General features: G+C 34.0%; 1 protein-coding gene across 1 annotated transcript; it reads left to right on the forward strand.

Annotated features, from left to right (window-relative positions):
* The first annotated feature begins 12,514 nt into the window (after positions 1-12,514).
* On the forward strand, positions 12,515-60,113 carry LOC129801443 (protein escargot). The gene is made up of 2 exons (XM_055846500.1): positions 12,515-13,821; positions 45,313-60,113. The coding sequence occupies exons 1-2, from the start codon at positions 13,536-13,538 to the stop codon at positions 46,509-46,511; spliced, it is 1,485 nt and encodes a 494-aa protein (XP_055702475.1). The 5' UTR covers positions 12,515-13,535; the 3' UTR covers positions 46,512-60,113.
* The last annotated feature ends 11,976 nt before the right edge of the window (positions 60,114-72,089 follow it).

Consider the following 72,089-nt stretch of genomic DNA (forward strand, 5'->3'; position numbering starts at 1 on the left):
GAGCTCGTGTTTCAGCTGACTGACTTCACTGACTTTGTGTATCCGTGCGATGAGGGACTGCTTAGGCCTTAAAAGTCTTCAGTCCATTCCTCTGTTTGATTTTGCGCACAAGACTGGGAGAACATTTAAGTTTTTTAGCCATATCCCTCACAGATGTCGAAGGATTCTTCTTGTAGTGCATGATCACCTTTTTCTCCGAATCTCGATCTCCAATACGACGATTTTTTCCACATCCAGGTTCTGGGCAGTGGTTTTACTGTCGAGGAATCGAAGAATCACCCTCCGGACGGTCTGGCGTGAGGTATTTGTGAGTTTTCCAAGGTCCGAGTAATTGATTCCAGGATTTTTTAGATATGTGTACACGATCAGTTTCCTTCTCTTTTCCATTATTATTTCGTATCTCAGTGGAAAATGCACAGAATTTGATGAGAGTTTCACGAAAAGAAAGGTGAAAACACGTGTTGCAATATTTACATACAACGAAAATGCGCAACTAGTGACATCTATCATAAAAATATCAAGTCATTTGGAACAATCTTGTCGTGGACAAGCATATTACTCATGACTATACATTTTTTTGGAACTATCCACTGGTAAAAATAAAAGGGTCAAATTGACCCTTTTCAAAAGGATGGATCGTATTTGACCCTTTGAAAGGTTCACTTTTGTATCACTTGAAATTTAGTATGCACATTTATCACGAATAATCATGTTTTATTGTAAACTTATTACTGATATCATATTTCTCTCATCTGAGCGAACACCAAAGATCACTTTTTCATTGTTTTTTTATTCGTTTATTCCGGAATTAAATAGATGTCAAAACCGTGACCCTTTCGAAGGGTTCCTGGTGACCCTTTCAAAGAGTCAAATATGATCCATCCTTTGGAAAAGGGTCAATTTGACCCTTTTATTTTTACCAGTGTCTCTGGATTGATACCAGACAAGATACCGGGTTAGTTTGCCACAAGTAACCCAGTAAAAGCTGGAATGTTTCGGTTTTCTCTTATATGATTCATATTGCTGTGTTACTGTCAACACCTCACGTCGGTCTTATATTCACAAAACAGGTGTTTTGAATATCCCTTATTACGAAAAGACCAATCAACAAAGTCAGGCATGATCGGCCATTCATCGTAGGCAATACTTTGTAGTTTGGATTGAGATATCGAGACAAAGATTATACGAGTTGGTCTATATAGCACCCACAGAGGATAGTAGATATTTTATATGTAATGGAATAGGATAAAATATTGTCAATAGGAACTATAGCATTTGTCAAGGACCCATATGAGAAAGCTTTTATGCTTTGAAAAAAATTGTTAATTCAATATCAAATTACTCAAAATTTGCTAAACCAATTGTAATTGAATTTGGTATGGAGTAAAAGTGTACGATAAAGCTTATTATCTACGCGTACTATTTTCCTTCCACATCCTTTATTCCACTAAGGATCATACAAAATCAGGACCTTTCCTTTATAATTCCTCTTTGAGAAGGAGTGCATAGCTGAAACTTGACAATATTGTTTGGACTTGGTAGATATAGAATCGGCGAAGACCATCCTTAAAAGCTGATGGCAAACTCAACTTCATAGGGTAAAGTTAGTACACTTGAGAGAAATCCGGAAAAGTTAAAATAACATTCCGGAAATGTTACTGTGGCACGGGTTTCGTGAGTTATCTATACTCCCTCTTAAATACCTTTACATTTTTAAAACCCTTAAGGTGTTCTTTGGAAGAAGTGGATATTTCAGTATGAGAGGGAACCAGGAGTCTCGTTTGGGTCCTCAGATGTCCCTGCCCATCCCAAGAAGTGAATTGTTCAGGAGGTGTTTTATTTATCAGGTGCCCTTCCTCTACAATGATCTCCCACGGGTCCTGAGAACCCATAGTGCGAGCAGATTCTCCTTTCACCTACTCTTGAAGAGACACATTTGGCACACATACGCATCTGAGCGCTCCTGAATGTTCCCAGGATTCGTTCCGTCGTCCGACACCCATGCTTCCTGTCTCCAGGATGTCTCACAAGCCCAATTTGCACTGTTGTTGGGGAGTTTGATACGCGTTCCCCCTTGGTCTATTTCCTACTAGCTCACTCTAGTGGGATTTTTTCTGGGCCCTCTGCCTCTTTTTTGCCCACCTATGTGCAGGGTGGGCTTGTATGACACGGACCACCGCTATCATCCTAGAAGTTCATCCTAAGTATACCCCGTGGGATACCCTCTTGATTGGGCCTCTGGCTGTGGATTGCGGAGCGGATTGTGGGCGTTCGGAGCTCTGTGATGCTTCTGCTATTGTGCTCTGTCTGCTCAGGCTTTCCTGGCTCTTCCCACACCTAAAAACAAAACCTCTACCTGGGTCCTCGGACTCAACCCTCTGCCCCCCCCCCCTTTTAATGTATCCAAGTGTCAGCAACACGTGCCTTTTTTTTGGCCAAGCTGGCACTAATTCCTCAATATGCTTGCTCCTGTTGCCCCTTTCCCTACGCAACGACAGCGCTTTTAACTAGCTGATTGCAATTGTAAAACTGCATAAATCCTGGCATATACGATCTATGATTCAGGGTTTCTGCCGTTTACCTGATGAGATCGGTCGTGGTAAGTCGGCGGAAGACGCAACCAAGCATTAATTGAGGAGAAATATATAAATTGAATTGAATTGAATTGTTAATTTTACCCTGCAGTATTGATCCAAAACCGGTGTAAATACTATCCTTTTCAGGTGTATTGGGGGTTAAAGTTACCCTTTTTCATGTTAATTTTACCCTTAAAAAGGTGTAAAATTAATATTAAAAAATGTTGATATTATTTTTACACATAAAAAGTATTAAAGTTCTGAGGAAAAAGTGTTAATCACACCCTCTTTTTTTTCTCAGTGTAACCACTGTGCGACACGTTGTGGGTGTCTTTGACGAGAGTGCCAAAACTTGTTAGAGGGTCATTTAAGGACCTCAAATCTGCAATCCGTTTGTCCGGGTCACCTCTAGATTTTTTTGAAAAAGCATATTTAGTTTTTTGATGTTTTATAAAATTCAAAAATTCATATCTCCGGTTCTAATTATCCGGTGGTAGTCACATAAAGCTAAACTGACGCGTAATTTCATCCTCTATAACTCTTGTGAACATATCAAGCATCTACGATGAAAATGAAGTATATTTTTTAAAGATTTTTTAAAAAAGGGCACCTAAAATGGTGCATTTTTCTGTGTTTTTTCCATCTTCTAGTAATTTTCCCACTTTAATAGAGCATTTTATTTGTCAAATAACTATGCCTAAAAGTTAGAGAATTTAATGTTCTTTCATATCTTTTTGGTTTAAATTTTCTATCCTAATTCGTTTATTCACAATAATTTATTGAATATAAAATGCATTATTATAAAAATAAAATCTCTTATTATATATAATTATATTGGTATCTTTGTCTAACCTACTGAAGAGCATTCTCTTTTGCACTCTCACTTACACATTTCATATAAAAAGAGGCGAAATGAAAAAAAGAGACGTATATAGAAATAAAGAGAGAAGAATAGTTTTTTAACACTCATAACAGCTATTCTTCTCTCTCTATTTCTAAATACGTCTCTTTTCTTTCATTTCACCTCTTTTTATATGAAATGTGTAAGTGAGAGTGCAAAAGAGAATGCTCTTCAGTAGGTTAGACAAAGATACCAATATAATTATATATAATAAGAGATTTTATTTTTATAATAATGCATTTTATATTCAATAAATTATTGTGAATAAACGAATTAGGATAGAAAATTTAAACCAAAAAGATATGAAAGAACATTAAATTCTCTAACTTTTAGACATAGTTATTTGACATATAAAATGCTCTATTAAAGTGGGAAAATTACTAGAAGATGGAAAAAACACAGAAAAATGCACCATTTTAGGTGCCCTTTTTTAAAAAATCTTTAAAAAATATACTTCATTTTCATCGTAGATGCTTGATATGTTCACAAGAGTTATAGAGGATGAAATTACGCGTCAGTTTAGCTTTATGTGACTACCACCGGATAATTAGAACCGGAGATATGAATTTTTGAATTTTATAAAACATCAAAAAACTAAATATGCTTTTTCAAAAAAATCTAGAGGTGACCCGGACAAACGGATTGCAGATTTGAGGTCCTTAAATGACCCTCTAACAAGTTTTGGCACTCTCGTCAAAGACACCCACAAAAAGGTAAATTTTGTCGCACCGTGAACACATAAACGGTAATCTAAACAGGTTTCGTACTCTGGATATATATTAATATGGAGAGATTAACTAACCTAGCACTAAAACCATTATTGAAATGCACTCTTCAGCCTAATGCCGTACACACATTTGCGACATAAGCCTAGAGACGGCTTAACGTAATTGTAATCAAAAATAATGATTTAACTAAATACCCAACAGTTTCTTATTGAGTAAGCCATTTCTCGGATTAAGTCGTAAGTATGTTTAGGGTATTAGATTTAACGTTTAATAATAATAATAATAATGCTCGCACAACATTCCATGAAGGAACAAGGCCTTCCCGCAAGGGGTTTTCTAAACATGAATTATCATTTTTTCTTGTACGGGATGAGGTTGTCAATCCCATGCCCGTGGAATCAAGTGCAGTGAAGCGCACTCGATGCAATCCGAACACCTTTAACGCCAGAAAAATTCCTGGTGGCCCAAAGGGATTCGAACCCGGGACACTAGCATCATAAAGCGAGTGCTCTACCACTTGACCCATTGAGTGCCCTAAAGATTTAAGGTTTAGCTAAGATGTGATTTACCTTCGCTAATTCCTGAACAGACAAGATTTTTTTTTTGGGAACTCGACTAAACCTCCAGACTGAAATCCGAAGTATTGTTCATTTCTATGTGATTCTGTTTTTCAACTCTGTTTTTTTATTAGAATTATTTTTTGGTGGATTAAAAGTGTTGGTTGGTTTAGTTTTTCTCCTCATTGGACTGGCGTCTAATAAGAGAAACGGTAAGAAAAAAATTGTATAAAATTTGCATTGTAATGGGTAAAACAAGAGGATTACCATCGTTTTCATTATCACGCACCAGCAACACTATAGATTTAATGGTTTATACCCTGCGTTTAGTTTTGCTATCGTAGCAAAACTCAGTGTTTGTGACCTCCCCAATAACCACTCTGCCCACTTCATACGTCTGTTTTCCACCCTATCCGCAGAGAAGCCCTCCGTGGCAGATCTTCATAGTCATAAATATACAATCCCATGTGTGTGTGGAAGAGATGAAGAGACACAAGATGATATCCTGAGCTTCCTTATTGCTTTTCTCGCTCTCAGGATGCTGAGTCTGAACCAAAAAGCATTTATGTTACGTTTCCATCCACATTAATGACAATTGTTTGAGGGTGTTTTATCCTACCAAGGATTTGTGTTATCGTTTCAGATTCAGAAATGTTATTCAAAGTGGTATTTAGCGGCAGGAGAGAATGTGTTATTTATTTCTCTCGGTGCGTTTGCCTATATCTTCCCTCAACCAAATGAAGAAATGAAGGCACAAAAAATCTATACAATTGTACAGCAATCCAACATGCTAAGCATTCAACTGGGAAGTGTGGGTGGTATAAAAGAATCTTCATTCCTAAGGGAAAAAACTCCCGACAAGAAGTATAAAGGATGAAAAATGCTATCATCCATTTCTTCTATATAATACCTCTTCAACCCATGCCTCCATATATTTGAATCGTTGAGTGCAGTTTAAATGGTACTTAGATAAATTCACCCTCTTTCTGCGTGACTGAAAATGCTATGTTATTGGGGATATATCTCAAACTTCACCCGACGTGAAAAAAACACACACATTCTAAGGAGAAATACCACAACCTAATAATCCCTTCTTTAGCTATAAATTCACTCCTGACGCCTTTTTCTGCCAAAGCTTTTGCTCTCAAAAATAGTTCTTCACACTTTCTCACCTATGCAGAGAATTTTACACATATATATGAAACGTAAAAGCAAGAACGAGCACAAGATGATGAAAAACCATCTTCAAGTCAAATGGATTCAGTAGAAAATTTACAAAAACCGTAAAGAAACTGTCTGAAGGTATTTTGTCTTCCTCAGCTTCATTCATCAATTTTTTTGAAAAAAAAACTTAAAAAACGGGGTGGTAAAGTGGACCCGTTGGGAATGCTCAAATTGATATGATCGATGTCATGGCCTTAAAAGAAATTTGCATGGCTTTTGGATGAATAAATGCGTTATGGCCTCTTATACATTGGAAGCAATTTTCGTCTAAAATTGCCTTTGTTAAATTAATATTTCTGCCTACAGTGATAAGAGAAATTTCCTTTAAAAAAGATTTTTTTCTACAAAAATTGATCCTTATGGTGTCTACACACTATAATCAATTTTCGTCAAAAATTGCCTTTTTTAAAAAATTCTGACGTTTCTGCCTACAAAAATAGGAGAAATCTTCTTAAAAAAGGCATTTTTAAAGAAATTTCTACTAAGTGTTTAGAGGTCATTATGTGGTTAAGGCCTTAGAAATTTTTATACAAGTTACTGGCCTACAACTGAATTAATGGTAAGCGACGCATCGTACATGAAGATTGGATCCTTACACCAAAAGAGGATTCTTTTTTGAAAATCATTCGTCGCTTTTACTTAATTATCTTGTGCAACAAAATCTTTTGCAAATTATTAGTAAAAAGCAACGAATGATTCTTAAGAAATCATTTTATTTTAGGTTGACGATATAACCTTCGTGGTCGATACATAAATCACTTATCTTTTATCAATCCCCGCAAAGAAACCTTCTCGATTCGATAATATTTAGAAACAGATAATGCCCAAGGCACAATAACTTTTGTTTAGTAAATATGTTTTTGACTTTTCAATGAGAGTGAGTGAGATCTAAATCTAGTCATCTCGCTCATTCCCATGGGAAATTTTGAGAACATGTTTACAAACAAAAGTTATTGTGCGCTGCTCATAAAGGATCAATAAGTTTATCTCTTTAAATCTGTTCACAAAAATACGAAAACAAATAGGTCTTATTGGCAAGTATGGATGAGAAACTTATCTTTGAAAAGCATATTTAATCGACAATACAAAAATTTTGTACATCTCTTTTTTGATATTGGAAAATATATCCATGTGTTTCTGCCCAATATCAAATAGTAAGAGAGACTGAGGCAAAAAGTAACAAATTGAAAATTTGAAAATTCAATATCTTCCAAGATAAAAGACATAGCGGCTTAAATTTCTTTCCAGATGGCCTCCATAGACCTTCTTCAAAGTCGTAAGTTTCTTAGAATTCGAGCAAGGAATTCAGAAAAAAAATTGAAATTTTTAGTCCTATTTTTGAAATGCTTTCCTTACAACGGATATCAATTTTGACCTACTCATTTTCCAAAATTGATGCACTAGTAAATATTTCCTAAATGATTTGAATTCTTTGAATATGAAATCATTATCTATTTTAGAATTTCACAAAGATTCTTTTCTCCAGAAATCCTTTTATTAAAAATGACCACTTGGGGTAAAAAGTAACAAAAGGTGTGGAGCAAAAGTAACAAAGACCAAAGCAATTTCTGATGTCTCACAGCAAGAAGAAACGTCATTTCCGCGTCTCACCGCTTTTTGTTTGCATTGGTCAAACGATTTGCAGTCTTTTGTGTTTTTTTTTCTAAAATAGCTTGAAAATCGTTTTTATCGTTCAGTTAGAAAAAGTAGTGTTTTAAAAAGGTATAGACACTGAGAAAAAAAGAGGGTGCGATTAACATTTTTTCCTCATAACATTAACACTTTTTAGGTGTAAAAATATATCAACATTTTTTAATGTTAATTTTACACCTTTTTAAGGGTAAAATGGGTAAAATTAACATGAAAAAAGATAACTTTAACCCCTAATACACCTAAAAAGGGTATTACTTACACCGATTTCGGATCAATACTGCAGGGTAAAATTAACATTTCCGGAATGTTATTTTAATTTTTTCGGATTTCTCTCAGTGGAGGAATAAATTTTCTATGAAAATATGTCACCTAGCTATTTTTTTTAAATTTACGAAAGCCCGTAATAAAGCAAATCAAAATATCATAATATCCCATTCCTGATACTATTTGCCCCAGGATTTTTGAGAATGGTCACAAAATTACCTTTTAGAAAACGGCTCGATAAACGTATTTCCATACAAAATAGAGGAGAATTACTTTCACAAAGTTGTAGAGCGGTAAATTTCCTATAAAACTATGTGCTAATTAGAAATTTCTGGGGCATTCGAGTACTTTGTAAAAAAATAAAATATCCGTTTTGTGACTTTTTGCCCCAGTCTCTCCTAATACAAAAATTTTGTACAACTCTTTTTTGATATTGGAAAATATAATATATCCATGTGTCTCTGCCCAATATCAAATAGTATAATTAAGAATTGCCTAAAGTCGATATCTATTACCGTTTCATCCCATTAAAGTCATAAGCTCAACGCTAAAAATAAGATGTGTACATTGCCAAATGGTGCAATTTTGTATGTCAATTACGCAATATCGTCCGATTATTAAATATATATAAAAATAAGTATATTGAATTGTTTCATAATTTACTAGAATTCACGTGTTAAATTTTTACGAAGAATTCACCAAAGAAATTGGTGAATCATTCAATATGGTGTTTCCCTTTTGTCTCGCAAATGACTTCCTCAGAGGAAGTCTTTCTTTATGGTGTCATTGGGCTGGCATTAAACGTTATTTGATTTCATTAAATAGACACTCACAGTGGGACATTCTGGAATCAAGAATCAAATTACTGTGGCCTCCTCACAATTCTTTGCGTGTAATCATGTGCTTATGAGGATTGTCTTATGGTGAAGACGCACTGCCTTCTTCCTTAAAACGCACTCCGGATCTTGGATAGCAATTGGAGGTGCTCTTGGCATCGCAAACGGTTATCTCTTGGACGATATATCATTGAGGAGGGTGTATATCATTGACATATCATTGGTTAAGCACCCTTGGGGGTCTCATGGGAAGGAAAGGGCAACAACGTATTCGATTAATTGCGTTTGAAGGACAAAACTGTTTTAGGACACTATATTTCGTAAATTATTTATAAAAAAATACTTGCTAAAGAATTGCATAAACTTATGTACTTACAAAAAAATCCTGATGATGTGTAATATAAGTCAATTTTGACTAAGCGTAATATTAATGTAAATTTATAAAATATAACATTACGTCGACGTTACTTTACTTTTCATGAAACTGCCCCTGTCTCCCACAATAAATTATTATTAAATGGGACATAGGATCTCGTACTATTTTGATATGATTTTTAATAACTTGATCAATTTTGATTGCGTGTAAAAATGATGTGTTCTTCGATGGGTTTTCATTACCTTTTCTGGTGAACTTTTTTCAATATTTTTAACAATATTTATTTACATTTTGAAAATTATTTATGTGACATGAGGCGATTATTTTTCTTTAATAACTTTCTTTATACCTAGACACCTCTAGCGGAAATCTGATTTTTCTTTTACTTTGGGTCTGCGTAGGGAAGACCGGGGTACATTTAGCCAGCAAATGAAGTTTTTTCTTCGCGCACATTTTGAAAAATGATAAGGTTATTCATGCAATTTTTGTAATTGTATCAAATTCATGCAAATATTCTGAAAAAAAAAACCATTTCACCATCACTTACAAATGGCACATTAGGGGAGAGCGCGCTACCTTCGGACAACTCAAGCTTCAGACAATTCAATTTTTTCTTTATTTTTCTTATGGATCTCACCCAAACCTCTCCTGAAAATTTAAGGCATTGGACTAGCTATTAAATTATAATATTTATAATAGATCAAATTCATTTATAACACATAGAAAAATATGAACTGTTCAATGTTTAAATCGTCTGAAGGTAGCGCACTTTCCCCTATTAGGAATATCGATAGTATTTTTTTTCATCTAACAATTTTCCAGATATTAGTGACAAATCATGGGTAGTTTTAACTTACCACGGAATACTAGCTGTATCTGTTCCAAGGGCTGTTTAGTGCTTATCATCTTACATAAAAAAGTAGATAGTTATTATCCAAGTGAAAAATATCTTTTAATTAACTATATTAACTCAAAAGTAGCATCAAAATTACAAATTTTATTTAAATAATGTTTCTAATTGTAGGATGATACTGTTTAGACTTATAAAATTTCATGGAATATGATTATGTCCTCTTACTTTCATTAAATAATTCTTTGCTCAATGTAAATTTTAAGGGAAACTATAAAAACCTATTGGCAAATTCTACCTCTGTCTAAATGTACCCCGGTATCCCCAATATAGATGAAATGTAAACCAGAATGTCTACAATTCAATTGATTAGTCAATTTAATATTTTATTTTGGAAAAGTTTGAGGTTGATCGGAGGACATGGTATATTTTAGAATTATATTAGGTGAGATTGCTGGGAATCTCACCTAATACCCTCCAAGTCTTAAACTTATCGATTCAACATCTCTGAATAATGGTTTCTGTTATGATCCTATGATCTTAAGTAACTCTCTAAGAAATTTTTTTTAAGAAAACTTAATTGCTACATCCAATCATTTAATGTCTATTAGAACGATTGGAACACCGAGGTGTATCATTCATTTGTATTTTTGGGAAAGGCAAAACTTGTTAAATATTATAGGCTATATAGGTCTCAATCGTTCATACTGCTAAAAAACACCGAATTCGCCTCTGTTTGTTTTTCTAATGTTTGAGGGATTAGGTGTTCCATTGATTTTGTTTAGTATTAGTTTCATTTTATTGTTGATTTCCAACCAGGGAAAATCATCTCGTCTGTAAGGGGTTACGACGAGGCAATTTTCGCTGACCGAAAATCAGCAATAAAAATGAAACCGATAAACAAAACTTGTAAAACGCCTTACATCTAACCTTCGAAAAGCCAGCAGAGGCTGATTTGGTGTATTTTTTGTCTCTATGAACGATAATGACAAAAATAGCACAAAAATTTAAGCAATTTTATCATCGACGAATGACGGATAATTTTGACTCTATTGAAAAATATTATGTTTGAGTATTGTAGTTTCTTGTTACAGAACGATTTTGTTTAAAAAAAAGTTGGAAGTATGAAAAATAATTAAAATGATTTTTCAATATGAGAATTTAAAAATTCGTGATATTTGAGCTTAAAAATTTAGCAAATAGCTGGAGACTTGCAAAAAATATCCTAGATTCCTTCAACCTTCTACTTTGCAATTACGTACAGACATAAGAAAAAAAACTTTAGATAGTCTGAAAAAAATATTTTCTTTATGGGACACCGGTGTTCCAATCGTCCTTAAAGGGTTAATATACAAATTTGGAATAGATTTCTTATGACTTAAGAATATGAACCAGTTTAATCAGTAGTACACTGCATGCACCTTAAAACTGTATGAAGAGGAGAATTTTCTAAGTTTTCTATCGTTTCTGCCTTCGTTTGATCTTGAATTAATTTAGTTATAATGTTGGGAGAATTAACCAGTTCACCTACTACTCTAAGCCATTATCTTTTAATGGAGACGCCTTAAAGCGGTCTTCAGACTAGAGGTTTAGCCCAGTTACCCAAGGTCTCATAATCCTAAATGGCAATCAATTTTAATGTTCTTTCAGAATCTAACAGGTCATTTGTCCTTAATAATCCAATCCTAAGTTAAATTTTCCAGAATATCTTGAAATATAAGAAATTATAACAATTAAGCCATAATGGCTGAGCCTTATATCCTAGACAGAGTTACGTCTTAAGCATTGGCTTAAGCCGAGAGAATGCTTAGTGGAAAATAATGGAATAGTAGTTTAACCATTATTGCGAATATAAATGCGCTAAGCCGTCTCTCGGATAATCCTCAGGTCTGTCGAGGCCCTTAGGTATGAAGCCTGTATAATGTTGCTGTGAAATACTGAATAAACCTTTGTATATGCATGAGCTACAAATCGAGTATACTGTAGTGATACTCACTTCAGTCTTATTTTTTCTCGTGCTGTTCGATTGAGAAGAAGTATTTGCGTCATGTCACTGTGTTGCTGCAAGCCAAAACAGGGCGAATTGGAGAACTTCAGGATGCATGGAAAAACCACTGGCTCCCTCTCATATGTCACTTCCCTTCCATGTGATAGAGGGGAAGTGCATAATGAGTGGGGAGAAACCGCAGGAGAGGTAGAGAAGGAAAAAAGCAACAATTGCAGCAATAGAATCTCTAGGGGTTGTTTTCCAAATAGGGTCTGTGATGTTGTAAGGCAGAACGAGAGATCCTACAATGACAAGAGAGCAAGTGAAAGAGAAAAATATGCAGAGAACACAGGGGAAAATGCATAGATTTCTCTATAAGTCACCCTATCTCTCAAACCATCCCCTTGGGGGTCTACCAACATATCCTCAATGGACTTTTGCCAAAGGAGTTTAAGAGAGAAAGGCTCAACAATTGTGAGAGTGTTGCTCACGATGAGAGAATACCATCCCCTCCATGAAATGTATGACCAGTTGAATAGCTTTATAAGGGGAGTGCGCACACGGGTTGGATTCAAAAGTGTTTCAGGGTTGGTGTCGTTCGGTTCGTAGTTCTTCTCTATTTCAATTTTCTATATATTCACACATACCAAAATATACTCCACAAAGCTCAGAGATTTTTTCCTTCTCACTGCAACTTTAATCCATCTATCAGTCTAGATTATCAGTTTCTTTCGCGATAATTCAAAATCTTAATTTAAAAACATAAATCTTTTGATCTGTTTTTCTCTCACAACGATAAAAAAAAGTAGTGAAAATCGCAAAATTTTCGTTCAAGTGGTGAGAAAATAACTTTGAAAAGAGGTTCAATGAACATTTTAAAGACAATTTCTTGTCTTGGAATAGACAGTTCTTAAATGTATCTCTTATCACTAGAGAAAAACTAATCAAGAGAGACAATTAAATCAAGTTTATAAGTATAAAAAAAATATAGTGTAGTGCAAAAAGTGATTGAGACACTTTTAAAGTTACTGAGAACAAAAATCAAGATACAGAAGCAATAAAAGTATCGACCAGAAAGCAATAAATTCGAGTGAAATATCTCTGTGCAAAGAGTGTTTGTTGAGCGCGAAGGGCAAAAAAAAAAAAACGAAAAAAAAGGAAGTGAAATTGATCCAAGGAATCGGTGAATTCCAAGTGGAGAACATTTCTCGATGGACGCAAAGGTTGATGAAATTCGATCCAAATACAGCAAAAAGAGTACTGCGAAGAATCCATGGCAAAATACACTCATTCACCATGAGACCATCCTTCGACTCCTGCCTACATTAATCTGGACAACTACGGCTGATATGGCTGAAAAAGTGCCAGGTCCTGGTATTCATCAGTAAACAAATTACACTTCTAACTAAAAAAAAACCTTATTTCTGAGGCAGTCCCTCAAAACCGACCCGTTTTGCAATAAAATCGCGTCTTTGTGACATTTTCAAAAGTGAATGAAAACAAGAGATAATCCCCTCTTGATTGTGGACGTAAAAGATTAGGAAACAATTTAATCCAAAATACGAGAAGAGATTTCTCCTAGAATGCCACGGTGTTTGATGGCCAAAAAATGGAAAGCCTATCCGTGGCCTGATCGCGAAGAACCGGCACCGGTTGTGGAGGAGGAAGAGGAGATCGAGATTGATGTTGTTGGTGACTCACCGGCAGCAGTGGCATCTACTGCGGCATCTGTGACGACCACTGGGAAGACCACTGTAGCTGTGGTGGCCTCCTGCTGGGGACCCTCGTCACCAACGGCTGGCGCCACGGCCCCCAGTCCACCCCCACACTCACCGGAAGCAACTCGTGGCTCGACAATTCTGTACAATGGTAAGTTAGCTATAGTTCTATAATGATTTTTTTTCTGTGAAAATATGACATAGGGGAATCTTGGGTAGATTCCCAAAGGGCAGTTCTGAACACACTCTTTCAATGTCTCTTTTCAAAAAATTGAAAACAATCAGAAATATACAAATGTTTTAAGAAGGAAGAAGGTAGGTGCAGATCTGCCAAATGAAGTGTATAAATCTACCCCGGATTTGTTGCGATAAGTAAATATAAACTGTGACAAACTTTTTTTAATTGATTACACAAACATTTTGTGTATTATTACACAGCCACACGTAATGTTTGTATATTTTTGGGTACAAATTTTGTATTACGAAACAAGAATCATTATGTTTTATCTCTTTTCCTTTCTCATTTCTATTTCTTCTCATTATTTGTATTAAATTTGTCTGAGTGAATTTCAGGTTCTAAAAATAATCACAAAACAGTTAAAAAATCAACTGTTGAACATTACATGAAGAGTTTAATTATACAAATAGTACCTACATTTTTTGTAACATTACTATGATAATTTTTGTACAACAGTAAAATAACGATCAACAATGATCGTTGATCTTTTTTACTGTGTAATGACCAGCGCACAATAACTTTTGTTTGTAAACATGTTTTCAAAAATTTCTATAAGAGTGAGCGAGATGACTAGATCTAGATCTCACTCACTCTCATTGAAATGTGAAAAACATGTTTACTAAACAAAAGTTATTGTGCGTTGGGCATAAGATAAAACATTAAAGCTGGAAAATTTCGTCGTAAAAAATATTTACCAAAAATAACAATATGAAAATCGTTTCTGAGATTTAACGGAAGAAACTTTCGAAGGCATGACAAATTTATACTAACCACGATGTCACATATAAGAAAAAATTTTAATAATCTGAACAATCTGAAGTACAAGAATGTCAAAAAAGATAGCAAGTGTTTGATCTTGCCTCGCACTCGCACTTTCCAATTGCGAACACAGCCGTACAAAGTTGGCAGGCATGGAAACTATTCGAAACTGCCCGAACCATAGTTGGCACGCATGGAAAATTGCTCGAATTGCTTTTCAGATGGTTCAGGAAACAACTAAATATAGGGGAAGGTGGGACTATTTTGATCTGCAAGGTAACAATATAGTACTAAATTTTCTCAAATATTTTCTAAAGGAAGCTGGGTCTTTCAATTATTTTATGTAGCTGTACAATTGTTTTGTAGAATTAATTACATTGCATTAAGGACTAATATTCTTCAGAAACATGCAAAAAAAAACCGTATATCAATATAGCCCCAGCTCCTCCTATCTTTCTATACATCATTTTTTTCCATTTGAAATTTAGCATTCGTCTTTTCTTAAATAATATTATCGTTACTTCCACTTTTAAAAGCAAGTGCCACTTCCCAAAAAACAAATCACACTTTTCAAGTTTCCATGAAAAAAAATTAGCAATAAAACTTTGGAAAGCATGCCTGATGATCTAATACCGATTATTCCTAGTATATGCATAACTTTTTCGTGTTATTGTTTAAGTTAGAATTGCTTCGTTATTTACAAGATGTTTAATACAATGTAATAAGTAAATAGAGTATGGAAATAATCTTAAATTCAGAAATTATTATACAACATGATATATTTTAAGCATTTTAAGTATACTCTTCCACAATCACACCTCTTTAGCAGAGGCATAAACTGGTTTTGAGTTTCACTATGACAAAATTTTGAAATATAATGATAAAATTCAATAATATTGTAAAACCTGATTTTAATAACGTAAAAACTAAACATATAGGATACAATATAAATTCACATAAATGAATAAAATTTAAAAATATGGGAATTTTTAAAAATTGACAAAAAGCATTGCAAAATAAAATCGATAGTTAATCATATGGGATATTATAAGGCACTTAATAAGCCCAAACAGAAGTAGATTCTGATTCTCCAATAGTGTCTTGGATAAAAGGTAAATGGAACTCTATTTGCACAAAAAATCGTTGAAGTTTGAAGAATTCAAATTCAATTTCGAATTTTCATACTAAATTTTCGAACAAGTTGGGGAAAATGTATCAAATATCACACTAAAAAGCTTGCAAAAGAGTTACTCAGTGATTATGGAGTGATTAAATACTGGGGCGAGAACAGTAAACGTCGTTGTTCAGTTTTTTTTCCTCACAACAATGTGAAGACCGTCACATTTTGACACTTGAGCACTTCGAAATTCGAACAGGATGTAATTTTTGCCACCTTGCGAAAGTATTAAGAAAAGAAAGTATTTTTTTGGATCTTCAAATAGATTTTCGAATTTTTCAAGATCTACTTCTGTACGGAAATAATGTCTCTAGACATAAATTTTTGAAGATATAAATTCTAGAAAACATTTTTGTCTTCTGAAGTTTGCAAGCATTGTAATGAATCAATATTATCTCACAAATTAAACTAATTAATAGTTAAATGGATCAATAATACACCGATTAGCATACACAAAAATACCAAATAGTACTTTGATATTTTTAACTAAATATCGAGCATGCCTCTTAACATTCCGATCCGGGGTGCTCTCCCCTTATAAATATTTTAAGGAATAAGAAAGGAAGTCTTTACTTCAATAAAATTATGGTTTCCTCAATATTGCTTCTAATCTAAGGCAACCTATAACATCCCAATGTCTAATACTTTTCGCGACCAATTTTTGCCCCAGTCTCTCCTAATTATTATTTTGAACTTAAAATATTCTAAATTTAAAATATATGTAGCTTGAATTTAATTTTTATCGCGGCGCAATTTATGAATGTATTTTTTGTAAAAAATTTTGGTATTAAACGCCACATTACTAGGTCGTAGGTTTTTTTTGTCCATTTAAGGAATATAAAAACGGAAAGGAAACTATAATGATTTATAGTTTATTTATATTTATAAATAATGATTTAGAAGAAACTATTCAACGCGACACATTTGTATAAAACACCAAATCTCTATTATTTGAATAATTCTTAAACGTATTAACTATTTTAGGAATAATTCTAAAACAAAAAGATGTTCAAAAAACGACTTTAAATTTCTAGAAATAGTTTTCTATTCGTTTTTTTTTGTCTATACAGTTTCTTTAACAAAATGCAGAGACTAGCAGATAGCATTGACATGAAATCAAAACCTTCTCAAAGACGCCCTTAAATGGCAACCCCTACTCAACAATTTTTCTTATTCAATATTTCATGTGACTATAGTAGCTTCTTGAGCCAACTTTTGTGGCTCATTGCAAGAAGTGGGCGAAGCAAAAGGGTGGCCTGACAATCAAGCAAACAAGACTCTAAAGCCAGAGGATATTCACTTAGACAAATTGCAAACAAGTGATCAATTATTGACCATTTCATGACTGCTCCCATCACTGACATACAAGACGGACGTCTCTCTGGGCAATAATAGCATCAAGCCACCCAACTCCAAGCCATTAGCAAATAGTGGATGAATTTTTGATTTTTCTATTACTTCACTCCACATCTCAAATGATCTTTCATGGTGTTTTCCGCCTTCACGAATCATTTTCCAGCGTTAACTCCTTTTGGGTTCAAAGTTTGTTTGAGTCCAAAGAATAGATACGTGTATTAATGATGTACGATGGCCACAAATAGCTATTCTATTGTCTATAATTTAGACACTGTACAATTTGTCGTGCTGAGGATTTTTTTTTTAAATACCATACCATATAGTCATTTATTGACTGAGTCAATAACTCACCATCTAACAACAAATGTTCAATTTCATTTTAGAAATAAAGAACGAAAATATGGCACTCTCAATTTCTGCTCGAACAGTATATTTCCAAAAAGTTCATTAAGTATTCATACTGGTTGGTAGAAAGAAAATTCCATAAAACATTGGTATTACGCTACCATGCAATTGTCTATGAGGTTCTAATTAAAATTTAGGAGATTGTTATCCACAGTTGATTAAAATAAATAAATTTAAAAAAATGACTTAGACAGAGTTTCTTTGGAATTTGAAACTAGTCTTTGATGAAAATTCTTGATTTCTACGAGATTTTCTTTTGTTTTTGAACCGTGAAAAAATAATAAAAGAAAATAATTAAAAATTAGGCAAATTGGCTGTAAAAAGTATAATCTAAACAACTGTTTATAAATTATTAGTACCTACACTTCACGTTGATAAAACATACAATTTAACCGTTTCTATTAGTGGTAAATATTTTCTGAGAAGCGGTGTGGCGCGTTCGAGAGACAACAGGCGGGCGGAGATGGGGTTTCTCCGATTGTGACGTCCTATGTGACTATGTGGGGTAATCCAAACCACCCCCCACTTGTGTGTTTGTCCATTGTCCCCTGCCTCATGCGAAGTAGAGGATTTGATGATGGCAAGTCCGCTTGCCATTGCTGTGGCCCGATTTTGGGCAAGACAAAATTATTTTTTTCTAAACCTCGAAACGATTAATATAATAATAATGCTAAATGTAAAAATAAATAATTCAGATTTAGCACAATCCGCGCGAAACCTTTATAATGTGTATCAGTATGGATTTACACATACTATAGAGGGTGTACAATAAGAAACTTTACCTTTTCATCTCTTAAAATTGTAAGATATAATTAGGGGAGCATTAAAAACGAATATAGTCGAATCTCCTAAACAATTTCTAAAGAAAATCACAAGTAGAAGAAAGCGCGCTACTTTCGGACAACTCATGCTTCAAACAATTCAATATTTTATCTATGTTCTTAACGGATTTGACCAATGGCTCTTCTTTGGAAATCTAAGGCATTGGGCATAGCTATTAAAATAAATATTACAATGGGTAAATTTCATTAAAACATATTGAAAAAAAAATGGTTGTTCGAAGATATAATGCTTTCCACTAATTTTCGAGATAACAAAAAATAATAATAATGATTTAGGGTAAGTGTGCCAAATTTCGACATAGTTGCATATAAGCACCGAAGTCCTAAGTTTGAAATGCAATATTTTTAATTTATATTCATTTTTTTTGTAACTTCCTTTTCGGGAGGGTTGTGTGGAACCTTGAATACTAGTTTATCATCTTTGTTTTCTTTAAATCACTTCCTAAAATATTGAAAAATTAATAAAAATATAGTCATTGCATTGGGTAGTATTCCGGCCACTTTGTGTGAAATACCGGCCACCTTTTTTCTGACTAACCTTTTGTGACACAACGGAAAGAAAATTTCAAAACGTCAAACGGAACGAGTTTAATATTTAGTTTAATACATTTACATGACCCACAAGCCCGGAGATCTTCCGTGTAATTTGTCATGAAGACCTGAAGAGTAGCATCTCAAATTTACGCGCAGATTCCCGTAGCAATTTGCCCTTCCTGAACTTTTCCAAGGCCTTTTCCACATTATCATTTTCATAGAAGCGATGGTTTTTTTTTCTATGGACATTAGAACTCAGGACTTCAAAAAAAGACATAAAATAAATAAGAAATTTAGGAAAGCAAAAGATGTTGCCGGAATAAGCAACACTACCTAACCGGAGAGACGCTCACAAAGTCTATACTTTTTCACGCGAAATACAGGATCCAGCTGGGAAATTTTACCCGAAATTTAAAGATTGATTCACTATTAACATAAACAGAAACAATCTTTAATGAAAACTAATCAATTTTCATGAAAAACAGCGAAGGAAAACCTTTCGCACTTCACCACAAATCACAAGACTGCTAGAAACACAAGTGATCTGTCACATTTTTTGTAAGACTCTTTCCACACTTTACAATGCAATTTGAATTCAAATTATACCTAAAATTTAACGGTCTTTGTGGTAATTTATCCTAATAAGAATAAATATTTAAAAGCAAAATGAATTCATTGACTTTTCGAAGATTACATACATAATTTTAATTAATTAATTTGCACCGCCGAAATTACACTCAAAGTGGCCGAAATTAGAAGATGGCCGAAATTTGGCACACTTCCCCTAAATGTGGGGAAAGTAATAAGGTAAGACACACAAACCTTTTCGCTTACCATTCTTGATACATCAAGGTTATTCTATGTCTGAACCAACTCATATTACCTCAAGCGCCTCAAGCCATTTGAGAATCGTATTGAAATGTGAAATGGATTAGAATTGTTATCAATAAATTAAAAATATCGTTTTTTTTTAATAAGTAATATTTCGTCTATTGATGAATATTTATACAATCTCACAATATGCTGTACTTGATGGGCAATGAATTTTTGGCATTGGGTGTAGGATTGATTGAAAGATTGATCGATGCAACGTTTGCCTCAATAATCGCTTAACCAGCAGGATGGCTTCTCATGGAAAATTGTCCCACACACAAAATCCTTTTCACGATGGAAAATTGTGGGGGTTCAAATGGGTGGTTTTAGTGTGTTTAGGTGTTTGGAACTCAATCACATTAATTTATTCAGTAAAACAGCTCTCTAGCGATAGTGTGGTTGGGTGTGAAATTCTGTACGGAGCTCCTCGAAGGCTTGGCTGGTGTTTTCTGTATATCTTTCTCCTCTATCCTCCCTTATCCTTTCTCCTCTCTCTGGTCTCTCTAATTCCAAATAGGGGAATTTGTTTAGCTATTTATGCGATAAATTGGCAACATGAAATGCTATTGGATTGCACTTTAAATCCACAATTTTCACAATCTGTCTCATACAATTTTCATCTAACACATTCTATAAATAGAACATACTTAGATATAGCTTTTATATTTTTTTTTTGTTTTTTTTTATTTTTTGAAAGATTAGAGAGGATTTTCAATAATTTCAAAGACAATGAACCAAACTATGCGGTTAATCTAAACTTTATTATTAACAATTGCCCGTCTAATACTATAAATACTTAATTAAGTACTTAATAAGTACTTAATTGTTAGAGGTACCTTAATTTTTAGTAGTACTAGAACAACTACTTTACTTTTGTTGTGTTAGGTGGTGCAATTGACATACATCAATCTAACTTTGAAGTAATACTTGATTTAATGCCCAGTCGATATATATATATATATATATATATATATACATATCTGTGTGTCTGTGCAGTCCTTCAACTACCTCCACAATTAAATATACGTATGAAGAAAATGATTCGAACCCAATGCATGCAAGAAATCCTTTTGCTCCACCTAAAGAGCGCGTTACACATGGAAACGGAAACAACAAATAGGGGCTGCTTCAAATTTATATCTTTACTCCTTCGACACAAAACAACACATTCACCCATCCCTATTGTAGAGTGTCTGGAAAATTGCTAACTTATTCGAGAGGGGTTCTTCAGGACGAACCGGGCTGAAGTCCAAAATTACCCGATGGCGGAAGCGCCGAAAGCAATTGAGTTTAAATTTCCAACCATATACAATGAAGAAAGGAAGATGGGCTTTCTTTATTCTAGAAGTGAATTAAATGCACTTCCTCTTTGTGCTTTTGGATAATTCTCCTGCCTGTAATTTATTCGTAAAAATTTATGTCGCTACTATTTCGTATAAGGAGAAATAATTAAATAACATAAAAATGTAAAATAACAATTTAAAATTTGAATATGGCAAAATTGGTACAGTGCGCCCTATAACAGACAGAAGCAACAGAACTTGTTGAAGAATGTGTGAAGCATTCCTTAGGGAAGCATCAACCCTCAACTTTTGTGTGTGAATTTACCCTTCTACAACTGCCGCTCCGCCCGTGAGAAATGACCGGGTGTTTCGGGAGCTTTCAGGATTTAATGATTCCTGCATAATCTCTTATTTTTCCCAGACACCATCGAAGGTATCTTTTAATCTTTTCAAAAAGTATTACTCCCCAACGGGGCTCATCTCGTGAAAACGAGGTCATGACCTGTGAAATGAAGGAAGTCACAAGGACGAGAGGATACTGTGGAAGTGACGGAATTAGTTGACATTTCCATTTTAAAGTTATATAGAGGGTGAGTACACCCCTTTAGGTCCGATTTTCTCTGTTCAAAATCGATTTTCCTTACCAACCATTAATTTGTGTGTCCGATGAAATGTCGCATTGCGACATTTCAGCGTTCTCTCCCCGAAACTGTGGCCACATTCGCGCTTTGGGGCCACCTCGGAAAAGTGGCAAAAGATGGGAGGCAATTGTTGGACTCCAAAACTTTTCATTTGCCATCCGCCGCTTTGCCTTGGGCGTAGAATTTGAGAAATTGAGCACAATCAGGCAGAACGAAGAAGTTTTAGATATGTTCAATTTTACAAGTAGTAATTAAGGTACACAGTTTTCTTGAAGTTTTAGTACAGAATTAATTTTACTTTTTAAATATATAGTCTAAATACATATATTATTTATAAATAGATATATTTGTTATTCACCCACAAACACAAATAAACTTGTTCATTGTTTTTTTTCTGTATCAAAAACTCCCTTTAGAAAAATTCTTATAGACTTTCTGCTTGTGATTCCACCCCCAAAAAATTATTAAATCTCGTGTATATTTCACTTAAAGTCCCTACTCTGTCGACATCAGAGAAGCCTCCCCCTTTCCGGGAATAATATGAAAAAGCTCACACAGTGGATGGCATTATGGAAAATCCGTTCATCTTTTATGTATTTTGAGACGACATAAGAGTCTAAAGTTTAAATTGTCTTTTAGACAGCTGTTGCATATTGCAAAGAAAAGCTCGAAATTGGAAAACGCATTATATACTTTCACATCTCTAGAGCAATTCCTCCATAACCAGATAAGCTCTTTCGCCAAGTGCGCGCCTCTTCCCGCGTCATCATCATCAAACTCTGTGGGGAATCTTTCTCAACCCTATACCTCAAACTTCTACCACCTAACCCCATCCTCGTGCCTTTCGGAATACGGAAGACACAGCGGGAGATGATTTTTCTTTCACTGTGTACCATCCGGCAAAATTCTCGACGACATCGCTTCACATGAAATTTCTTCTTTCAGTTGCCTTGATATTGGTGTGTTAAGGGAGGTTCGTGAAAGCTTTCATTTTTGTTATTCCTTTGCTTAGTATTATCATTTTTAAACATAAATAATATAATATGAGTGGGTTTAAAAATAAAATTGAATTTTCACATAAGTCTGACAAGATGAAAACATTAGGAATCTCACAAAATCTTGTGAAATATTGCAATCGAATTAGAAATTATTAATTTTCAGTTAAAATACTTTACTATGTAGAGGAAAAGAGGTAGCAAAGAGTCTTGCTTTGCGAAATGCTCGAAATCGTGACTTAGACGGTACACCTCAAAAGTAGTTCCTCATCATTTACCGTTTAACGGTTCACAACTGATTTATTGAACAGATTTAATCACTCAACAGATCACCCAAAATAAATTAGGAGTAATATATTTGAATTTCGCATAAAAAATAATTATCGGTTATGAACCGGTTCGGAACCTATTGGAACCGCTTCAGTTTTATCGGAAATTCCAAGACCTTTCCAATGAGTCCAAATATATGATACCATTCGGTTGAAAAATATGCTCCCTAGAGCCTTTTAAAACTAAACCGACCAAGACCGGTCAAATTGAACGGGTTAAGAACTTTTTAAAATGAACACATATTTAAATGGTACTATGTTGTTATGAAACTTAATGCATTTTTTTAAATATGCATGTAATATATTTTCGAGTATTTAAATTTTGAGTTTTTCTCATTTTTCAATACATATTTGTTGAATATCCTACTAAAAACCACCAAAAATGATCGGTATAGGTTTAGTGTTATTCAATGGACAAAACGTATATGGATAAAACGTCCGCCTAGGCAACCTTTGGCATATGCCAAAAAATAAAAAAAAATCGCACGATGCTTTTCCGAGCAATCCCGACTCATATATAATTTTATTTCTGACAAGGGAATTATGAAAAGGATTTTGAATTCGTGTATGGTCGTCATAATCTCAGTACTTTAGGAATAAAGAACAGTGTTCGATACAACCCCATGCTCGGTGGTGCCCCAGTTTCCTCTGTGTTTTTTTATATACATATCTAGCCGTTTTTCCGATTTTTCATTAATTAAAAGATTGAAGCATTGTAGTGATACACCCTGTATCACCTAAATAATATTTTATAAATTAAGCAATTTGTAATTTCTTAGAGTAAGCAAAATTTGTAAAGTAGAATTATGCCAAATATTGTAATCAGTTCCAATAAAGCACTCAGCTAAAGAAGTCGTGTCTCTTCACTGGTGTCAGAAGTGGCGGCTTCTGATCAATTATGATCAGAAGTGGCGGAAAAAGTGAAAATGTAAATGTAAAACAATCGAACTAGCTGGCACCTTCGCGAGAAAGTAGTGAAAATTGTTCCGTCAGTGACTAGAAGAAGAATAGTGTCTCATCCAGAGCCATTGGATAGTGAAAATTCTTATCACTCTGGAGCAGCAAGTATCACACGAAGGTGAAGCAAATCAGCTAGAAGCAGAAAGTCCAGAAAGCGAACTCCCGGAATTCACGGAGAAGAGTGCTGTTTTTCAAAAAAAAGCACAAAAACATTGCGATCACCAGGAGAACAGCCCTCAGATAGACGATCTGAAAGTGAAGAAACTGCAAATCCTGCCACGCCCTGCAATAATCGAGATATCGACTGGAACTCACCAGTTGCTGGACCATCCGATGCTAGGCGAATAAAATCGTCTTCAACTGCTCCTGAGGAGAAATTCAGTACGCCACTGAGACCACCTCATTTATCTCTCGGTGTAACACCGATAATCGAGGACATCTTGAGCCTGCCTGTAGCTTCAGCATCTGCAACACCTACACCATCGGCATCATCATCAGCAGCGGATTACAGCTACGACGAACTCCCAACAGTCTTCAACATCAACTCATCCACTCCGTCACCAGCTACAACAATAAGTACAAGCAGACGATCCCATTCATCTCCAGCATTTCCAACGTAAAGAACAACAATGGCGCTTGTACCATTCGCTGAGATCTACAGGGATATTCCTAAATGTTGTGGTGAGCCCAATATCGTTTCACATTTCATATCAATTTGTGATGGATTGTACAAAGATTTTATTGCAAACCAAACACCTTCCAAAGATCGCGAATTTGTGAGATTATTGATCATAAAACTCAGTCCTGAAGTTTACAGTAATTTTCAAGGGCAAAATATTACAACTTATCAGGAATTTAGATCAGCCCTTTTATCCGCGACAACTCCAGAGATATCTCTGATTGATGCACTGACAGCAATACAGAGACTATCTATTAATCAGAATGAATCATTGAAGGCATTTGGGAAGAGGGTGGAGGATGCTCTCCAAACTTTAAACAATTCTTACGCGTCTCAATTAGGTGGATCTCTTCCCCAATCCCTCAAAGACACCAATACAGAATTGGCCATAAATGCATTTGCGAATTCTATAAGGGATAATGACACGCGTATCCTACTATTGGCTCGGAACTTCCCAAATTTATCGTCAGCAATCCTGTTTGCAATGAGTCGCCTTAAGACTAGTAATCCGTCAGATAGTAATTCGAAGGACGATAAAAACCAATCGAGTTTCTCAAATCCGAGATCCTTTGGACAGGCATCTAATAACTCTAATTCCAACAGTAACAATAATAATGGAAGACAAAATAGGTCAAATAGATTCAACTGGTCGCGTAATAATTCAAACAGTAATCAAAACGATGGGCAAAATACCTCGAATTCTCAAAATTCAAGCAATCAGAACTCATTCCAAAATCGATCGGTTTCAAACAGCCAAAATTCGTCTCAAAATTCGTTTCAGAATCGTTCCCGGCAGAGTTTTAACAATTCTAGATCAAACATGAACGATAGACAAGAAAATCGAAATAATGAGACAACTGTTTTCATCCCTCGAGGAGGAAATTTTAACTCCACGGCTTATCCAACCGATCAGGAGTATTACCAAAATGATTCGGAAAACGAGATTCGGTCGGCGGGTCGCTTGCAAGATCTACCGTCGGCCGAGAGTCAGTAATAATTGTCCAAAACTATTTTATTTCAAAACCTCCTAACCCCCACGTAATACAAATTTACAGTTCGGTAAATCCAAATGTCAAATTATCTTTACTGGTTGACAATGGAGCTTCAATGTCCTTTCTGAAAGTTAAATCACTTCATCGTGATACCCCTGTAAGAATTTCTGAAAGGCACGTGATCGGAGGTATAACACACGGCAAATGCCTAACGTTAGGCACCGTAACAACAAAAATAGGATTTTCATCTCCTAAAGAGATAAACATTACTGCTAAATTTCACATTTTGCCAGAAAACCATTTCCCTTTCGATGGGATAATCGGACGCGACTTATTACACTTGTGGGATGCAATCATTTACATTAAAGATCAACGCATCTTTTTCAATGCATTTAAATTATCAATTCCGTTTATCGACTTTTTCTCTCTCGATATTAATGATCAAATGATCGATACACCGGTACCTCCTCAGGCACAACCTTCTATAATCGGTGAGGATAGTCCAACGGATGATGAATTATATCCTTCTGGTGACGTCCCAGAAAACTCACACAAAAGCCCACAAATTAATCAGATCACGTCGAAAGTCCAACATTTTTCTGATTCAGCAGAATGCATTGGTTCCAAAAGAAATGATGAAATTTGCCAAAATAAAAATTCTGAAGAAATTGAAAATCCGCCGATTGCGCAAATCTTGTCACAAAAAATCAGCTTACGCCCTAATTGTGAAACGCTCATAAAATTGCCAACACCTTGGAATGAAACTCTGCTATGTAAGCAAACTTTTTTGGATGATGATAGGAAAATTTATATACCGGAATGCATAATTTCACCTCAGCAAAATACAATTGATTTGCCAATTGTAAACAAAAATGACCTACAAATTGAATTACCTGCGTTTGCATTTCCTGAAATTGAACCTCTTCGACACTGTGATGTTTACAATTTAAACGTTTCATATGAAGACAATTTCTTAAATGATAAAGATAGAGGAATATCTATATTTAATCAAATCGGTATTAATGAAAATTTAACTTCGGAACAATCTCGCGCTTTAGAAAAGAAAGGTCAAGATGAAAAGATTCTAAATTTTAAAAGAATGCATCCTCCATAGGCCACTCTGTTCGATCGAGAACAATACAAATATAACTTTGCCGACCTTGCACTCTACAACCATACCTTTGAATCTTCCCCAATTGCCTGCTTCGATTCATGATGTAAGCGATACAGATGAAAATCGCGAACAAATTTTAACCAATCCACATCGAAGAAGCATAACCATCCATTAATAAGGACAATTTAAGATCTTGCGTATTACTTAACAAAAAGGTGTTTGATTGATCATATTTAATATATATCGTAAAATCGTAAAAAAAATTGAAACAAACTAATGGGGTTAATTTTAAATACATTATTATACTTAATCAAAGCTAATTTATAGTTTAAAAAAAATTCATTGAAAAAAAAAATTTAAAAAAATTTAAAATTAAACTTAAAAGAAAAATTTGTGTTCAATATTTCTATTTGTTTCTATTATTTTACTAAAAAAAAAGAGAAAAAAAACACTATTACTTTTTATGTGCAAAGAATAGCAAAAAATGTTAACTTTTTATGACAAAAAAAAATAATAATAATAATAACACTTAAATTTTTGTTCATATTATCCTTATTATTTTCGGGTGTGTCACACACCTCCATAAGGGGAAAGGCGTGTAGTGATACACCCTGTATCACCTAAATAATATTTTATAAATTAAGCAATTTGTAATTTCTTAGAGTAAGCAAAATTTGTAAAGTAGAATTATGCCAAATATTGTAATCAGTTCCAATAAAGCACTCAGCTAAAGAAGTCGTGTCTCTTCAGCATCTGGTGCAAAAGCACCGGACTGAACTTTATCTCATTATTATGATACGTCAAGTCAGAGTTCTCAACGTCTAATGGCCTCTACACACTAGAAAAATTTATGTTCATATTGAAGCTAATTCCCTATGCAGGAAAAACTCTTCAATTTGAACATAAATTTTTCTAGTGTGTAGAGGGCCATAAGAGCCGAACGCTCTTATCCGGAGGGAGCCAAAATCCCGAAATCCAAAATCCCGAATGTTCAAAATCCTGAAAGGGATGAAATTATATGGAAGATAATGTAGAATAATTCCCCAAGACACGGAAAATTTCTCATTGCCTCCAGCAAGCGCGGGTGCAATCGTGGGAGTAGCTTTGACACTTTTAAGAATTTGTGATTTTGGCTTTCGGGGTTTTGGCTTTCGGGATTTTGGCTTTCAGGATTTTGGCTTTCAGGATTTTGACCGGAATCCCTTTTATCAATTACACAACAAGACTCCTAAATTGATGATACATTGTAAGGAATAATTTGATATATTAAACTCTTAGAAATTATTTCCTGTACATTAAAGCATTTATTTTTCTCATGCCTTAGAGTAGTTCTAATGAATCCACACGAAATTTTCCTGCACGGAAAATGAACTTCTCCAAGATGCAAGGAATTTATGGGTTTAAAAGCAGGGCAAATGCAACACTGTGAATATTTGGCGTAGTTTTTTTTTTAAGAGGCAAAAAGGGGGTTACAATTGCAAGCATCAGTGTAATCCTGTCGAGTGATAAAAACCATCCAATCCACCCGCCCCAAGTTTTCTATGGGAGTAAGGAAAAAGGCAAACCATCCTTTCGCCGCCCCTGATTATCTGGTACATTGCCAAGTTTTCCCAGGAGCGCGAGTTATTGCACTCCCCGAGAGTGACAAAAGCCTGGGGAGGGATTGCAATGGCTTGGGAGAGAGATAGAATTCATTTCTGTGTCGCAATGCACCATTCAAAATGATATTTATACCCTGTGCCATGCCCCCTGTTCTTCTTTCACTCTCCTTCTATGTGTTTTTTTTTAAGGGAAGGGGGACACCCGACTTTTTAAAGTCACTGTTTCCTAGGGTGCCCCATCTTGAAGAGTTGAGCAGATGGGTGGGAATATTCCCACCCAGGAAGAATTCTCAAATGCAACATTCTCAGGCGTATCATTCGCCAAGAGAAATGCCTTTGTTGAAGCTGTGACTGGATGCTCGCAAAAATTAAATTACTCTTGATATCACTACTGTGACAGAATTGATGGTGCTTTTCTATTCACCTACGTAAAATTATATTAATTGTCCCACTGATGTTCATTAACCTTTATTTTCGGTCAAAGTTCACTTTTGGTTATTTTTATTTTTGGGATTGACTATAGTTCCATGGACAGAATTTCAACTGGTTTTAAAAACCTCAAAAATTGAGTTCTTTTCTGATATCTTCATTATACATAACCCAGATGACATGAGTTTGTTTCACACACTTATTAAACCGATAAAAATACAATTTTTGGTTTTTCTTAAAGTAGAATATTTATATTATGTTACTGCGGTGATTAATTATTATGGAAATAAAAATATAAATTATATTTTAAGTGGATTTATCGGAGTTAAATCGGTCGCGGCATCCGAGTTTTGCAATTGTCGGAGTTACATGGCTTTACTATATTGTTCTGTTCAAATTACATTTCTCAAAAATCATATATTTCTTCTCAAATGTTTAGTGCCATTACCGATGTTAATTTAATTCATATTTGATTATAAGTATATTATAAATTAAAAAATCGAAAACTCAACAATTTTAATTAATATGCAAAATATGTTGCAAAATAATGAACATATTTTTTTCATTTTTTAACTCTTTTGCAAACCAAGTTGATCATTTAAAAATATTATATTACACATTTCGGAAATCAAGTTAATGCTTATTGCACACATATTATTACAATGCTCTTTACAAACTATTCAGTTACATAGTTTTCCCAGAAATATCCTGCCACACAAATTTCCTGTGACTCTCCGACCATTTTCATTTTGGTGTGGCTTGCAGAGAAAAATCCATATCTTGGCAGCTCCTTCTTCCCGGAGACTGATTTTCTTGGCACACTCAACATCAGACAATTCTCCGGCAGGAAGTAGTGTTTACAAATTTTCCAAAACCACATGTGCACATTCTCTCTCTCTCACTCACTTAAACTCTTTGAAAGGAGGAAAATCAATAATTTCGCCTCTCGACACTGGTTGATGCCGCGCAACAAGGCGATTTCTGTGACTCATACTTAAACTTGATGATTTCTATAAAAAAAAAACCTGTTCGAATAGTGATTTGAATGATTGACTTCTTAACCATATAAATATATAGTATTATTTGATAAGAATCAATTTGTTTTATTGTTATTTTTGATAATTCATAATTTTATGTTTAACTTACATTTTGGATGTAAAATATCGACCAGGATCGCTAGGACAGTTTTATAACACAGATCTGTCCAAATTTAAATCTATCTTAAAGGGAAAGATTTTGACACCGATGTAGAATTTGGTTGAGGTTTTTTGTTCTTTTTTTCTAAGCAGTCCCTTCCTAGCGTAATGACAAAAATATGGAGCATACAACTACATAAATATTTATTATCAGTTGAGATCAATGCAACTGGTTCGGATATTTCAAAAGCTTTGAAAAACAAATTAAATTTGATCAAATCGATTGAGAAATAGGTCCCCATTAGGAAATTTCAAATGTGACATTGAAGAACTCAAAATTTAACTTACAAAAGAGCAATTGGAACTTTTTATAGGATTTGTTCTACAAAATCTATGTATAAGAACCTACCCTGAAAATTTCAAGTTAAGCGGATAAAAAATTCTTCACTTCTACTGATACACAAGGTGCACCTAAAACAGGGGTGGCAAAGCCTCCCAGGTTTAGCGAAGTTCTCGAACTCGTGACTTAAATGCTATACCTCAAAAATCAAGGGGTAACTCTTTCCCATTTTTTCTGACAAGGGTTTCTGGTTTCTCGGGTTTCGCGATGCAATTTTTGGGTTTCTCGGGTTTCGCGAAGCGTTTCTCGGACAATTGACGAGGGCTGCTCAATATGAGTTACCCCTTGTCAAAAATACTTTCGCATCATTAACTGTTTACCGGTTATCAACCTATTTAAACCGATTCACAAATTTCTCAAAAGATCCACCAATATAGCTTTAAGAGTAATAGAATTCATTTTCGGACAAAAATTACTTATCGGTTTATAACCGGTTCATTACCGGTTCACAGCCGATTTAAACCGATATATAAATCACTCAAAACATTGCCCAAAATACCTTTGAAGTAATATAGGGGAAAGTGCCCATGCTTTGCGCCGTCTCAAGCTTTATAATGACTAAATTTTTTCTAAGTTTCTGAATAAATGTGACTCCGCAATATTTTAAAATCAGGACAATTTCCTCTAGTTTTTGAAATATGGGTGCGATTAGTCATATTTATTGAAAAATATAGGAAAAATTTAGTCACTAAAGCCTTGGACTGCGTAGAGCATGGGCACTTTCTCCTAATTGAATTTCAGATAAAAATTAGTTATCACTTATGAACTGGTTCATTACCGATTCAAAAACGATTAGAATCGGTTTAGTGTTATCAAAAATTCCAAGACCTTTCCAACGCTTTCTAGACACTATTTAAGCTTTGATCTTGAAAATCTGTTATTTTGAATAATTCACCGGTATTTTCGTACAAAGATTTAAATGTCCACCTGGATAATATATAAAACATATCCAAAAGTGAAAAGAAACACACGACGTGTTTCGAGGTATCCCAGAAATACATGGTTTTGTTGAGGAAGGGGACGGGAGAAAACGAGGAACCTCTTAACGATCCTTGGGTTGACTTATGTGTGAGTCCTCCGAAAATCCGAAGTCTCTATCTCTAACCGTTCAGCCTTTAGAGATGGCGACAGTCAGACAGACAGACGGACAAACAGCGTGACGACAGTGACGACAAAAACTCGAAACTTTATTTCAAAAATTCTATCCTTAGTACGGTAATACGTAAGTTGGAATATGCGGGTTATACATTACACATTACACTCCTTTTTTTTTAAATTCCAAGTACAAATTTAAATTACAATGTCAAAAATAAGTGTCTTCTACAATTTATATTTCTAAGGATGCTGTAATAGACCATTTATGTTTCTAACCTTGTGGATCTCTCCAGATATCGATTATGAAAATTTACATGGCAAAAAGTGTATTTTTAAAAAATTAAAAAAAAATCATGGGTATTGGGTGTTATAAATAAATCTGGATGACTTAAATTTTATTTAAATTGATCAATGGAGATATATTCTGAAAGGCTATTGAGCTAATCTTTTGTTTATAACTCACTAACCGAAATACAGTAGACTCTCACTCAATCGGCTCTTTTTCAATCGGGCGTCAAATTTTTTTGACAATTTTCACGTTTAATTATGAAGCTAATTCGATCAAATTCGCTGTAGTTCTTCCTATTTTATCGTGATTCTTTATAATTGAGCGCTTTTTGTGGAATTTACAAAGGTTTTGACGCCCAAATCTATCGATAAACCGGATGACATTTTGCTTGAAATGCCCATTTGAGAGAGAGTCTACTGTATTTCGAATACATGCTGATATTGCCTAATATAAATTAGATTAGATAGAGTAGAAATTTGAGAGAATTTTTGAATAAAATTAAGTAAGAGATTTTGCATGCCTTTCCCTTTCTTGCTAAATGATAGATATCAGAAAGTGAGAGATATTATATCGAGTTGGTTGCTAGAAAAATACCCTCTCATAAATCAGCCAACGATTTTCATAATTCCGCCCACTTTTTGTAGTTTGGATAAGAAATCACACAATAAAAGAAACTATCATAAACGATCATAAAACAATAATCACCATAATATGCACATTATGTGCAAATGTGGCTTTGGACTTAAACATTACCCTTTATAAAATTTATATTAAAAAAAATAGCAGAAGTCGGTCGGGTCATTTATGTATTGAAATTCACTGTAGAAAATTGAAAATTCCACTTCAAGCGAGAAAAAATTAAATATTCTGGAATAATCTCTCAGTGTACTTCATTAAATGTTTATGCTCCCTACGGGAGGTGCGACTCTATGGGGATGAGTATGGCGCGAAGGAGAAAATCCACGAATTCAACATTTTGGCGGTGGGATTTACAGCAATTTCTCTTTTGTTGGCGAACTAGGGTAGAAATATACGCATTTGCACAAAACCGGATGGAGTATTTATTCCATGGCACTTTTTATAGGGATGCTGCCCTCCATTCAACTTCTGGCCACGCTGGTGGCACACAAAATGCGGAGAATTCGGTGTGTGGCGTCTGGTCTGAAAGTTAGAGATTATACGCTATGCCACATTTTTCATCATTAATGTATTATTCTCGCATTGGTTCATACACGATTCTCACACCGTGTGTGCTGTATGAGCTTTAAAGTGAGGGACCTAAAAGCTTGAGCTATAGAACCCCTTTTGCGAATGAAATTAAATCTACAATCCCATAGAAGCATAAATGCCAGGATATGTATACTCGGTGGATATAAATTAAATTTAGAATTATCATACCAGACATTCTACCTTCTCTATTTTCCACCTTAATGTTACCCCGCTGAAAAAATTATGCCGTGAAAATTATACTGAAGAAAAATAATTCTTTAAATTCGCCTCTTCAGTTGATTATAATCAGCCACTTTTGCTTTGTAAGAATATAAATATAGAGATATTTTTTTTTAATAAAATACAACTCTTTTGGGATCACGAAACAAATATTTAATCCTACAAGATCAAAATAATTCTCATTGAGAAACCCCTTGTGTGTGAAAGTGCGAAATAATAGAGAGTCATATAGAGGATGAATGCGCGAGATTTCCACTTTAGATTTCAATCAGGGCGTTTGCATTGTTTTGCACCATGACATGCACTAATTAAACGTGAAAAGATTTTCATTACGACAGCACAATGAGTACCTTTCCGTGTCAATATGAAGGTGATTTAAGCTTGGGAATTTTCAGGGGCATAGCCTGACTTTTTCTTCGCTGAACCATATGAGTGGAAATTTGGCACACATCACAGGCCAAGGATGATGATGTGACTTAGAACAATGTGAGCACCCTCCATCATTGGCCCAGGGGAAATAGTGAAAAGAAACTTTCTACCATAAATAATGTTCATTACATGCCGCTATAACATGTGTTCAGGAGACGGGGTTACAAAAAACCATGAGCTCCAGGAGCTGCCGTCTCATTTGGAGTTTTTGCAACAAAAAAAAGCTCCAATTTCTGCACACTGAGCAGATTTTATTCATGCTTTTCATTTTACAAAATTCCACATATATACCTTCCTTGAAAATTACGTCATTTAAACCCATCTGTACAATTTTGAAGCTACTCTCTGTGACTTTCAATCATTAGACTCATGCTGCATGCACTGAGAGAAAAATGGGGGTGTGATTAACATTTTTATCTCACAACTTTAACACTTTTATGGCCTCTACACACTATAGAAATTTATGTCCATATTGAAGAGTTCTTCCTACACAAACGCAGGGAATTTGCTTCAATATGGACATAAATTTCTCTAGTGTGTAGACGACATTAAGGTGTAAAAATATATCAACATTTTTAAGGTTAATTTTACATCTTTTTAAGGATAAAATTAATATGAAAAAGGGTAAGTTTAACCCCTAATACACCTGAAAAGCATAATATTTACACCGATTTCGGATCAATACTACAGGGTAAAATTAACATTTCTGGAATGTTATTTTAACTTTTTCGGATTTCTCTCACTCAGTGTGGGACTTTGAATATTGTACACACAGCTATAGACGAGGAAAATGAGTATCCGTTTTTTGTTCATTACTGAACGCACTTTTTCTGTCGTCAGAAAATATGTGAAAGGGGTAATTCGTATAATTTACCATTATACTACATATAGACTATAGAGCTTACTACTTAACGATGCTAATTGGATTTAAAATTTTTCATTCAAAAATTTGGATTAAAAATTTTCCTTCGCTGTCATTATTATGTTTATTTATTAAACAACAACTACACTTAATTGTTTAATTTAAAGTTGTTGAATTTCAAGATGGTGAATTTCGAATTGTTAAATTTAAAAATTGTTGAATTTTTATGTGTAAACTCAAAAATTGTTGAATTCTGTTGATTGTTGAATTTTCTTTTCATTTCGAAGATTTTGAATTTTTTTTGCTTTTTTAGACATTTTTATTGGTTTTTCCTGTACTCGGAATCCCCCCTAATGCGAAATGATTACATATGATGCTCGTATCTTCACGATATACTTATTATGCATATAAATATTTGATGTTCTATATGACTTTTGCCCAATGAAAAGCATCTCGACTGAAGTATAAGTCTTAATTGGAAATTCAACAATTTTTACACAACTTTTTTCAAAAACAAAATTCAACAACTTTGGTTGAAAGGCTTCACACTATAAGTGTTAAAAATTATGATCAAACAAATTTGTGTATTTTTTCACAATATAATAATGTGAAAAACTGTAATCATACTATAATAGTGGTAATTTTTAGAATTTGTCAAACAGTTTTAATTCACGAAACATTTTTGAAAAATTTTTATGATTTAACAGTAAGAAATTTTAGACAGATCGCAATTAAATAATTAATTTATCCGATTTCATACTATTATAGTGTTAAAATTTTACACATTTTCAAATTAAACAACATTGTTGAAAAATTTATATAATAGATATAATAGAACTATAATAGTGGTAATTTTCAATCACGTGACAATAAATTACCAAAATGTTGTGTATTTTTTAAACATTTTTAAATTAAACCACCTAAATTTTCGATTTTGCATTATTATAGTAGTAAAATTTTACACATTTTTTTTTACTGTGTACGGCTGGCCTAAAATCGTTTGCAAAGTCTACCCGCATATCCTGAAAAGCTCAGGTCTTTTTTTTTGGCCGCATTACTTCATTTTGAAGTTCAGATATGGAAAAAAATAAGACAAAATATAAAAGTCTGCATTTGGCAATCCTTTGGTCCCACTAGCTCTACAAATGGAGCAAACTAAACTTTGTATTTATTACTTTATCCACAAATAATAATACATCTTTTATCAAAAATCAATAACGTAAATAATTGAGTTAATTAAGAGACTATTGCGCATTGGGGAAAAGTTTTTTGAGTAACAAGTTGACACAAGTTTTAAAACAACTCTTCGAGGACCTAGGCTTTGGTATTACATGGAAACATACATTCTGAGGATTTGTATTAAAATTTACAAAATAATATACAAGCTCACACATTTTACACATTTAAAAAATACACATTTTGGTAAAATTTGAAACAGAAACTAGTGATAAGAAGTTCAGTTTGTTGTGAGATTCTTAACTTAAGGCAACTCGGAATACATGCGAATTCGATTTAAATCTGAAATTGAGGCACGTGATGCAGCAATTGCGAGTCAAATACGTAAAATAAGTGAGTTTAGCATTAAAAAAAATAGGATTGAGGTGAACTGACAGAAAGATCACATCTGGGTGACACGTTGACAAGATCTTGATCTTATCTATCATTCCAGGATTGAGATGATTGAGCATTTTTGAACTTGTTTTTTCTTGCCTAAAGCTTCTTGAAACGAACTTAAACGTTAAGTTTCTCTTGTCCAAATTTGTGCCATAGGACTCAACTAATAATTGTTCTGGAACTCAGGGGCAGGACATTTCCTATGTTTTCCATATGTTTCTAGCGAGCCGAAAAAACTTTTGAGTTTGATAGCTGTTTTCTGTCATTGTAGAATGAATTAGTAAAAAAATTTAATAAAAAATAAAAGCCAATTTAATAACGAAGAGCCAACTGAAAACCCCAAATTGGTAGCCTACGTAGTTTTGGAGATATCTCGTGAAATGTGTACGAAAACAGGGAAAAATTTACACTAAACTGGTCGCATTCTTCAGAGCTAATGTCACCCCCCTGCTAAAACTAAAAGATGAATAGTATTTTTAATATTTTTGACCGTAAGAGGTTTTCTCTTTTTATTCTTATTTTATTTAATATTGGTGACTATACAAGTGTTGATTTGTTTTTTTTTCTCAGAATAGTAGAAAAATACATTTTTTTTGACAATTTCTTGAATTAGCTAACAAATTATATTCTTCCGATATTTATAACTAAAGTTATTCGGATTTTAAAGTTTCACTAAAAATAATTGAATAAAAAAGAGGTGATAAATGTACCCGGCTTTGCAAAGTGCTCGAAATCGTGCACTGGTAAAAATAAAAGGATCAAATAAATCTAAATTTTATCCTTTTGCAAAGGATGGATCAAATTAACATATTCTATTATGCTAAATGTGCATTCAAAGTTCGAAATTTGATCCATACTTTGCAAAAGGATCAAATTTGGATCAATTTGATCCTTTTATTTTTACCAGTGTAGCTTAGATGATATAGCTTAAGATTTAAGAAGATTTAAGATTTGTCTATGGGTCGATTATATTCCTTGCGGAACCGCTGCACCCAGGCCACTTATTTGGGCCCATTATGCACTCCCCATTCTCCTGTTCTATCTTAACCCCCAAGGCGAGTAAACCTGCTCCATATAACAGTGCTCTGTGTGCGTTCTGATACACACAGTACCGCTTTATATCACGGTAAACCAACCTTGGTTTGTGGATCTGGGCAGTGAATGAGTATTTGTATTCGACTGAACTCTGCATGTCGAAACTTATTTCCTATACCAACCTCTCTTTTTAGGCGGTTCATTGTAAATGTATTGGCATTACTTTTCCATTCATTCACTGGACGAATTCGAGACTATTACAGCAGCTGAAAAATCTGCAGCTGCCTAGTCTCGAACCCAAGACCACACAGTCATAGAGCCACTGCTCTATCTACTGATCCACTGAGGCCCCATGATATAGCTTAGTCTTTAGATCGTTCACAACCGATTTGTTGAACCAATTAAATCACTCAAAAGATCCCCTAAAATAGCTTAAGAGTAATACAATCGGTTTTCGTGTATAAATTCCTTGTCGGTTATGAATTGATTCATTACCGGTTCAAAATCGATTGAAATCGGTTATCAGGAACTTATTAGGAATGCCGAGACTTTTCCAACGAGCATAAAAATGATACAATTCGGATGAGAAATATACTTTCTAGATCTAGACACTCTTTAACCTTTAATCTTGAAAATCTGTTATTACGAATGATTCAATGGCATTTTCGTTTAAGGACGAAATGGCCGGCTGGACAACCTCTAAAAAAATATCCAAAAATGGAGAAAAATCGCATGATGCGTTTTCGAGCAAACCCAAAAAACATGGTTTTAGAAGGGATTGGAAAGAGGGAAAATGAGGAGCATGTTAACGATCCTTGGGTCAACTTATGGGGGGGTTACCCGTAAATTCCAAGTTTATCTCTAACCGTTTGGTCCCTAGAGCTGGCAACATTTGGACAGGTAGACGGACAAACAGCATGACGCCAAAAAACTGAAAACTTCAAATTTCCAAAATTCTACCAAAATCCGACCCCTTGGGCGGTGAAGTCGAAAGAGATAACAAAACTCAAAATTGAAAGATTACAATATAATGCTCTCTCTTTGGAGTTCGAGCAATAAAAAACGGTGTTCCTGAAAAATCAAAAGAGATGTATATATAAGAAAAGTCGTTTTTTACTTAACGTGTGAACACCTTGAAGCAGTTTTATCTGCAAGCTATTTTTTATGAATTCCAGAAACAATTTTGTATGTATGTGGAAACCACTAAATATTTCAGAGCTTAAACCACAACTATGTTGATCGTGGAATCGTCAGTTGTACTTTAAAAACCAAAGGGAACTACAGAGAAAACACATGTTGGACATCAACAATTTTTCCTTAGTTCCCACATGAAAAGGATATTTTCGGTAGCAGTGATTTGAGAAGAAAGTAAGCTAAAAAAAAAAGTTGAGAATTTTCAGTGGGTGAAACTTTCTAAATGGGGAAATCTTGGAGAGAAGATACGGGAGAAAGGTCTTCTGATTACGTTTCACTGTCTCACATATTCTCTCCACAAATTGCATTTCGCATTGAATTTCCCAAGCCGTCCAGGGAGGACTCGAAACAACCCTCATACTTCCTGGCAAAAAAGTTGGATATTGCTGATGTTGTGCTTTCACTGATGGTGCGCTATTGTTTTTGTACGAGAGCTGTATTTTGTCGTGTTGGCGTAATTCGTGTTTTCACCCCTCTGCTTGCATTTTCATCCCTCATACTGCAAAGGGTGATTTTCAGTTCCACATCGGCACAAAACGACACCACAGAATTCTCGCTCCCTTTGCAATACTATGAGCAGACAAACACTTTTCCTGTTGATTTTCGTTCCAAATGAGGGGTTGGTGAGACATACACTCAAAGAGACACGCCAGTCTCAATGCGAAGACAAAGGAGCTCAATTTGCAATTGCAGTGTCTTTCGAGACAAACTCTATATCCTCCTCTTTCATGTAATTCACTTTTCATTCTTTACCACAAATTTATCCTTTATCCTTCACCCACAATTTGATATATTTCATGCCGTAGAATACAAATTATCTAATTTATTTAAGTTAATCTTTATCTATTAAAACTGATTATAAAAAAACAAAACTTTATCTCCATTTTTTTTAGAAAAAAAAATGCAAGACCTTAGGGGAGATTGGGGCACATGTAAACATTTTCGATAGATGCGAATTTGAGGTGATTTTCCAAGCACACGGTGATTTTTTGGAAAATATTTGTTAGCTTTTGTTTTACCCTTAGGTATAGGCAATTCATCGAGGGTAATGCGGATGCTGGAAAACAATTGAGTTTTCCATAAAAATAAAATATGTGTCACTGTGCATTTTTTTCTTTTCACAAAATACCTGGGGTAGATGTAAACACTTTCTGGGGAGGAGGTAAACACCCTTTTTTCCACCCTTCAAATTAACTTTGCACCACTTTCAATTATTTTAATTACTTAAGAGATATAAGGACTGTATATTTTTCAAAAAATCACTACACTTTTTACAAAGAATAATTCAAATAGCAAAAAAAAGACTAAAAGCATGCAAATCAAAGATATTTTTCAATGGATTTTCCTCATATTTTGACTTCATGTGACTTCTTATTGAACACAGCGCCACCAATTGTTTCGTAGTCAATGAATTAGACATTTCGCATGAAGATCAAGCCCCATAGCAAAATTCCGCAAAAATTCCAATGGAAAACTTGCGTCCAAATGGCTAAATTCGCTGGAATTTGACGCTAAAATTCCACTAAGTTTTCCTATGGAATTTAAAGCCGGAAATTCCATGGAAATCATAGTGCTCCATGGAATTTACTAGTACGACATGCTGGAATTCCAGCGTTAAATTCCGCGGTATTCCGCGGAAGATTTATATGGAAACTCACACGTGAAACGTCCGCGGGATAAGCTGGAAAAAACATATGGAAATTTCCACTATCTTTCCATAGTGTTTTATATGGATTTTTCCACTAGTTTTCTGAAATGTCAAACAAATAAAATGGTGTTGCGGCAACTTTTAGAATTTGTTTCCAAACCTTCCGCAAACATTTCTAGTGATTCATGTGGCAATTATAATATAATTAATTATGCGACACTGCGTTTCGTGTAGATAATAATGAAGTGATTACATTAAATAGGTCGCCAACCTAAAATAATACTGTTTTTATGTTAATTAATAAATATTTTCGAAAAAATTATTTTTTTTTACAAAATATTTTTTTATTGCTTAAAGTGTTAATTCGTTATTGCTGATTTAGTAAAACATATTATAATCCTCGTAATCTTTGTTATTTCTTTAATATTCGGAAGTAAAATCACGAGGTGCATATGACAGCTTCATTTTTCTCCATTTTATTTTGGTGGAAAAATCCACATAAATTCCACGAGCATTTCCATGGATGTATTCTATATGAAAAATCCAGCATAAATCCATTAAATTTTCCTTGGAACCTATTATGGAAAATTCCTATGGAATTTTTTAAGGCAAATAGTGGAAAATTCCGAGGATTTTTTCGCTTGTTATTCCTATTCCGCTTTCTTTTGCTATGGGGAGTTCCCGTTCTTTTACCTACCCAGTAACGAAAGAGTTTTGGGTTCGAAAAATTTTGATGGTGGCGACCCCCCAATTTCTTCAGAGCGTGGTGGTCACCATCAAAAACTAATTTAATTCTCTGCGGTGGCCACCAATGCGGCGGCGCTACGGTATTTTCCCCACATTCACCACCAAAAGTTCGGTGTTTGTACAGTAGTACGACGTGTAGGACTCTGTATAGTACTTGTCTTATGGAAAATTTGTACAGCGTGACACAAGACGTTCCTGGAACTTTGTTCCGGATTCGCCTGTCAGATGGCTGATTCCTCAGAGTTTTGTGAATTTTCTTATCAGTGAAAAATGTTAAATTAGTGTTTTTTCAAGCAATTGACCAGCAGGATTCCAGAGAACAGTACAGGTACGTGATAATTTGATTGCAGTTCTGTAGAGTTTTTCATTTTTTAGGTCTTAAAAACACTGAAATATAAAAGTGACGCTTAGTGAGCGTCCTTTGGTTTTTGGGGCTCCCAAGGCAATTTTTTTTTTATAAAATATTCTTGAAGAGTCCCAAATTCAAGTTAGTAGTGTTGTTTAATAAGAAAAAAAAATATCTGGGCAGTAGATGAAAAAAAGGTTGCATTAGGAAGCTCTAACCTCATTCTAATTCATTTTCCATCCGGAAGCCTTTTTTGGGCCCCACATTCAATTTATAATAAGGTGTGAGAATTTCCTCAATCTCCATGGATAAATGTATTGGGTTTAAAAAGGATTTCTTTGATAGGATTTTTTCTTTAATTTTTTTAGGGTAATTTAGGGCAACATGTTTTCATTTCTCAAACACTTTCTGTCCGGAAGTATCTTTTCTAGGGTTTCAGATCGTAATTAAGGTTGAAATAATCGTATTTCCTCAATCCTTGTGGATCTGCGTGTTATGTTTAACCCTTTAAGGACGAAATACTTTTTACTGACCGAAAGTGAACAATGAAAATGAAACCGATAATCAAAATCAGTGACACGTTTTACATCTAACCTTGTAAAATCTAACAGTCTGATTCGGTGCATTTTTTACTTCTACATGATAGGGACAAAAATAACCTAAAAAAATCAAGAAATTTTTCTGACGATACCAATGAATGATAATTGTCACTCTAATGAAAAATATAATGTATATGAGCGTAGTAACTTTCTATTCACAAAAGGGTTTTGCTTAAAAAAAATTGGAATATAAAAAAAAGTAATTTAAAAATTGCTCAATTTTGAGCTTAAATATAGCAAATAGCTGGACATTTGTAAAAAATATCCTAAATTCCTACAACTTTAAAAAATATGATACTCTCATGAATACAGAACTACGGTGCACTTCCATTATTGAAACCATCACAAAAAGACAGCACTATTGTTAGAAGATGTGGTCTAACAAATAAAGAAAAAGAAAAGTAAAGTTTTTGCTTATAACAGCAAATTATTTGAGGATCTGAAAAACTGTTGTCGCAAAGATTAAAAAATAAAAAATATAAATATATGAATTTTTCGTTTATATCTTTTCAATTATGTAAAAGTAAATAAATATTTAAAATAAAAGTCTTCACCATTTTTAATTATTACTGAGATATTTCATTTAGGTCTCAAATAATTCAGACTAAAAAATAAAGGCCGCCAAAATATGAATATTTCAAAATTTAAAACTGTGAGCCTAGGTAAATGCTTGACGTAGACTGAAACATAGATACGTTCTGAAAAGGTCTTGACATCAGCTACAACATAGTAAAATTTCAGCCCAATCGGATGAGTTACAGGTGATCTTATAGATCTCATGCATCTTACCCTTAGATTAAAGATCTTCAATGTCGTTTATTATTAAAAATTGTTGATTTTTTAATATTTATCAGAAAGTGCAGTCACCTGCACCTTATCTCAAATGTAAGCTTTTTTCTTAATTTTTTACATAGTAAAATTTTATAAAATAAATTCTAATGAAACAAAATCCATTCACTAACAACTGAATACAAATAATTTTACCCGTGACATTAGCTCTGAAAAATACGACCGATTTTAGTGTAAATTTTTCCCTGATTTCGTACACATTTCACGAGATATCTCCAAAACTACGTAGGTTGCCAATTTGGGGTTTTCGGTTGCCTATTCAATATTAAGTTGGCTTTTATTTTGGGTTTATATTTTTTGCTAATTCATTCTACATTGACAGAAAACAGCTAATAAACCCAAATTTTTTTTCGGCGCGCTAGAAACATATGGGAAACATAGGAAATGTCATGCCTCTGATTTTACCCATTCACTCCCCTCCTTTCATTTTAACTTTTGAAGAGTAAAGTTAAGAAATAGCGAAAAAAGGGCACAAACATTAAAAAGAAATAACTTTAGGTAGTCAGGAAAAAATAGGTGTGATTATGAAAGAATCACACCTAATATTTTATCTACGGGTCACACGGGTGACCCAATCGTCTTTAAAATGTTAAAAATAATTTATTTGATAGTTTTTTCGTTATTTACTTTTAATAAGAAAATATTTTTATATGGGATTTTTAAAACTATTTTGTATCATCGTTACAGAAAAACTGGAGTGCACCGAGTTAGGACTTATTGAGAGCCAGCAACTATAAACTTACGTCAAATGACGAGAAGGAGGGACATAAGCGGTTAGGAAAACATCGGCAGAAAACATAATTTCTAATAAATTTTTCAAATTTTCTCGATTTTGTATGGTATTCGCACTTTCACGATTTAAGTAGCACATTTTGCATTTGGGTATATTGAGATGGCAACCCTAAAACATTATACTTCTTTCGTATTTTAATAATTAATATTTCAAGTGGAACTTTTTACAAGTATTTAGATTGGACTGCTCATATTTAACACATAACTTTCGTTCTAAAATATTTATTTTTTGGTTTTTATTTCTATAAGTAACTTAATTGCCGTCACTTATTGAGATATAGAAATGTCATTTCCTGGACATATTTTCTGTCTTTCCCTACGTTGTTTTTGCATTTAAATGTAAATAATTTTATATTATACAACTTTCTAAAACATAACAAAAAACAGTTTCTATATTTGAGAAAAAAATGAATCTTTGATGCAAAACATGTTATTTTAGCGCGATACGCCACTCTTATTCTTAGAAAATACCAGTATTACACATAATATTTCTGGAGATTTGACTCAGATTTTTCACAAATGTGACACTTTGCATGGATTAATACAAGAACACTTTTTTTTAATAAAATATTAATCAATAGTTAATTATTATTGAAGAAATAGTTTTTTGTGCCTAATTATCATTTAATTTTTATCACTAGAATGAATGAAACGCCATTCTTTAATAATCTTTTTAAGAAAATCAGCAAAAAATATTTATAAAAATTTAAAATTAAGGAAAATGTTCAGTATAAACCTTTTTAAGACAAAAACCGGATTTAAAATGTACACAATTTTCTATCTAATTATGTAATAAAAAAATTTAAAAAATCCCAAAAATGCTCAAAATGCCACTAAAATCGCGAAAGTACGATATAAATAACATAAAAATTTGTAATTAAATAAATTAATTGTATTTTATAAATTTAAATGCAAATAAATTTAATTTTAGTATATATTTTAGATTTATTATTAAAAATACGGTTAAAACCGGTAAAAAACCGTTGGTCAGTTGAAATTAAAAAAATGTCGTTATTTTAAAATTCAAAAATTGCGAATTCCCCACAGCATTTTCACCACTCAACCCCGAACAAAGTTCCTGGAACGTCTTGTGTCACGGTCATTAAAATTTCCATAAGGCAAGTACTATACAGAGTACTACTTGTCGTACTACTGTACAAACACCGAATTTGCGTTACTGGGTACTCATTTTGTGAAATTGAAAAGAATATGTCAGCGTATTTTTTCTACTAACGTAAATATTCTACTTCTTATAGTTTCTCATTTTATCTAGAAATAGGAAAGAAATTTCTGTATTTTCTGCGTTTTCTTCCTAAAAAGTTATACTTAACTGGCGTTATCATTCCTAAAAAGTTTTGCGCGGGACAACGAAAAATTTCCCACCATGAGATACAGCTGTCAAACCAATGAAATAAAGAAGAAGAAGACAAAATATTTTTGTTATTCATTCTACACTCGCGACATCTACAATTACGGGGAAATTGCCTGTTTACATCTACCCCAAATGCTGTTTCCTGACCAATTATTAATTCTTTTAAAATAATAAGAATCTCAATTTCTCTAGTAATAGCATTAATATAATCCTAAAAGATTTAGGAAAGAACTGGAATTGCTACATTTCGATTATTTTACACAGTTTTTAATTTCCGGGTGGAAATTCAAATGACCAAAATAATCGAAATATCAACATTTTCGAGAAAAATGACTTTTATTTTTAATGTCATTTTTAGGTTATTTCTAGGTTCTAGGTTATTTTTAGGTTAAAGTTAGGATTTTATTGACCAATTCATCTGTAGACATATATCCCCATGGTATCTATGAATGCTTATGGGTTTTATCCTCTGGAGTCTTAAAATTAATGAAAAAATCACAGTGTTTACAACTACCCCTGTTTACTACCACCCCAGTTCCCCCTATGCCTAAACTCAACAAGTATCTTAATTTATTGCAGGTTATGGACACGACATTTCTCCGATGCATTTCACAGCGTACCTGCCCAGGATTGAGCATGAAGTTACTGTTATAACAACGCCAGTGCATGGTCAGCCATCATCGACAGCCGCAACGTCGTATCTTACATTACAAGCGCCTGTGGCTTCTTCAAGTGTTGCGGAACAACAAACTGCGCCAGCTATTCCACCCAGAAAATCCCTAGCGATGTGCTTCACCAGCACGGGGGCAGCTCTATCGTTGCCGCCCAAAAAGAAAGATATTTATAGGCCATACTCACTGGATGACAGGCCACAGCCGCCGGCGCCAATGCCGCCTCGTACTTATGAGATGCGAATCCCAGCCGAGGAGGATTTGCACGCTGCACATGCCATCTTGGACCTGAGCGCATCAACGGCATTTCTGCCGCCGCCTCCGCCGCCAGCCGCCGCAGAAAGCCTCCCTCCCAGAGCCATTACTCCCCTAACCACAACTACTGTACCTGACCATACCACGGAGAACATGTCCAAAGAAGACGAACTGCTAAAATCTCCAAGTTCCAAGACAGTGGCATACACCTACGAGGCATTCTTTGTTAGTGATGGCCGCTCAAAACGCAAATCGAATGGTGAAGTGCCACCCGATACTAAAACAAAGTACACATGCACAGAGTGTGGAAAACAGTACGCGACATCGAGTAATCTGAGTCGCCATAAGCAGACCCATCGCAGCCTAGACTCACAGTCTGCCAAAAAATGTCACACATGCGGCAAGGCATATGTTTCAATGCCAGCTCTAGCAATGCACGTACTCACACATAAGCTTTCTCATAGCTGTGGCGTTTGCGGAAAACTCTTTTCGCGGCCATGGCTGCTGCAGGGTCATTTACGTTCACACACCGGCGAAAAGCCCTACGGTTGTGCCCATTGTGGCAAAGCCTTTGCAGATCGTTCAAACCTCCGAGCTCATATGCAGACTCACTCGGCTGACAAGAACTTCGAATGCTCACGATGCCATAAGACCTTCGCACTGAAGTCTTACCTAAACAAACATCTCGAATCTGCTTGTTTCAAAGAGGACTCAACAGGATTTTCAGATACCGGCGCTATTGAACCTGATGTTCACAAACCCACAGGAAATCTCGTCATCGTGACCAATGGAACTTCAAGCAGTACATCACGATCGGTGCACCATCAAATGACAGCCTCATTCGCAGGGTAACGAACGTCAGCCGCTTATCGCCTCATTGGCTCACATTTCTAAGGTAACTAGATTGATTTCCTGTCCCATGTAATTCAACCATCAGCAGTACTCGGCGCCAAATCGCGGTATGGTGGAGAACTCCCTCTCTTATTGGAGCCGGAGAATGTGCGATGTTAGGCAAATTTTAGAGCAGTGTAAATATTTCTCCAAAAAAAAAAAATAGTACCTTGTGCCCGTCATTGTAAATTTTTTTAAGTATGAATTACAATGTCATACATTTGGAATGAAATCGCTTTTCCAGACAATTTAATCGTTTGCCCATTATTTAAAACGAATAATATGCCACACATCACAAAGTCATTAGCAATTTCATATAGAGAGCAATTAATAAGAAGACGAGATTGTTATTAAGAACTATAGCCTATAATATTGTAGGCCCATATTTTTCTTAGAAATCCGAGAACAGATTCGCATTCTCAAGTTATTCACTAGATATAGTTGTTAGTCACTAACAAAAAAAAAGGAAGTAAGAGTATTAAGTTCAACATTAGGTAGTTTTTACAAAGGAATGACACAATTTTATAAAGGAAAAAAAAAGTGAACACTGTAGGGGTAGCCGCTAAAAATTAGATGCTCTAATTGAGAATATGAAATCACAATACGTCCAAAACCCCTTAAATGCAAAGAAATTCAATTGATAGTGATTAAATGATAAAACTATGAATGGGTTATCTCCCTAACTTCCCTGTAATACTATCCCTTCTAAAATTCTAAGGTACTGTTAGTGATTCAGAGGAAACTAGCTAATAAGATATTTCTCTAGTCATTAAACAAAAAAAAACTTTAAGCTAGTATAGGAAAAATCCTCATTGTCACAACTCAGAGAAAAAAAATATCTTTGACTCTAAACTTAGGAACGATTCTCATGCGCAAGTCTCGCACAGGGAAATGGAACAGTCTCTCCATAGAAATCCCTGTTTCAAAAAAGAAAAGAAAAATATGAGATAGTCATTAAGATTTAAGCTTTATTAAATATTCAACTTTTCGATGAATTATCCATTCATGGTTCAACAACGAACGACAAGCAACGTTTCGAAGACAACGAAAATTAGAATTTTAATATTAATTGAATTATACACACAAATCTAAAAAAAAAGGAAATGGAAGCAAGATGATCCACACTCCCCTAAGACACGAGAATACAGATGTTGAGAAATTTTAGCTTTTAAGAAGTAAAGAAAAAATATATTTTAAAGAATTACGTGATTTTTGAATGGTACAGTCGTGTGAGGTACATTTAAGTAAAGGTCAAGGTTTTTCGAATATTGTAATATTACAATGAAATTGCTTTAATTTTTCACACTTATACTGAAAATTATTGTAATTGATTTTCCATTCTGCTGCCAAAAAAATATAGCCTGGTTAGGTAATTTCATTAGTTCAGAATAAATTCTTGGATATCTTCCAAGAAAAACCGATAATAAAGAACGATTTTTCAAAAAAAAAAAAAATCATAAATTCATAGGGTAAGTTTGCCAAATTTCGGCAAGCGTCAAAGTCTCAAATTTGAAATGTAATATTTTAAATTCAAATTGATTTTTTTAGTGTTGCTTGGAACCTTGTAGACAGTTTATCGTCTTTATTTACTCTAAAATCATTCTTAATACATTTTAAAATGAATAAAAATGTAGACATAGCTTTGGTGCCCTATTTCGGCCACCTTCATTCTCATAGTTCCTTGCCCTTCGGGAATTCTTCCAATGTTTTTTTCACGTCATCTCGCTTGTCGAAGCTACATTTTTTGTTATTCTTTTGCATTGTATAATCTTTAGAGCAAGTAAAAACTTGAAATTTATGGAAATTAGAGGAACAAAAAAGGTGGCCGGAATTGCAAGCTGGCCGGAATTTGGCACACTTACCCTATAGCTTGTTTTGATGTCAATTTTCCAAAATGTAGTCTGATACAACGTGGCATTTGTACATTGTCCAATAGCCTATAGATACCAGATAATCCTTTTAGAAATCGTGTTAAATGTACCAAATTGGTAAATAATTGCATGAATTTCTAGTTGCCTGTTTAACATTCTCGTTTATATTCTCTGGCCTAGGAAGAACAATTGAAAGTAGATTATCTGTAGGAGCATTATAACATTTTCCTTTAGATCTTTTTTGTTCGGTTTATATACCTCCAATTGCCGCAGAAGTACCATCGACATGCTTCACTAATCACAAATCGTGATGACATCAATATCATCAATCATTGCAGTTTTTCCTCGCCTACCCTCGCACGGGTTTATTTTTCCACTCCATCCCCTCTATACTCTTCTCGTCAGCTAGGGAAATTTGGCCTCTTGCAAAGATATTTTGGTGAAAAGTTGTTGATCATTTTTTGATTGCGCGCCTCGTCGTCATCACTCTCTCTACTCGTGCTTTTGCTTTTTTTTGCCATCAGCACACCATCATTTGTCAATATAAAATGACGCAAAAATGTTGATCCCCTTCAGACTTTAGAGAGTGTCTTTCCTGGAAAAAAAAACTCCACCAATGAAAACCCCAAAGGTGGAAGGAGATATTCCTCAGGAATTGTTTGAAAGAGCTATTCGATTGAGTGTGAACGCAAGAATAAATCGTGGTTTTTCGATTAAGATATATTAACACGTAATTCTAGTCACTAGGAGACACTTTATAAAGAAAATAAACAAGTGGTATGTAGTCACGAATTTTATGGTTAATAGGAATTTAAGCACAAAATTCTCTATAAAAGAAAATCAAGAATGCTTCCACGAGAAGCAATACAATTCAAACATAAAACATTAAATCTTTATATTTAGATTCTCCTACGCTTTCTGACCACCCCAAAACACGTAAGGATGGTCCAATAAATTTCTACACCCAAATTTCACCAATTGTGTCCAAGACCAAAAAGAAAAAGACTAAAGAAAATCATAAAATAGTGAATAATGTGTACCTTTAGATGAAAAAAAAATGCCCACAGAATCTAGTTCAGTCCCAACGTCCATTTAGCTATCGAAAAGGAAGATATTGAGGAAGAATTGTGGCAATGGCCAAAGCTTTAAAGCTTTTCACGCTCATTACTATATACATGTACATGCAAAATAGGTATTTTGAGGCGTACCCAGATTATCACGATAGGCTGACTGAGCAGCTGATCTAAATTATAACCAAATTTCTTCCTTCAATGTACAATTTCTCACTGAATTGCTAAAACGATTTTCGAGCTTATGAGCTTTTAGTAATTGAATTTTCATCTATTCTATTCTAATTCTTTATATATTTAATCTACATCAACTATCGAAATGACATGGAGAAATTAGCCAATGGAAATGAAAAATTAACTGGAATTTTAACCTGTTAACAAATTATTCTGGCTGACAAATGCTGAACAAAAAATTGAAAAATGATATATAAGTCTAACGGCGTTATCACACTTGCACATTAAAATTTTAATGTGATTCACATTAATTGTCGCTTGTGAGCGTCCAAATATGTTATTTGTGTCTTTGAGTCACTTAATATTTGGGGTTTTTCTATTTATTGATAAAGAAGTGGACTTGGCCTGCAAAAATAAGTTTAAATTTACCTAAAGCATTAATATTTTTCACATTAAAAAATTAAAGAGAAAATCACATTAATTTTTCGCATTAATGCTATAAATCAATTTATATCAAATTTTGCGGGCCAAGTCTACCTTTTTATCAACAAATATATAGATCAAATTTTGAATATAAAATGATTGAAACACACAAATTTCACATTTTGACTCTCACCAGCGACAATTAATGTGAATCATATTAAAATTTTAATGTGCAAGTGTGATAACACAGTAATCTTGATGATCCTTGTAAAATCACTTCAGATTATGCATAAATCACTAAACCTATACCAAAAAATCCGTTCTTTCAAAGAAAAATTATGAAGAATAGTGTTTACTTGATACTATCAAAGTTTTCGATCAACTTAAAATAAATTGGTGGTAAGCCAGGTATTAGGGATAAATTTTAAAATAAACACTTGCTCAATTTGCAATTTCTCCTCTCATTTCAATAAAAAAAAAAACATGTTCGATGTCCCATAAATTTGGATTTTAAAATGCAAAAAACCTATCGACGGCTCAGAATATAAAACGAATAAGTCGTGAATGGCCAACTTTACAGGAGAGTGATTTCAAGTTAAGATTTTACATTTTGAGTATATAGGTTTCTTAAAATTTAAAACCTCTATAACTTTGAGAATGATTAACTTCCGGTATAATATTCACGTGGAACACTGAAAGAAATCCGAAAAAGTTAAAATAACATTTCTTAAATGTTTATTTTACCCTGCAGTATTGATCCGAAATTGGTGTAAATATTATGCTTTTCATGTGTATTACGGGTTAAAGTTACCCTTTTTCATGTTAATTTTACCCTTAATAGGGTGTAAATTTAACATTAAAAATGTTGATATATTTTTACACCTAAAAAGTGTTAAAGTAATGAGGAAAAAAAGTTAACCGCACCCTCTTTTTTTCTCAGTGAAGGTAGAGGGTGTCAAGGAGTATCCAAAAAATAAAAAAAAACTAATTTTGCAAAAAATCGACTTATTCGACTTATATTCTGACAAGTCGGTATAATAATGATATTTCCTATAGGATTTCTGCGTAAAACTGTATAAATTTTGCACTTGCATACATTTAATTTGCTGATGCTTTTTCATCCAAAATTCTTGTAACTTTTGTGCTATCTAATTAGGGATATATTTAGAAATTAGATAATTCATTAATTTCATCTAGATATTAGAATTATATGAATCGTAGAATATTCTTAAATATTCACTAAAATCTTCTTAAGACGAATGAGTGTGAGTTTGGTGTGACGTAACTTCAATTTTATTTTTTTTTTCCCAATTTTCTTTAGATATTCTTCTTTAGTAACTTATTCTTTCCAAAGGCTATTTTGGCGGGGAAAAAGGAAGGGTTTAGGTGCAATAATGAGTTGATTTTGGAAAAAAAAGTGGAGCAGGCAATGTTTTAATTAAGAAATGGTGTGTAATTTATTGAGCATGGTTTTTGAGTAAAGCCCAAAGCCCTACTAGAAGATTTTGTATGTGGAAAATAAATATAAACGTGGGTACACATACAAGTCCTCTATGGCATAAATAACATATGAATTAAACAACAGTTAAGAGTACATTCTAGTCACAAATTATGGCCACTGACGTCAAAGCAGGTATTTGCTCTCAATGGCAATTATAAGAGCTTACAGTACTGGGAATGATTGTTGTTTCTCATGAGGAGCTGTTCAGAACAGGAAATAGAAGGATATTAGGATAGGAATTAAATTTATTTTAACGGAATTTATGGCCAGTGGAAAATATTTCGAACACGGAATTTTTTTTTTTTTGGCTCTCATACAGTTGGCGGAAAACCAAAAAAATACACTTTCTCAGAACATTAATGTCTCACTGTAATTTTTCTTGACATTTTCATTTTTCTGACATTTTATTGAGATAATAAAATACACATCAATTTCTTCTTGGATCTCGTGTATTATGTACCGGAAAATACTCAAAATATTTGTGTGTGGAATGGGTAGTGTGTATGAATGTGTTTGAAAAAAAAAATAAAATTATTAGATAATAGGGTCTTTGTTCCCGGGGAATATCTCACTCTAACGAGTTAAATCGTCAAATATTTCTGCATTCACTGTAAAAGAGGGGTGGCAAAGCGCGTCCCATGTTTTGCAAAGTGCCCGAACTCGTGACTTCAATGCTATATCTCAAAAATACTTTTACATTATTTACCGTTTACTGATTCAAAGCCGATTTAAACCAATTCATAAATCACTCAAAGTATTTGAGCGGTAATACAATTGATTTTCATATAAAAATAGTTGTCGATTCATTACTGGTTCATAACCGATTACTGTTTCATAACCGACTTTTCCAACGAGCCCAAACATGACCCCTTCGATTGAGGAATATGCTCTATAAAGCCATTTAGGTCTTTGATCTTAAAAAATCGGTAGGTGGAAATGGGGCACCTTTAAAAGTGGGGCACCTTTGAAATTAGGATTTTTCATCTATTTTTAAATAAAATTGAGCCCAATCGCGATATAATTTAACTGCACAAACAAACTGAGAAACTAAATTACTTATTGATATGGCTCAATTCCACTTAAACATAGGAGAAAAATCTCAATTTCAAAGGTGCCCGTCTTTCAAAGGTGCCCCACTTCCCCCTATAGAAATATTTCAATGGTATATTAGTAGGGTGGCGGCATTACGTGTGGCTTTTGTCTTTACTTATGGCTTTCTCGCAAAAAAACACTACAGTGTCACAAAATGATTTAAAAAAAACCCAAAAATTAGAAATATTTGATGTCTTTTGATAACACATCACATTTTTTTTTCGAATCATTTTCTGACATAATTTGCAATCAGGTCAAAAAATAGGCCAGAAGTAATACCACCACACTATACGGACGAAATGTCCGCCTAGATAGGGGAAAGTGCCCATGCTTTACACGGTTCCAAGCTTTATAATGACTAAATTTTTCCTATATTTTTCAATAAATGTGATTCATTGTACTAATATTTTAAAACTAGGGTACAGTGTCCTGTTTTTAAAATATATTGCGGAGTCATATTTATTCAGAGACATAGGAAAAATTTAGTCTTTATAAAGCTTGGGACCGTATAAAGCATGGGCACTTTCCCCTACCTCTAAAACATATGCAAAAATAAAAGAAAAAGAAAGAAAGGTTCGAAAAAAATGAGAGGCATGTTAACGGTTCTTAGGTCAACTTCATGAGGAGGGGGTCTCTCGAAGGTCCTAAGTCTCTATCTCCTATAATTTGGCTTCTTGGTCTAGTGAGAACCAAACAGATCGACAAACAGCACGACGAAAAGCGAAGATACTAGTATGTTGCGAAAAGTAGTCCACAGGGGATAGAAGCGGGGGTAGAAGGTGGAAATGTTGAGTGGTGAAAAAATCAAGGGACTCTCACATACTGCTCTCTCTCTCTCTCTCTCTCTCTTTCTCTCTCTTTCTCTCTCTCTTTCTCTCTCTCTCTCTCTCTGTGGAGTTCGAGCAGGAAAATGTTGAAAAATACCTCCTCGTTATTGGACGCTAATTTTCCATGTATGTCAAAAAGCATTCTAACAATAAAGTTTTTCCATATGCAAACATAGAGAGAACAATTCAAAAGTTGAATTTTCAGCTGGATGCATAAACATTTGGTGTGTGCTGTAAATGTACAAATATTGTCCTTGCAATGCCACTTTACATGAAAATATTTTAATTAATTTTTCCATCAATCGTGTGTGTGGTTGTGCAAGATTCGTTCATTCCATTGCCATTATCTGAATTGCAAATTCGCATATTGTTCAACTATCTAGTAATTCCTTTATACCATCTCCATGGTGGATAAGAGTTCTTTTTTTATTGTATCGCCATTGCCTGTTGACATCACTTATTCATTTGACCTTTCATCCTTTCGTATCACTCCTGCAACTATATACATGGCAGAAGGGAATGAGAGGGCTGTCGAGAAGAAGAGTGGTTGTATTGAGAGGCCAAGGGAAAATTGTGATTGGTGACATGTTTGTTGAAATGGAAAATTCAACTCCAAGCACTTTCCACGATGCACACTCACACATACACACACTCCAATTAATCCTGTGCAAATAAAACACTCGTGTTGGATTTAATTACCGACAGCAGGCGGCAAGTGGGTGGCAATGAATTCAATGTTCAAATGGATAGCAATTTTACCTTTCAAGTTCCAACTTCCAATGGATGAAGGGTTTTATAGAAAAAGGTACAGTTTGTCAATATATCCAAAATATTCACACATTCGACTACAGAGGTGAATATTCTTTCATAATTTTCACTATCAAATATCACACTTACCCTCTTTGAAGAACACTCACACTACATCCTTTGAGATGCGACCTTTAATTATAACGAAAAATTGGTCGACGATGGATGTGAATCTTATTTCTTTAGGGCATTCTGTTCTTAAGAAATTGACTAATATGTCCAATAATAAGACAACAAAAATCCCTGAAGAAGACACAACAGGTGTTGAAAGCTTTAGTAATTTGTGTGTTTATTTTTTTGTTGCATTACAATATTTTGGATTACGATGCTCATCAGGACATTCTACCCTAAAGAAATAAGATTTAATTACAAAATCGAAATTCGTGCAATTGCCGATAGAGTGATAGACCAAAATTAAAAATTTGTTTTCAATTATAAAATCCTAATCACAACAGAAGTCAATTAGAATCCTCAATTGAACCCTTGACCTTAAGGGCTGATTCACATTATTTGTAAAATCCTTATCGTCACTATCAAAGACCTCGTTACTATTCTCAAATTTAAATATTTTAATTGTCACTATCAATCAATTTTTTAATTATTTAGACTTTCCTATTATGCTAACTGTAGAGGAGGGAACGTCAGTCTCACGCATGCATTACTTTCGAAAAAACATACTTTTAGGATGATAAGTGATTATCTCGGAATTGTGCTACGTATTTTTAGGTAGCCAATAACCAAGCTAAACTAACGGAGTTTAATTTTATTTAAATATGGTTCATAATCATTTAGTAAATGAATCTTGAAAGAAGTTTAACTGCGTCAAACTGCTTCACTCTCCCTTATTATATTATATTCTAAAACCGTACGATTTTAATACGTACATTTTTTCTCACTGATTATCGTATCGTCATCTTATTCAGTCTATTTTCTTATAACACTTTCGCCTAATCTCAGAAAAAGTGCAATAAATAAATTTGATAAATACAATGCAACCCTTTATGCCAAATGATAAGGATTTGAAGACCAATGTGAATTTGACCTGAAGATTAAAACCTTATTCGTGAGACATATTTTTTCAATGGATAAGTCTCTTTTATTCTGTTTTATCAAATATTTTACTAACTAGGCCAATTTGGAGGAATTCTAATAAGAAAACTCTAAACTAAAAAAAAAACATTTGATAGAAGTCCCAAAAACGTCAATTTTTTAAGTAAACAAAAATCATGAAGAGAAATATTAAATTGCAAAGTCTATATTCAATTATTCAAAGTAACATTCAAGAAGAGTCTTGAAATATAAATTGATAAATTTATGAGGATATATTAGCATTGAACAGACTGGGCCATTGCTCTTTTAATCGATTTTCAAAGAAGCAATGGAGAAGTGATATGACACCTTCATTTTTTTCGATTGGATAACTCACTGAGAACAGCGCCATCTAGTGTAAGAAAAATTTCCAAGGCGGGAAATATTTTCAGTTGTTCAAAACAATGTAATTCACATTATTCACATGTATTTTATACTAAACTTTAATTTCACTAAGCCTATACTCATTTTAAATGTATTTCAAAAGTTTTCACAAGAGTTTTATGAGTAAAATATCCTTTGTTTTAATTTTTCCTGGCATCAGCTGATTTCGATGGTGATCGATGAAATTTCGAACAGTGAATTCAAAATAGAGAATGTTAACGGACTATGTAATATGAAAGTGTCAAGAAAAAGCAATTGACCGGGCAATTGCTTTTTGCTTTTTGTTCAAGGTATTTAAATTTGGCTAATTTTACTAAAATATCATTTTCTTTTTACAGAATATTGTCTCAGAGAACGGAAAAAGATCAAATTGATGCAAAAATTGGTTTGATGCCTCAATTTTTTGAATATTTTTTCCACGTGTAAAAAAGCAATGAAGGAGTAAAAAAGCAATGACCATGTAGAAAAGCCCAGTCTGTTCGATGTGATTATAGCGCGTTGTGTGTAATTTATTTGATTTAAATTACTGAATGCATTTACGAGAGCAAAAGATGCACTGTATGATATTAAAGTTGCGATATGAAAGTACTAAAGAAAAAAAGAGATTAATAAAGTGCGTGTGATTGAAAACAAGGAATAAGTGAGCAATTAAATAAATAGCAATATATATATTGTATTTCGAAAGAAGAAAAAAATTGTTTCTTTATTTAAAAGAAAATGAGAAAAAAGAACGAGGTTATAACGTTAAAAGTCTTATTCGGCAGGCAATAAAGTGATGAAGTTTTATCAGAGATGCAGGCAATTCGAAATGAAAGTCATTTTATTATAGCTTAACATGTAAGAAAATGAACCCAAAATAAAAACCCTTTTGGACTCCCAAGCAAAGAAAAAAAATGTAGAAATTAGTCTTTAGATTATTATGGAATAGTGAAAAAAAACTCTGTGATTATAAGTCAAATTTAATCAACGAATTGGTAAGCTTAGGGTCACTTCTTAATTTTCACGTCTGCTCTATAAATAACTCTCTTTTCTATATATTTCCTGACGTTTTCATATGAATACGGTTCCATATTTTTGGACATCATTAAATTTACATTTTAAAGTAATGGCCTCTTCGAACTACGTAAGAACTTTCTGTTAATATTTGGCATATTAAAGCAAAACGTTTCTACAGGAAAGGCTGTCATAATTTCTTCAATATAGCAAATATTAACAGAAATTTCTCATTGTGTATAGAAGGTGTATATATGCCATACAGAAAAAATGGTCACTAGAAAAAATGGTTAAACAATACAAAAGTAATTAAATAATAATTTAAATAATTACAATAAACAAATCAGTAAATATCTGAAGTTTAAGATGATTTGTGATCTCTTTATATATTTTATTTATTCATTTTATTTATTTATTTTTATTTATTTACACAAATTTATCACAATAAGTTTCGAAATAGCTATCATTTTTCTTACTGACGTTTTCACCTAATTAAATGAAATAAATAAAGTGTCATATTTTAATTAATGTATTTATTTAGGACACTCATTTGGATAGCTCAAAATATCCAGATTTTCGTATTTTAATCTTTTAATTTTTTTTTAAATTTTAATTAAACAGAGAATTATCCCTACACAAACCCTGATGAAATGTAAAAAGTTCTTATTATTTTATTATTAAAAGTGAATGATATATTTTCCGTATTCAAATACTGTATCCTTGGAGTAGCTGAGTGTGACCTCAGTTCAAATAATACTCTCAACGAAAAGTTGATTGCTATTTACGTAAGGTCTTTCACAGTGAACGACCAGTCAATTATCTGAAAATCTTTCACACCTGTTCCTTCCCTGCTTTCAAAAGAAAATCTTTCAAAATGTAATAATTGATATATCAAATGTGATAAATATTATTATTACAAGAAAAGCAATAAAACAACGCAATTTAAAGAAACGAAAATTAATTCAAAGCAATACCAACTTTTTAGTCGATTTTGCCTGCATTTCTCACAATCATTCGTCTCGACTAAAAACGCCGAGTATCCAAAGCAATAACAAGTAGTCAGTAAGCCCTCCGTGGATCACAAAAATGTATAGAATGGATCCCGGAGTAAAAAAAAAACAATTGAGATAAAAATAAGCAATTATTATATTTAGAAATGAAATTGAAAAGCAAAAATAATAAAATTGTGTATTTTAAGGCATTTACCAATTATGCTCCAGATCATTTTTGACATTCTTTCACAATTTACTAAAATTAATTAGACAATTTAGGCACTATATACATCAATTTACAAAGAAAGAAAAAAAAACATAAATTAGGCGTCTTCTTGGAATGGCGTATGCTGATACATAACTGGTAGAGAAAAATTGATATTAAAAAAATATTGAGTAATTGAATATTTATTCTAATAGGTAAAGAAATTATTACAAAAAAAATATTGTAAAATAAAGTATTATATAAATTCTGAAATGAAAATGCACTGTACATATGAGAATTATATAGAAAATTGGAAACGAAGCTCTAAAAAGTTGTAATTAAAAAAAAACTTAGATTTCTAAAAAAAAAAAGACAAGAAACTGAAAAGAATGCAAGCCGGAAAGGTTGTCAAATACCGTTTTTAGGCTGCCGAGGCGTGCTGACTACTTCAAATGAGATAAATGAGGAAAAAAAGTAAATGCTTAGCCAGATGAATAGGAAAAATAAATGAACTAACTAAAGATGCTTAGACTAAAATTCTTCCCCCATTAGAAACGTTAGTAAAACATGAAAATGACGTCATCACTCTCCATTTTTGCTGTAACTCTCATTCACTTATTCTCTAACTAAATAAACTTTAAAAGTAATTTATAGAGCATTCTATGGCGAAAGTGAAAGGATAAATTCTAGTAAAAAAAACTATATTTTATGAGAAATATATATAAGCTATTAATAAAATTTCCCTCAACACTATGAAAAGAAAAAAAAACCGAAATCAAACAGCAAATGACACATTAATCCTGGAAACTTCAAACGAATTAATTAATGAACCCAAAAAAAAATTCAAATGAAATCGACATTGTAAACTCTTACTATTACTGTATAGAATAATATATTCTTAAAATATACACCTTTGAAACTTTTTAAAACAGAAAAGAGAAAATATAATTCAAAGATTATGATGAAAATTTATCTTAGAAATGATGAGTACTTAAATTACATTCTCTCTCTCTCTGTCGAAAATAGAAATTAAAACTACTTTAATATTTATATGAAAAAAAAACAAAATTATTTGATTTGTTTTTCAAAATACATTCGTCATCAACTTGAGAAATTACTTTTTAGTTTTATCCTGCATATTTCTCAATTACTGTCGTAGAAACGAAAACACTGAAAATTCCAATTTGAAATTTAATGTTCTCATTTTACTCTTTTTGAACTGTTCCTAGAAAACAACATTTTGCAAGTTTCTTAACTAATTGAACATGTAGTATACAGACTAAAAAAAATACAATTAATGAAGAAATTAACACAATGAATTGATGAGAAAGAACTTCAACAGAATTAGCTTTAATATTGAAGTCGTATTTTTTAATTTTGGGCATTTTCCAGTATTTTTCACTTTTACTTTTAATAATAACTGTGCTCCACAGTACTCCAGTTTTAATTACAAAACAGAAATAATAAATAAACATTAACCGTATGATTTTCATATAAACATTGAAAGGTGAGTAAACAAAATATTTACTTCAAAAATGTTACGAGTAAATATCTACAATTATATACTTATTGCATAACAATTACATATATTAAAACATAAAAAACACTAACGTATATATATATACATATATGTATATGTGCATATATATGCATATATGTATAATAAATACATTTATATAGTGAGAAGATGAGGACGAAAAACTGCTACAAAATTTTATGTAGAATTTTTAGAGAGAGTTTAAAACAAAGAAGAAAACACACAGATGACAAATATTTAGAATGGTCATTCGCATTCAATATTTAATTATTGACTTGAAACATTAAAACAATTAATGAAAAACTATTACCTATTACTATTATGAATATAAAAAAAAAATGAAATGAAGAAGTTATTGTATTATTGAAAGAAAAAAAAATATACTTTACATTATTGACCACAACATATAAATGAAAAAATGGTGGAAAAGATTTAAAAATGAAAAGGATTAATACAATTGAAAATACATAATTATACAATGTAATTTATAATAATGAAATATGGAAAAAATAATGAAAAAAAATCCATAAAGACATATAATAGCAAGTTTTGTATTATATTTTCATAAAATAAATAGTGTAGAAAATATTTATGAATTTATTCCTTTCAGTGTTTTACTTAGTATTTTTTATTCTAATATTGTACATTTGATAGCGTCGTTATCTACAGTGTGTGACACATGTTTCAAAGTTGGTAAAAAGTGGTGAAAACTTCTATTTAAATTCTGTTGCGATAATTCACGATTTTACCCTAGAATACGAAGCTCAACAGCTGGGGTGTTTCGCTTTACTCTACCTCAAAATTAAGTCTATATAAACGTGAAAATCCTTCAGGGTAAACGTGTCGCAAAATGTTGCAAAGAAAGTTATGTGTGAATAAAGACGTGATCGGATAGGGAATCCTTCTTTTTCTTGTTGAATTTCTACGTTGCATTCTCTTCTAGTGCCAGTGAGAAGGATGAGGCAACAAGGGTGAATATCATCCTCAAGGCCTGGTAAGTATCTTGACGCGATAGAATCTTCTGTAGAAATGGAATTCAATGGTAAAACAAGAAGAAAAAAAGAGTTATGGGAAGCCCAATTAGTGTGTTTGGTGGGTTTCGTGTTACTTAGCCATTGTACCAAATTGAATTAAATTTTGAAATGAGTGAGAAAAGTGCTGGATTAGAAGTAAAATCTTTAATCTAAAGAGAACCAGTGATAAAAAACCCACATAAGCTTATTGTAAGTAAGATTCTTTTCAAACTACCTTGAAGTGCTTTCAACTCCGGGTGCTTGGTACGAATCGAAATAAGCGTCAAACACATTTGTCTCGTTGAAAAAAATAAAATCAACTCTACAGTTTTTTTGTAACTAAAATTCAATTCACAACCCAATTAGCATGCTTTTGAGTTGTCTTGCATCTATTTCTTGCGAAGAATTATCTAAAATCTTAGAATATTACTCTCTATTAATCTGCTCCAGTCAGTCGAGTGGAGTAGACGTGTTTCTCTGTGGATGATCCAAATTTGTATAGTTTTTTTTTTTCCAAGTTATTTGTGATAATAAATGTCTTGTGAAGTGTGTAAGGGGAAGAGCACCCGTGGGAGTGGTGGTACTCTGGAGTGTGTGATCTGCAAGATAGTGGTGCATGAGAAATGCCTGGGTCTTACGCCTCAAGCGCTTGCAGTGGTAACTCAGAAACGCTCCACCTACAAATGTAATGAATGCAAGAGCAGTAGGAGGGCATCTATTACCGGTGAACCCACAATCGCGAGCCTGAACAACACGGTGCAGGATTTGTCTTCATATGTTCATCAGCAGTTCGAAGATTTGTTGAAAGAGTTGAGACAGGAGAATCAGGAATTGCGTAAGAAGCAAATTGAATTGGAGGAAAAAAATGCAAAAAGTGAGGAGAGAATTCGGCAACTGGAGGAACGAGTTTCAGGCCTTTGTGTGGAGGCTGATAACCGTATGCAGAGAGAGAATTCCACAGTGATTGAAATACATAACGTTCCTGATGAAATGATACAGCAGAATAAAGTGAAACTTGCAAGTGATATTATAGTCGATGCTCTGGAAATTGAGGTGGCTGCTTCAGAGATTGTAAATGCCCATCTGATCACGCTTGGGCCTGAAAAGAAGAAGAACATGCTCCTTGTGAAGCTTTCTAGTGAGGAGGTGAGGAGGAAGATCATCGTGGCAAGAAGGGAAAAAAACCGAGCAAATAATTACAAGGGAATATTCCTCAACAAGTCTCATCAGAAGAAAGCACGTATCACCATCAATGAGCGACTTACGGCGCGTCGGAGGGAGTTGCTGAAGGCTGCCAGGGAGTGGAGGACGAAGCTGGATTTTAAATTTGCCTGGGTGGATGGGGGGATCGTGAAGATGAGGAGAGCTGAGGGAGAGAGGGTTTTTATTATTAATACTTTCAGTGACTTTCAAAATCTAACAAAGTAACGTAGAGTAGTTTTTTTTTTTTGTCTTCGTTTTCTTCGTTTTTTTTTTTTTTTTTTTTTTCTTAAAGTAATTCATAGTAAAGTTTTTTTTTTTTTTTTTTTTTTTTTCCTTTTCAAGTAACGTAAACTTTCTTTTTTTAACTTTTAGTGTACCATTCTTGTTTTTTTTTTTTTTTTCAATTCTATTTTTTGTTGAAATTTTTTTTTTTCTCTCTCTTTTCTTCATTCAGATCTTGTACATACACGGTTAAAATGCTGATCTGCTCGGTCGTTTTGCAGAATATTAGGAGCATTAGAAAGAATTTTAATCTGTTGTTGACTACCCTTAAAGCGACAAGTCTTGATCCTGATATCATCTGCCTGACAGAGGTGTGGATCAAAAGTGACGAAATTCCGTTATATAGTTTAAAGGGTTATAGAACTCTCCATAGGTGTAATGATCAGTACAGGTCTGGCGGTGTTATTATTTATGTTAGGAATAGTTTTTCATGTAGAGTAATTCCAGTGAACTTTTCCTCTGCGGATGCCCTGTGCGTTTCTGTGGGGATTGGTGATGATGAGTTTATTTTTATTTGCACCTATCGTTTTCATAGGTTTCCTGTTTCTAGTTTTCTGGTAGATTTGGATAACTGTCTTGGGAGTATTAAATCTCACAATGTCTACATCCTCGGAGACATGAACATAGACCTGGGTAACGGACGTGAGGCTGATGACTATATGACCCTCTTGTCAAGCTATGGGTTTGAGGCGTTGATTAATTCACCCACAAGAATCTCGGGGCAAAGTGTAACATGTATAGATCACATATGGGCACGAAATCGTAGAATGGTTCTTTCTAATACTGCAGAGGTGCTGCATGTGGGTGTCTCTGACCACTCTATGCTCTCCCTCAAGTTTGAAAAAAGTTTATGTGGACGACAGACCCCAAAAGAAGTGCAATTTAGACGGAAAATAAATTTTACAGGGCTTAACGAGAAGCTCAGGTGTGAAGTCTGGCTAGAAATTTATTCGGAAACGAATGCTTCGAGAGCATTTGATCTTTTCCTCAATCGATTCCTACAAATTTTGGAGGGGTGCACTACTATGCTCTCTGCTTTAAATTCTGTTTCCCCTAGACAACCCTGGATTTCCCCTGAACTTTGTCGAATGATTCGAAGAAAAAATTCAATACTAAAGCTAAGTAGGAGAAAACCAAACTGTGAAAGATTAGCGACCTACGCAAAGGAACTTTCTAAGAACGTCCGAAAATCAATCGATGAAAGTAAGAACTCCTACTACATGAACAAATTAAATAGATCGCAGGGTAATTTGAGGAAGACCTGGGAGACAGTTAATGAACTGACGGGCAGATCTGGGGCAAGAGATCGGGTTGATGCAATTGTTAATAGAAATGGTAACTTATTGACGGATCCACTTGCAATTTCTGAGGAATTTAATGATTATTTTCTTGGTGTTCCGCGGTCCATTGCGTCGCAAATCGAACCCCCTAGTGTGGATTACGAGATCCGACCCCTAAGCGTGGAATCACTATATCTTACACCTGTGACTGCCATTGAGGTTCGTAGGGTAATTTTCTCGCTTGAACGGTCCTCCTCCAGTGGTTTTGACGGTGTCTCTTGTTCAGTGTTGAGGGGCGTCGCATGGAACATTGTTGATGTGTTGGCTCATTTAGTGAATTTGTCTTTTCTATCTGGTGTCTTTCCTGATGCGCTCAAAAGAGCTGTTGTGATCCCTGTACATAAAAAGGGTGATAAGCATACCTTGGAGAATTTTCGTCCGATATCCCTGCTTTCAATATTTTCTAAAATCTATGAAAAATTAATGAAAATCCGCTTAGTCAAATTTCTTACTAAACATGGCATCCTTTCTGATCATCAGTTTGGTTTTAGGGAAGGGAGAGGGTGTGAGCAGGCTTTGGAAGCCTTTTTGGGAAGAGTATATAATGGCTTGAATGGGGATCGAAGGGTGGGAGCTCTTTTTCTTGATATTTGCAAAGCTTTTGACACTGTCAATCACAGCCTTCTTTTGAGAAAAATGCGTGCAATGGGTGTCAGGGGTATAGTACTGGATTGGTTTTCTTCTTATCTCATGGACAGGTGCCAAAGTGTCAGAATTGGCTCCCAGGTGAGCTCCTGCAAGTTCATTGAATCGGGTGTTCCCCAAGGTTCAATTTTAGGTCCCATATTATTCATCATATACATCAACGACATACACTGTGTGGGTTTGAAGGGATGCCCTACTACTTATGCGGATGATTTAGCCCTTTCATATTCAGGTGACAATTTGCATTCAATTATGCGGGATATGGCTTTGGACTTGGCGAAACTGAAGCTGTGGTTTGATCAGCACTGCATGCTCCTAAGCAAAAAGTCCAAATATATGATCTTCTCTTTGAGGGGCACTCCTCAGGTTCCATCGCTTTGCGTTCATTCCTCGATCTGTGATAATGCATCTTTGGGGAGTGGGGAGTGTCGTTCTGCCTGTTTCGAGCTCGAAAGAGTCTCAGCGTTTCGTTATCTTGGTTTAATTGTAGATCAGGCTTTAAACTGGAGGGATCATGTAGAGGGAGTGCGGGCTCATCTAAGGCTTTCGATGCGATATTGCTTCAGGCTCAGAGAATCGTGTCCGCGTAATGTGGTATCTTCTTTTTATTATGCCATGGTGCAGTCAAAACTACAATATGGTATTACTTTCTGGGGCTCAACGTACCCATCTCATCTGCGTAGCCTTAATGCAGCGCAAAGAATTATCATACGCATTATGTCGTTTAAGGGGAGGTTTGAAAACGCGGAGCCTCTGTTTAGGAATTGGGGAATCCTGACTATAAGATCATTATATGTGTATAAAACTTTAAGACTATATTTCAATAGATGCGGTGAACATAACAGCGGACCTCGGAATGATTATTTATCGTTGGGGGTTCGCTCGCGGGAATTTTTTATGGTGCCCAGACCAAAGAAAGAACTCTTTAAACATAGTTTTATTTATTGCGCACCCAGGCTTGCCAATTCAGTCTTTAGTATTTTTAGGGATGGTTGTTTCACCTTTGGAGAGCTTAAGACCTTACTGCTCAGTGGACGTGACGAATTTGTCGCTGGATTGTATTGCTGATCCAATCACACATTGTTTAAACACTTTTTTTTTTTTTTTTTTTTTTCATTAGCCCTTTGCCTTTCATTTGATTTTGTTTTTGTTTTTTTTTCTTTGTATAGCCTCTTTTTTATATATATATTTATATTTTGATTTGTGATAGCGGAAGGCTGGGATTCTGTCCGGATTTCGGTGGGAGTTCCTTTTTTCTCGCCGTGGCTTTTCTTACCGGCGCCTGCTTGAGGGTGGTCTTGAAGTATTGTATTTACTTATTTATTTGTTTATATATATATATATATGTATATATATATATATATGTATATATATATATATATATGTGTGTATTTTTTTTTTTTAATTTAAATTTTGTACCCTATTGAAATGGATTCAGGTGGTACTGAACTTGAGTTGGGGTTCTCTGTCTCGCTCGTGGTCCCGTCCTATGGGTCTCTCTTTTTCCCGGCCTCACCGGTTTTTCTCTCTCCCCAAAATGTAAACGAGCCTGCGATAGTGATGGCAGGCCACTTGTTTCCGAGACACGCCCGCTTGCAGGTGGGGTGGATTGTGGCGGCGGGAGGTTCTTGCTGATGTTCTGGGATAGTTTCGATTACTTTTTTCTATCACCTTGTTCCTTTTTTGTTGACCTTTTATGGTTTTTATCCGATTTTTTTTATCTTTTTTTTTTTTATAACGACGTTTTATCATCGCCAGGGCTTATGCCCGAATGGCTCACAACTCATTAGAGTTAGCCATTCTTTTCTCACAACACTTTGTGAATCATGCGAACATTTTAATTATTTGACAGATCAGCATTTTCACTGTTTTGTTTCTTTCTGTCTGATTGAAATTTTGAAAGTGTTAAATAGTAATATGATTTGTAAAGGGGATTTTAAAAAAACATGTTAAACTGTCACATCCATTAGATGTGTTTTTGGCATATACAACCTGTGAAGGAGTTTTCCACCGTTTTCACTCTGGAGGTTGGACACCAACACTTAGACGGCGGTGGCCGCAAATTTACAAATCTCCCATTACAACTGAGCTGTATTACGTTCGCAAAGCGTTGTGATGAATAAAATTATCTATCTATCTATCTATCTATTTATCTAAAAAAGGTGGTATGATACTTCATCGTGGAAACGGGATCCAGAAGCACCATTAATACCTCTGGGGATTTGAATACATAGAAGAGCCTTCCCGGACTAAGGTCTTTGGTTGCATAAAAAACATAATTTCCTATCATAATTTTGTTTCGGAGTAAAGAATATTTTACACAGGTAAGTGATACATAAAATCAGTTACTAATTTTCAAGGGTATTTAGTGGTTAGAATTAAATATTAAGAATATTTTATATTGGACACTGTTTCTAGTTAATCAACAGCATCTTTTATGCCAATTCGACTGGATAAAAAGTATACATTCACGATTTTTACTCTTTAATTCAAGAGATTTATCATTGAAGCTCTAAAAACATTTGCTTCATCGGTATTTGCGGAATTTGCGTCGTATCTGCAAACAAATGGTCCGTGAGACACGTATATCGCAAACAATCATTAAATAATAGTTTTAAAAGCTCCATATGAAGTTTCAAAAATCCAAAAAACGACAAGCTTTTATTGATCCTTAAAAAAGATATACTCGATATAGAGCGAAGAAGTAACTTGGCTTGCACGTTTAAGGCCAGGTGCAGAAGGTGCAGAATATGGAATTCTTTAGGACTCAGCGTCAATATGAATCCCAGTGTATATTTTTTAGAAATTGTCTCAGAAGGACCCGGAAGCCGTGGGCATACAAAAATTTCTGTAAATTATTCTGGAAGTTTGACCAAGACTCGGAAACGTCGCAGAAATCACGCGCCAAATAAGATTTGGCTAAAAACAATGTTTAGCTTTTCGGTTTTGAAGCAAAATGAGCTCTACGGTTCCCGGATGCAAAACCGCTTAACTTCTGCAAGAGAGATATAAATTTTGTTAGTCAAGGATAGGACAAAAAAGTAGCGAAGTCTCAATGAGCTGAAGACAGCCCTTCGTCGTAAATACCAGGGCATTAGTGCAAACTACGATGCATTTTCTGACAGACTTAAGACCATAGTTAATCCTATAACAGTGTTTTCTTTAATATCCAAAAAAAGTAGTTAAATAATTTTGTGTAGGATAATAATTGATCCACTGAACTCAAAAATACCATCCATTCTTCATTATCTCTTTCCGTTTGGGCGCCAGGTGAGAAAAGGTAGAGACCGCCTCCAGGCGGTCATATCGGTTTAAGGCATAAAAAAACTGAAATATTTTTATTGAAAAATAGTGAGCAAATAGTAAAATAAATTAATTTTAAACGTTTTTTATGGATGAATGTTGTATGATTATCTAAAAAATGATAATTTTTAAGAAAAAAAAACGATTATAAGTTTTATAATTAGACGTTAATGAAGCTCAAGGTGTTTCAATGAGACTGATTTTAAAACTAATATGTCGCAGGCTAGGTATGAAAACGTCATCTTCTTGTATCATTTGAAGGTCCTTTGAAATACATTGCTCATCTTCTGGTTTTATTCCACGATCTGAGGCTATGGTAACTAAACTATGGTAACCAAACTAAAGGTCAAAATGATTTCAGCTTCAGAAAATAAGTTAGTAAGAATATAACTGAGGACACTGTAGATATTTCAACTTCAAATAAGTAATATTATCGCAGTAAATGCGTTTTATAGAATGACCGCCTTGAGGCCCCAATCCGCAAAAATTACTCTGACTCAAAAATGACTGGTTAATAAATGGTCAAAAAAATTACTCCTAACTGGAATTGGACTAATTTTTAGTCATAGTCGCGTCGAATTTTGGTCACAGCATTACTCAAGATTGAATTAGTAATATAATAGTTATTTTGCGGTTCTAAAATTTACTCTACCATACAGTAACAAAAGCGACCCCAAATGACGGTATTTTTCCGTACAAAAAATAACGCGCCAAAAACAATGCATTTGGCGTCCTTCTCTAGCGCATAGGTACGAAATCGACGTACAGACTTTGAAAGAAAACGTTAAGTGCACTTCACAACTTTGTATTGCATTACCACTGTAGACAATATTTTCTCAACAATTCTTCACATTTTCAATTGTTTTCTACTACGTTCTATGTAAATTTCTCTAATTTTTCCCTAATTCATTACACACATTTGCGAAGATTTTTGCCGTTCGCCTATTGCTGAATGAGCCATTCGACATGTCGAAAATTTTCCCACAACACAAAAAAAATCTTTTAAAATTTTCACTGAATAGGCCTTCTCGATGCAATACTTTAATCATAGGACACTCCAGAGACTGGAGCAAACTCCTAAATCACAAAATTTCATTTTGCAAAAAAAAATGTTTGTGTGTTTATTATGCAAAAAATTGCCTAATTTTCACTTAACTTCTGTCGGCACTGTACTTTTTCGAATCACAACACACATCTCTACTGAAGGAGCTTTTCCTCCCAATGTACACTATTATATTGTTGAGAAAACATGAGAAAATATCAATTACTTTGCGAATTCATAGCTATGAATAGTTCTATTTGCCATTATTTGACAAGTGAAATTTCCCCTCAGATATATCTAGTAAGGAGAAGAATTTTTATTAGTACACTGGAAGTCGGCGTCATATTTTAGTCGTAGGCGGGTAATCTCAGAGTTATTATGACGCCAAATGACTTCCGTAATTACCGTCATATTATTCCCCACTTTCCGTCATTCGACTCTCTGACGACTGTCATAGGACCCGTTTTTGGAATCCAGAATACATACATCCAACGGTAATCTTACTCCAAAGTGCTATTTGGGGCGGTCTTATCTGTTGGAGGGTTAAGTCAAGAAGATCGTATTGAACAAAACCGATAATATTCTAAAATTTTGATGTATTTACTACCATTTTATTCTTATTTAAAAAAAAAATGAAACCGAAAATGAAGATAATACAGCATCTTAGTTTGATGCATTTTTTAAACCACCCTGTAATTTAGATGCTCAGTCATTATACAAAGTTTTAGCCTGATCTACTAACGGTAGATTTCACCACAGAACGTTCACCCTAATAAAGAATATAATTGTCTGTCTATTGATAAAAAGTACATTAATACGATTAAATTAGTGAAACATTGAAAAGATCACTGAATCTATCATTTTATAGATCATGCCATGTTAAAGAAGAATGTTTCAAGCCGATTTGTAAATTTAGTTGAATTTTGTGATACGTTTGACATATCAAACATATATTTAATTTAGGGAAGTATACCCAGTGATGCATTTTTTTACTCCCTCAACCATCCCTTAATTAATGCACACACCAATATAGAAGTGACATGGAAATTCAATTGTGGCATTTTCCACCCCAATGATTCAATGTCAGGGTAAAGGGGTGTGATGGGAGTGTCGCTAGATGTTCTTTTGACGACATTTCAAATCTCTCCCGCACCCGTCTGTGTGGAAATTCACAGCATCGCCCTATAAATACACATAAGTAGAATAATATGTGCAAATAATTCTCCTGAGTGACAAGCGACTGACAAAGTCATTTGCCTTCGTGTGCCTTTGAAATGAGGTAGACATTTCATTGCAAATCTCCGTTTTCTAACACCCCCTCCACCTACCCCAAACCATTTGCAGATTATCATATACACTTCCCATACGATGTTCTTCGTTACGTTTATACACCTTCCTAACTCGTAGAATTCATTCCTTCATTCAACACAGTCAGAAGCACGAGAAAAGGTAAAAAAAAAATTGCAGGAAGCAGCAAGTTTCAGTTGTGGAATCTCGCTTTCTCTGCAGAACAAACAAACCATCTTCATTAAAATCTTCCCTCTCAGCGAAGCACACAAAAAGGCAGCCACCCCTTCAGACAATTTCACTTATTTGGAAGATACGTCTTTGCGGTGGTCTTGCAAACGTCAGAGTTTCAAACTGTTGATTCCACCAAAAATCACAAGACACACATTAAGCATTTTCAACTCTGATTGCAATGTTGAATGATGTTGAATGTTGCAGAAAAGAGATCTCTGATAATATGCTTCTGAGGAAACTTAGGGAAGTGCATACTTTTGTATATGAAAGTATAACGTTTTTTAAACACTGGTATATAGGGTATATATACATATTTATGTATACATATATACACTCCTATATATGAAGACTTCAGTGCTATCAAATTGGACTCAAATTTACTCCAATAGTGTTAACCGCAACCCCAATAGGGATAAGCGGTTGAAAATGAATGAATGAATGACTGTCAATTTTACTAAACTATATTGTATGTTTTTTTATATTTATTATATAGGGGAAACTGGGGTACCACCAAACACTTTCTGGGGCACCGCAGTAAACACCCCTTCTTCACTGCACTTGATTTCACGGGGCATGGGACTGACAACCCCATCCCAGTATAAGAAAAAATAATAATGGATGTCCCGAACTCCCCTTTTGGGAAGGCCTAGTTTCGCTATGGAATGTTGTGCCACCATTATTATATTATTCCCTCTGTTCCGAAAAAGGTCGTACATTTTTTCCGTACAAAATATTCTAGCAAATGTATGACCCTTTTTTCGGAAAAGAGGAAGTAATAAAATTTAGATCTTTAACCATTTAATCTTTTTAGAACGAAATAATTTTCTTTTTCCTTTTAACCAACTGAAAAATCACTTAAATATATCCCTATATATCTATCCCAAAATATATCAGAAATATTTAAAAAAAAAAACCAAATACGCTAAGATGGACTAAATAGACTAAAATAATAGTAGACAAAAAATAAGATTTTAACTGCATGAAGGCAATGGTCAATTAGGAACAAGTGTTTTTAGGTGTAAAAGTAGCAAAACTTCCATTTTCTAATGTAAAATCCGTAAAATCTGTAAAGTCTTTAAACTTTTTTTTTTTCAAATTCCTTTTTTCATACTCCAAATTTTAATGGATCACACTCGTTTTGTCGAAACGTTACTGTTTCGTTAATATAAAACGCGTAAAACAGATAGACATAGATCAATTTATTGTACACCGAGAAAAATGTGGATGGTAAAATTTACCATCCTCCATACAAAATTCTAATGGCCGGATAGTAAAAAAGTCACCCAGCAAACGCGATATTAAATTGGACTGTCAAAAATTGTAGAATCTATTGTATGGATAGTAAATTCTAATAGCCGGATGGTAAATTCTAATATCCCCGGATGTTAGATTTTACTAGCCGGATGGTAAATTTTACTGGCAGGATAGTAAATTTTACTAGCCGGATATTAGAATGAAAAATGTCGGAAAAATTTATTTTTCCTTATTTTCATTGCTTTTTGGCCATTGTTTGAGGGCTTGGGGCCCTTCTTGGATGATATTCTCTGTATTTCAAGCCATTTTGGTGCGTGAAAATTGACGACTGCGCCGAGATTTGAACACGCGACCTTTGTGATGACAGTCCAGCATCTTCCAGCTGCGCCACGAATTCCTATAATGTATTCAAAGCATATCGGGAACCGTTGCATCGGCACCCACGATATTCAAAATTGACATTCTAACAGCAGGATGGCAAATTACTGGCTTGGATGGTAATTTCAATCCAAATTACTATCCTCCGTTAAAATTTACTGTCTTCCAGTTAAATTTTAACATCTAATATGCGGCCAGTAAAATTTACTTCCCGGATATTAGAATCTAAGAGAGGTCAAGGTAAAATCTAAATGAGGATAGTAAATTTTACCATCCGGCTGTTAGAATTTACTATCCATAGGATAGTAAATTTTAAAATGTCAAGATGGTAAATTCTAAAGGAAAGTTTCTATGGAGGATGGTATTTTCTACTATCTTTTGAGATAGTAGAATTTAAAGACACGATTTGTAGAAAATACCATCCAAATTTTTCTCGGTGTAGGTGAGATTTTCAGTGTGAGCAAATCGGATTTCATTCAAATTCGATTGGAAGATTTGGATATTTTGTTCAGTGGTTTTGTATAAAATCAAGCTTATAAAACAAATGCAAATTTTATTTTTAAAATAAAATATCTGCGATTTGGACGAACTGA

The sequence above is a fragment of the Phlebotomus papatasi genome, chromosome 2 (genome assembly GCF_024763615.1).
Source record: "Phlebotomus papatasi isolate M1 chromosome 2, Ppap_2.1, whole genome shotgun sequence".
NCBI classification, from domain to species: domain Eukaryota; kingdom Metazoa; phylum Arthropoda; class Insecta; order Diptera; family Psychodidae; genus Phlebotomus; species Phlebotomus papatasi.

Excerpts from the sequence above, each read along its gene's own strand:
- LOC129801443 (XM_055846500.1), top strand. The coding sequence starts at position 13,536 with ATGCCACGGTGTTTGATGGCCAAAAAATGGAAAGCCTATCCGTGGCCT. Across the intron at positions 13,822-45,312 it reads CTCGACAATTCTGTACAATG|GTTATGGACACGACATTTCT; the intron begins GTAAGTTAGCTA and ends AATTTATTGCAG.